General features: G+C 43.4%; 4 protein-coding genes across 6 annotated transcripts in view; 2 read left to right on the top strand and 2 right to left on the bottom strand.

The window, feature by feature from the left end:
* Positions 1-6,091: 6,091 nt before the first annotated feature.
* hnrnpl (heterogeneous nuclear ribonucleoprotein L) lies at positions 6,092-22,195 on the top strand. 2 transcript variants are annotated; one of them, XM_085798757.1, is made up of 14 exons: positions 6,092-6,186; positions 6,624-6,742; positions 8,982-9,219; positions 11,117-11,202; positions 11,318-11,414; positions 11,518-11,590; positions 16,644-16,679; positions 16,901-16,969; positions 17,086-17,336; positions 18,890-19,011; positions 20,492-20,693; positions 20,792-20,849; positions 21,848-21,943; positions 22,040-22,195. In XM_085798757.1, exons 1-14 carry the CDS (start codon positions 6,103-6,105, stop codon positions 22,096-22,098), a joined length of 1,590 nt encoding a protein of 529 aa, XP_085654883.1. In that variant the 5' UTR covers positions 6,092-6,102; the 3' UTR covers positions 22,099-22,195. The 2 variants fall into 2 exon arrangements, with proteins under 2 accessions (XP_085654883.1, XP_085654884.1); XM_085798758.1 differs by lacking the exon at positions 16,644-16,679.
* Positions 22,196-24,731: 2,536 nt separating this feature from the next.
* Positions 24,732-29,194, top strand: LOC146975001 (interferon regulatory factor 2-binding protein 1-like). Of its 2 annotated transcripts, none has more exons than XM_085798761.1 (2): positions 24,732-26,792; positions 28,230-29,194. In XM_085798761.1, the coding sequence occupies exon 1, from the start codon at positions 24,973-24,975 to the stop codon at positions 26,758-26,760; it is 1,788 nt and encodes a 595-aa protein (XP_085654887.1). In that variant the 5' UTR covers positions 24,732-24,972; the 3' UTR covers positions 26,761-26,792; positions 28,230-29,194. The 2 variants fall into 2 exon arrangements, with proteins under 2 accessions (XP_085654887.1, XP_085654885.1); XM_085798759.1 differs by having other exon boundaries at positions 24,732-26,785; positions 28,231-29,194.
* A 43-nt stretch (positions 29,195-29,237) lies between these two features.
* Positions 29,238-38,770, bottom strand: micu2 (mitochondrial calcium uptake 2). The gene is made up of 11 exons (XM_085798762.1): positions 38,637-38,770; positions 36,162-36,193; positions 35,990-36,065; positions 34,729-34,776; positions 34,499-34,581; positions 33,885-33,938; positions 33,120-33,217; positions 31,979-32,150; positions 31,787-31,895; positions 31,547-31,704; positions 29,238-29,742 (listed from the first exon to the last, which is right to left on the bottom strand). The coding sequence occupies exons 1-11, from the start codon at positions 38,746-38,748 to the stop codon at positions 29,641-29,643; spliced, it is 1,044 nt and encodes a 347-aa protein (XP_085654888.1). The 5' UTR covers positions 38,749-38,770; the 3' UTR covers positions 29,238-29,640.
* Positions 38,771-47,156: 8,386 nt separating this feature from the next.
* Positions 47,157-71,389, bottom strand: part of sptbn4a (spectrin, beta, non-erythrocytic 4a) — a 27,434-nt gene continuing 3,201 nt past the window's right edge. The window contains exons 2-19 of the mRNA XM_085798763.1: positions 64,860-65,139; positions 60,916-61,178; positions 60,644-60,733; positions 60,031-60,309; positions 59,806-59,936; positions 59,492-59,696; positions 57,872-58,117; positions 57,586-57,720; positions 56,324-56,565; positions 55,980-56,118; positions 55,799-55,883; positions 55,293-55,504; positions 53,706-54,985; positions 53,507-53,567; positions 53,158-53,426; positions 51,997-52,167; positions 51,798-51,840; positions 47,157-48,701 (exon numbers count right to left, since the gene is read on the bottom strand). Coding sequence (XP_085654889.1) covers positions 48,396-48,701; positions 51,798-51,840; positions 51,997-52,167; positions 53,158-53,426; positions 53,507-53,567; positions 53,706-54,985; positions 55,293-55,504; positions 55,799-55,883; positions 55,980-56,118; positions 56,324-56,565; positions 57,586-57,720; positions 57,872-58,117; positions 59,492-59,696; positions 59,806-59,936; positions 60,031-60,309; positions 60,644-60,733; positions 60,916-61,178; positions 64,860-65,139 — 4,437 coding nt within the window. The 3' untranslated portion in view covers positions 47,157-48,395. The remainder of the gene's footprint in view (positions 48,702-51,797; positions 51,841-51,996; positions 52,168-53,157; positions 53,427-53,506; positions 53,568-53,705; positions 54,986-55,292; positions 55,505-55,798; positions 55,884-55,979; positions 56,119-56,323; positions 56,566-57,585; positions 57,721-57,871; positions 58,118-59,491; positions 59,697-59,805; positions 59,937-60,030; positions 60,310-60,643; positions 60,734-60,915; positions 61,179-64,859; positions 65,140-71,389) is intronic.

Below are 71,389 nucleotides of genomic sequence, written 5' to 3' on the forward strand. Positions count from 1 at the left end.
AAAGTTTGTTTCGACCTTTTTCCATTCTTCAGTAAACGGCAGTAGAACATTGGCTGGTTTCGCCAAAAACACCTATTATTGACCAAAACACCTGTTTTTGACCAGAACACTGAGAAAACAAGCTTTTTGTGGAAAGAAACATGTCAAGCAGAACAGTGACTTTGAAGTTAATATACAACAGAAACAACATGTCTATAGACATCAATGGCAGCCAATGAGTTAAAGAGACACTGTCTCTCGGCTCTGTTCGTGGCACTAGTACACCACAGCCGCTTGTTACTCTCTCCCTGGCTCTCAGGCTCCGGTCCACTTGGTGCTCCTCCTCCTCTATCCTTGCCTGACTGAGGGCTGCCACCGTGCCCCTAGTCCACCGGTGAGAGATGAGGGGGACTGCCAACTAGGGGCCCACGCCCTCAGACCGACAAAAGCTTGTATCATGGGCTGACTTTCAAGAGATCGCAGCGAGGGAGCTGCTCTGCTACGTACAAAACCCTGACCCAGAATCAGGTCGTCTGCAAGTGATTTAGCACCAGGTTCTCCACAAACATGCGGTGCGAGATTGGAGAGGACCAGCGGACCACCATCCGGCCACGCGCCAACCCTGTCACCAACGGCTCTACTCGCTGTAATCAAAACCCGGTTGTCAGGGGGTTTCGCTAGATAGTAGGTAGGGACAGTGGGAATCTCGTTCATCCATTCATGCGTGTCACTAATTAGATGACGAGGCATTTGGCTACTGGGTCATACGGCTTTCCGTGTTTACCTGCACGTCAGGCGCCATCGTGAGTACTACGACATGATACAGCCCATACGGACCCATTTCTGCATCAGCAGCTGGTCCGCCACCTTCTATAATCATTACGAGCCCAAACTGCCCCCAGCTGACCGCCAGCCGGTGGGATGCAGCCAGGCAGGGTTCCCGTTATAGAGGGCCAGCCAGCGTCGTGTAGAGGTCCCCTCAGGGCACCAGCCACCCTTGCGGCCGTCCCTCATCCCTTTGAGGACCAGCTCGGCTCCTGGAGAGGGCCGTAGTCCTCAATCCTGGAACGGCCATACCTAAAACGTGACGTCAGCCGACTGCCTTCCACTGATTGGGCAGAGCGTTGTCACTGGAAGAGTCGTGAGCGCGATGTCCGACATGAGAATTCATCTGTACCGAGACCGTTGTTATTCCTTCACCCGAGTTAAATGATGCTGTGTGGAAAACCACGCTGTGGTCCGTAATCGAGGAACAGACAAGTGAGTTTGGAGCTGACGAGAAGATCGAAAATAGAGAGAGAAACAGTGTGGCCTTGCGATCCCCCCACCCCTGCTGAGGAGGAACTAGAGAACTCAGCTGTAATGGAAAAGCAGTGGCTCAGGTGGTAGAGCGGGTCGTCCAATGATCAGAGGGTTGGCGGTTCGAATCCCGCTCTGTCCCGGTTGCTGCCGTAGTGTCCTTGGGCAAGACACCTTACCCACCTTGCTCCTGATGGGTCGTGGTTCGCGCCTTGCATGGCAGCTTCCGCCATCAGTGTGTGAATGTGTGCATGAATGGGTGAATGTGATGTACTGTAAAGCGCTTTGGGTATCGTTCAGGTATAGTAAAGCGCTATATAAATACAGACCATTTACCATTTACCATTTACCTTTACTGAGCCGTGCCGTGACTGTGTAGTGCAGCGGTACTCAATAGGCGGCCCGCGGGCCGCATCCGGCCCGCCGAACCTTCCAATCAGACCCGCGACTGAGTTCTACTAGTTTACATATTACTGTATACTGTATTTTCGGGCTCCGTGCGCCTGTAAGTCAAAGCGCTGGGACATGGAAACACGTGCGGAGCGTTTGTGTGTGCCTGTGAGGTCCTGCACTGGGATACAGAAACGCAGACGAACCCAAATCACCATGCGCAAGTGTTTGGGGAGTGGGCTGGACTGCAGGGTTTTCCCTGCCTGTCTGCAGAGACCGTGGGTGATTTTCACCGCCGTCTTGGTTCAACTGTGTGTGCATCATGCATGGGGGGCCGTTCAGATGAAGCGTCTTTTGCGCGCGCTCAAACCCATTCAATGTAGCCGCGCGTCATGCGCGCTCACAACTCAACAGCCGTAGCCGCGCGCATTTGATGAGACGCGATTGTTTTTCCGTGCACGTCTGCGGCGCACAGCTGCACGACCTGCTTCTCCCCCGGTGTTGTGTCCCGGTTCCATCGGCCTGTGTCTCTCCTACTGTTTCCCACTGAGCTCTGCCTCGTTTGAAAAGCCCATGTGTGGAAAGACGTCGCCTCTGAGATGTAGAATGTGTGTTATAGAAGAAAAACACACATTTCAGGACCAATGACTTGTATCCTCAGAACAGAGTCAGACATGTCCTGTGATGGTCAGGTCATATTTAAGTTGAAAGTCACAGGGCATGTCTGAGGATACAAGTCAGCAGTGTAAAGCTCCAGCATGATGGATGTAAATGATATGATAATGTCAAGATTTTTCATTTTATATCATACAAAACACCATGAAGTGTATAAATAAAAATTATGTGCTTACAAGTAAAATAAAAATAAATTATTAGACGAAAAAGGTGAATTTAATTTCAATCAAGGCCTATTTGAATGTGCGGCCCCCAAGGTGTCTGTTAAGAAAATTTCTGGCCCTTCGACAAATGTATTTGAGTACCCCTGGTGTAGTGGAAAAGTGCCAATAGTTACTCACGCCGTTTACCTGCACTTCATTAAATTTCTTCACTTTGACATTCAAAGTAGAGTTCTCAACGGGCCTGAAAATTACAACCCGACCTGACCCGGCCCGTGGGTTTTAAGCCCGGACCCGACAGAGCTCGATACACCAGCATTAGTTGTCTGGCCAAACCCAGCCCAGCCCAACAAAAAAAAAGAAAACTAAACTAAAAAAGTGACATGCTTTCTTTGCAGCGAGAGCAGATGGTGCCGGTGACGCAGCAGCACCTTATCAGTGGGTGAAACTGATTCAATTTCGGCCACAAAAACATTGTGGTTTTTTGGAGATACACACAGCATCTCGTGCCAAACCAAACCGACCCAACGGCCTTACCCGGGTTTGGGTTGAAATTGAGAACTCTAATTCAGAGTAGGCTACTGGGCGAAAGCACATTGTGTCAACTCCCCCCCATGGGCCTTCGCAATGCTTCCACGCAGCGTCGGACACCACCCCTCTCTCCGCGGAAAGAGGAGGGCGACAGTATTATCAAATTGCAGATTTGCACCTTTACATAAATGCATTTTCTTGAATTCTATTGGTCTCAAAATATTAACGTCAAAGTCACCGTTCTGCTTGACATGTTTCTTTCCACAAAAAGCTTGTTTTCTCAGTGTTCTGGTCAAAAACAGGTGTTTTTGGCGAAACCAGCCAATGTTCTACTGCCGTTTACTAAAGAATGGAAAAAGGTAGAAACAAACTTTTTTTTCCTAATGAAAGAAGAGAGTCTACTCTTTCTCTTGGTAGTTTTGGTGTTTACATGTTTACATGAACACAATATTCTGTGGGTCTTGAAAGATCTGTAAAAAATGCTCTAAAACGGCTGGCAGTATGCAGCTCTCTGCTCTGAAAATGGCTGGCAGCCAATGAGTTAATAATAAATCAGTTAAAAAAAAGAACTATTATGATAATGATTATTATTATTGGCACTATTATCATCATTATTAACATCATCATCACTGTTAGGCTATTATTTTGGAAATAAACTACCTTTTTGCACCGTTCACCTCCCTATGTCTGCATAATTTGACCTCCACATTGATCTAAATGCATTTTCTTGAATTCTATTGGTCTCAAAGGTATCACCAACAGAATGGGCACCCAAAATGTAGTGGGAAATGACACCTTAAGTGTTTTTCTACTGTGTTTGGTTCCAGCGATAGGCATTTTTGAATATTATTGGCGGCCATCTTGGATTTGACCTCTCCCGGGCCTCAGAGGTCAAATCCGACTTCCCTCCCGATCTTAAAATAAACCTCATGGCATAAACTAACTATGGTAGAAGTTTCATGTTTCTTTCAAAAAGTGCACAATTTTCATGCTTAGCCGCTGTACTATTACAGGTTTGAATGTTACAGGGCTGTTACAGGTAGGGCTAAAAGTAGCCAAAAATCCCTGTAGGGTCACATGACTTTAGGAAATCAAAATTGTTATATTTTTTTAAATGGTTGTTTTTTCCTAAACAAAAGATGAACTGACTGAACTAACACTAGCTGCTCTGTGATCGAGAGCCGAAAGTTTCCCATCAGGGCAGCAGGGGCCATCAACTCAGATTTCGGGGTTAGACCATAGACTTTGTTAAACCTGCTTTAGGCAGTTAACTTTAGACAACGGGGGCTAACAGTCGTAATGCTCCGCCTCTGAAGTCAAACTCAAACACTAATGTCAGAACAGAGTTTATAAGATAAACGCATTCAGTGGTTCCCATAACTTGTGTAATAATGTTGTTGGCTATTATCCCCAACAACCAACATTGTAACTAGCTAGCCTACTGGCTCAGGCAAAACGCACAGAAGAGAAGAGAAAGCCTGTGTGAACGATTCCGGCTGTCAAATAGTATCCCGTTTTTCCCACACCCCGTGAACGCAGCAGCAGCGGTCTGGTCGGTAGGACACCGCGGTAAAGTGAGCCGCTGTTTGCGAGATAGTGGTAAAGTGAGCCGCTGTTTGATTTTCGTTGGGCGCGTGCTACAGTAAATACGGTAGGCACGGTTCTCGAGCAAAGTGAAGGTCCTGAAAGATACATAAAGCCTATGTGCTTTTACTGGAGAAATGTGGAGGAAAATCACTTACAAGATTAATCAACTTTTTAGTTATATTTCACTGCCGTAAAGGGGAGAAAAATCACCTTTCATCGACATTTTACTGTAGAAATGTGGAGAAAAATTAATTTAAAACGACCCCTATAATAAAAGCCATTTACTGTATGCTGACCTTTGACCTTACCTCACACCAATTCCTTCATAGGTGTCTTCCTCATTTCTTTTGCATACTGTTCCTGGGGTCTTATTCTACTTCTGATATCATTTTGGTGGCATTCTACTGTAGAAATGTGGAGAAAAATAACCTTAAAGTCACCCCTATAATAAAACCCATTTACAGTATGCTGACCTTTGACCTTACGTCAGATCAATTCCTTCATAGGTGTGTTCCTCATTTCTTTTGAATATTGTTCCTGACATCTCACTCTACTTCTGGTATCATTTTGGTGGCATTCTACTGTAGAAATGTGGAGAAAAATAACCTTAAAGTCACCCCTATAATAAAACCCATTTACAGTATGCTGACCTTTGACCTTACGTCAGATCAATTCCTTCATAGGTGTGTTCCTCATTTCTTTTGAATATTGTTCCTGACATCTCACTCTACTTCTGGTATCATTTTGGTGGCATTCTACTATAGAAATGTGGAGAAAAATAACCTTAAAGTCACCCCTATAATAATAAATCATTATGGGTGGGATTTTTAAAATGATTTTTCTCCAAATTTCTATAGTAGAATGCCACCAAAATTATACCAGAAGTAGAGTGAGATGTCAGGAACAATATTCAAAAGAAATGAGGAAGACACCTATGAAGGAATTGATCTGACGTAAGGTCAAAGGTCAGCATACAGTAAATGGCTTTTATTATAGGGGTCGTTTTAAATTAATTTTTCTCCACATTTCTACAGTAAAATGTCGATGAAAGGTGATTTTTCTCCCCTTTACGGCAGTGAAATATAACTAAAAAGTTGATTAATCTTGTAAGTGATTTTCCTCCACATTTCTCCAGTAAAAGCACATAGGCTTTATGTATCTTTCAGGACCTTCACTTTGCTCGAGAAGCGTGCCTACCGTATTTACTGTAGCGCGAGCCCAACGAAAATCAAACAGCGGCTCACTTTACCACTATCTCGCAAACAGCGGCTCACTTTACCGCGGTGACAGGACGCCCGTTTTTCCCACACCCCGTGAACGCAGCAGCAGCGGTCTGGTTGACAGGACACCCGTTTTTCCCACGCCCCGTGAACGCAGCAGCAGCGGTCTGGTTTGTCCCACGCCCCCTGAACGCAGCAGCAGCGGTCTGGTTTGTCCCACGCCCCCTGAACGCAGCAGCAGGGTCGGGGGACAGGACAACATGGCTGCGGCTGCGGGCCGATACTACGGAGAAGGTGGCAGAGCGACGAAGAGACAGAAGACCGAAGAGGGCGGGATGACCACGGTGAGGGGCTGCCTGCTGGGAGCAGCAGCTACTGGGTCACGGTGCTCCAGGTTCAGCTGCTCCAGGAGAGGACGGCGGGCTGACTAAGTGGTGCTTATCGCTGCTGTACATGAAGAAGCTAACTGGCTAATTTAGTTCATTGAAGCAAACCGGCGGCTCTCTCTCTTTAACGGCAGTTTGCTCCGGTTCACACAGAAATACGTTTACTGTCTTCAGTTGTTTAATGGAAGAGCTGCACAACGACACACAACTTGTGTGGGGGGGGGGAGAAAATATGTCGTTCACACGCTGTTTATATCAACATGAAATCCATCCACGTTCAGTCCCGTTCCTGACCCTAGCTAGTCTGTGGTCTGACTCCTCTCCAGCTTCCCCTCTCTCTCCACCAGCATCATCCTCTGAACCCACCAGCATCATCTCATGTGTCTGCTTTGCAGGAGAGCTACGAGGACCCGCACAAGCCGCTGCCCTCCCCAGTGGTGCACATCAGGGGGCTGGTGGACGGGATAATGGAGGCGGACCTGGTGGAAGCCCTGCAGGAGTTCGGGGCCATCAGGTAACATCAGACCACCCAGGATCAGATATATCATTCAGATGGTTAGGCCCGATGCCATCTTAGCAAACTGTTATTATTGTGGCAGTTTTGATTGAGTTGGCACCAGTTGGCCTATCAGTCCATTTTGTCTGCTAGGTGCTGTCTGACTTATCTGTGCTGTTTATGCTGAGTACAGTGCCTTGCAAAGTATTCATACCCCTTGAACTTTTCCACATTTCACGTTACAATCACAAGCTGTAGCCTGTATTATTGGGATTTTATGTGATAGACCAAGTGGAAGTGGAAGGAAAATGGTACATGGTGTTCAAGATATATATATATTTTTTTTACAAAATCAAAGATCAAAATTAAACTTTTTGGCCTATATGCAAAACGCTGTGTGTGGCAGAAACCTAACACTGCACATCAACCTGAACGCACCATCCCCACAGTGAAACATGGTGGTGGCAGCATCTTGCTGTGGGGATGCTGGATGATGAGGATGATGGAGCTAATACAGGGTGATCCTGGAGGAAAAGCGACCACCCTAAACACACAGCCAGAGCTACAGTGGACTGGTTTAGGTCAAAGCATTATCCATGTGTTAGAACGGCCCAGTCACAGTCCAGACCTAAATCCTGTTGAGAATCTGTGGCAAGACTTGAAACCTGCTGATCACAGACTCTCTCCATCCAATCGGACTCAACTGGAGCTGTTTTGCAAAGAAGAATGGGCAGAAAAAATGCAGTTTGTTGATGTGCAAAGCTGGTAGAGACTAAGCCTGAAAGACTTGCAGCTGTAACTGCAGCGAAAGGTGGTTCAACGAACGTACGCCACACTTTACAGATTTTTATTTGTAAAAAATCTTGAACACCATGGATCATTTTCCTTCCACTTAACAATTATGCGTTACTTTGTGTTGGTCTATCACACAAAATCCCAATAAAATACCTTTAAGTTTGTGGTTGCAATGTGACAAAATGTGAAAAGGCACAAGGGGTATGAATACTTTTGCAAAGCACTGTAGCGTAGGCCAGTGGTTCTCAAAGTGGGGTCCGGGGACCCCCAGCGGTCCTTGAGAGGGTTCAAGGAGGTCCCCAACTTTCCTTGAAATTTTACAAGTGTTTTCTAGAATTTTTAAACTTGTTTTTTTTTTTTTTGAGAATTTTTTTTAAACCTTACTGCTTTTTTCTCCTTTTTTTGAGAATTTCTACCATTTTTTTCTAGAAATGTTAAAACATTTTTTTCCTAGAAATGTCTCCACAATATTTCTGAAAATTCACACCATGTTGGTCTCAGAACAAATATTTGTGTATTTCTGGTGTTTGCTTCAAAATGTTGTCCAATAGGGGTCTGTAGTCTAATTGTGTCAGTTTAGGGGTCCTTGATGTAAAAAGGTTTGAGAAGCACTGGGATAGGCTACACAAGACTTGTACATCTCTGTTGGAAATAGCTGCCCATTATTTTAAATGAGCGCTTGGATGAGTGCAGCCAAACTCCAAACTTAACCAGTGAGCCAAAAAGTGTTATTTGGTATTCAATGTTTTAATATCATTAAAGCAGAAGTAAGCGATCCGGTGGTTTTGGCTAATGCTGCGTTCCAGGCAGGCTTTTGAAACCGTAAATTACAGCTTCAAGTCACAACTTACGACTTTGTAGCGTTCCAGGCAACCCACTCGTGTTTCTCCGACCTGTTTTACCTGTGAAAGTCACTATAACGGCCACTCGTAACTTCTGACCCGTGAACTCGTACCAGATCAAACTGGTACGACTTCACAGGTCGGAAAAACACCAGTTACGAGTTGCCTTGAACGCACCATAACGTCTTGTCAGCCGATGGAGTTAGCAGCCCCTGCCCTCGTCATGGATCTATTGGTCCTCGTCCCTACGTCACCACATTCAGGCGCATCCCTTGGCTGCACACACAGAGAGGACTGCCCCTTTATGCCGTTCTCTCTCCTCATTGGATAAAGGTTGTAGGATACAAGGAAAGTTTCCTCCTGGGCTCAGAGCAGAGCAGAGTGACTGACAGACCCGTGTTTCAGACCAAACACTCTATAGAAGTGATTGCTGTCGGAAGATACAACTATTTAAGACTTAGATTAACACAAACATTCACCTTACTTCTGCTTTAAGACAAATGATTATTGCTCGTTTATCACAGACAACCTCAGTGTAATTTGAATAGATGATCATAAAGTCCAGCCAGGTGATTCTGACTGTAGTACTGTAATTTTCCTCTTCCTCTATGTGTGTACAGTTACGTGGTCATGATGCCCAAGAAGCGGCAGGCGCTGGTGGAGTACGAGGACATGAACGGCTCCTGCAGCGCCGTCACGTACGCTGCAGAGAACCAGGTTTACATCGCAGGCCACCCCGCCTTCATCAACTACTCCACCAGCCAGAAGATCTCCCGGCCCGGGGACTCGGACGACACCCGCAGCGTCAACAACGTGCTGCTGCTTACCATCATAAACCCCATCTATCCTATCACCACGGTAACGTGTTTATAAGAAGAAGTTCCTGTGTACCATGAGAGAGTCATTCATAAGGTCGCTTATGAACTCATTTCCATAACTTTCTGTTCCTCTTTATTGTAAGGACAGGTGGTACGGTCGTTGGAGCATTCAGGATACAATACAATACAATACAATACAATACCAATGTATTTATGAAGCAGTGTTGACCAAAGGGCTGTACGACAACCCATTCAGAGCCTTAAAAGTAAACAGTAATCTCAGAATGAATCCTAAAAGATACAGGGAGTCAGTGTAGGGACCGTAACATCGGGGTCATGTGCTCTCGTCTGTGTGCTCCAGGTAAAAGTCGAGCAGCTGCATTCTGGACTGATTAGAGTCGTGACAAGGAAGTCTGAGAGACGCCAACAAGGAGCGCATTACAACAGTCCAGTCTTGTGGAGACAAACGCATGGATGACCCTCTCAAAATCATTAGAAGAAAGGAAGGGCTTAACCTTTGATAAAAGCTGGGTTTCACAACAGAATTGATCTGCTCGTCCATTTTAAGATTGTCGTCAATTTTAACCCCAAGATTTGACACAGGAGTTTTAAGATATGGAGCAAGACACCAAGTCAACAGGGGCTTTAGGGCAGTGGTTCCCAACCTTTTTCTTAAGGGACCCATATTTTTACCATTGAAAACTTTGGTGACCCCCCCCCCCAATGAAAAATAAAACAAGATAAGGAACATCATAACTTCTTTTAAGAATTTTATGAAATACTTTATTATATTTGAGTAATTTAATAACAGCATGGAACAAACAATCAGGAGAACCTGTGTATGATTACAACATATTTCTTCAGAACTTGTACTTTTAAAAACATAATTGTGTTTTTAAAAGTACAAGTTCTGAAGAATAGGTTTTTTCTCATTGTTCCATGCTGTTTTCCAAATTCATTGTGACTGATATTGCCCTGCTGTATATTACGTATTTAATGTTTTAAAACTGTTGATATTCAATCATCTATTGATATAGGCCTGTAATTTATTTGTTTACCTATTTAAATACACAAATAAATGTTTAATGTGGCCCTTGAATTTAGTTGATTTTGTCACATATATGAATTAAATGCTTAGCCTACTCATTTATTTAACATTTTAATTACATTAAAATTATTAAACCCCTTAAAATCAAGAGGGCTTCGCGACCCCCCCTGGATCTTTGGCGCCCCCCTTGGGGGGTCCCGCCCCCCAGGTTGGGAACCACTGCTTTAGGGTACTGGTGGGTCCAAACATTACAACCTCTGTCTTGCTTTTATTGAAATTTAGAAAGGATAGGTCAACATGGTTATTGTCTCTATGGTTCCATGAATTGTTGTGCCTCACCATTGACACCTGTCCTTTGTCCAGTGAAGCACTTAGTTGAAGAAACCTATATTGTCCCCCTGTATATGAACAAGAATAGTGTAATTTACAGCTGTTTTTTTTTTTTTTTTGTAAAAATATAAGTTACAAAATACTTCATTGTTGCGTTGGAAAGCAAAATGTCTTCAAATGTTGTTTAAAAAAAAAAAAGCTGAACTACAAATGAATCTAAAATGTGTAACCTGTGTCCTCTGACTGAGCTCTGCCTCTCAAAGGAATGTTACCAACATTAATTGAAAACTGAGTTTTAAGAAAAAAATCACGGTGCTTAAATGCAAATGATTTTTTTTCCACCCACATCGAATACGAGTTCAATTCATTCATATCATTTTTTGGCCTAAAATACTTTCTCACAGCTACGTAGCTATTTCTACATTTTTTTATTGCAAGCTATTGCTAGCATTTTTAAATATCACAGCAGTCATCAAGGTAATTCTAGCACTTACAGGTGTGAAACGTGACGTGTGTGCTTTTGTTGTATAAATAAACATGTGTCCTTGTCTTTCCACAGGACGTCCTCTATACCATTTGTAACAACTGCGGCCCTGTACAGAGGATCGTCATCTTCAGAAAGAACGGTGTTCAGGCAATGGTTGAATATCCTTTTGAGAAACTGCCTTGTTTAACTGGAACATAACAAGCTTATGTTTAATTACACTTATCCTCCACAATCTTGTTATAATCAGACCTCCCTTTAACTCATTGCTGCCACATTTGATTCGGTCCAAAGTGCCCAGAGGGCTAAAGCCTCTCTGAATGGAGCAGACATCTATTCTGGCTGTTGCACCCTCAAGATCGAATATGCCAAGGTGAGTGTGTGATAATATCGAATCAAGACTTAGTAAATATGTTAGAATAATGTTAGTGGCAGGAATTTGTATTTGTAAATTGTTCTTGCAATCCTGCCCGCAGCCAGCACGCCTTAATGTCTTCAAGAACGACCAGGACACGTGGGACTATACTAACCCCAACCTGAGTGGCCAAGGTAACACGAAGCCCCCCATCCCTTCCTCTCCCCATTCTTCTTCCTCTTCTCTTCTCATGCCCCTGTATGGGATGGCTAGGGCTCTCTGCCTCTGGGAGTATTGCCTTTGATAACAGATGCATGGTTTCCTCACCATGCTGCATACTTCTAGGTTTCACAGGCAGTATTCCTGCGATGCCAACACAGTCACAAAAAAAAAGAAAAAAAAAGGCACAAAGTAAGGGCATGAGGAACAACCTCAAGGGCAGCCAACCTCGATTACAGGCTCGTGCATGTGAACAGGCCAACGCACACATCACAAGGCGTAATGCAGGCGCACCGTTCCTCACACAGGTTCACCTCCCCCCGTAGAGCATGGCACAGCTGCACAGACTCACAGCCTCTCTCTCACTCTGACCCAGACACTACAGGCTATCACACCTGTTGGCATTCTTTCAGACATAGTGGAGATTTTAGCAAAGCTCAAATTAGACACGGTAACGGTCAGCTGACTGGTAGGAACACGTCTGCTTAAAGGTCCCATCAAATGACTCCTAAGAGTTGAAATATGCCCCCCAGCTGTTATGGCTTGCATGAGGGCAGGGCTTTGGTGGAGCATGAACAGTGTACAGAACATTCAGTGTGATTCAGTGATTCATTTAAAGGTCCAGTGTGTAAAATTGAGGGAAAACCGTGATATCTATCGTTAAGATTCTAGATTGTAGCGCTCACTCGCTCGCGCTCACCCCTCCCGTCGGCAAAGTGACTGTGGCCTCGTTGGTTTATTTATGAACACGAAACCTGCTCTCTGATTGGCTGGATTTTCCGTTCAGGCTGCCGTACAAACATGGCGGCACAAGATGGCGACACTCTCTAAAGCAAGACCCTTGCTATATGTAGATATAAAAAAATAATTATAAGGCTACAAAAGCTAAACAAATTTTATTTCATAGCAATTATACATTTATAAATATATTCAAGGGTAATACATTCAGATTTTGCCAATAGACGTTGTTAATTTTTACACACTGGACCTTTAAACTATGAAGCCTGTAATCACATTTTCATTGGATTGATGGTTCTTTTTACACCTTAAGTTTATCATGAGATACTAAAAACATGACACTTAAAACAAAGGAAAGTATGAGGTTTTAGTCTTTTCTTCAACAATAATGCAGCTAAAGATTCAGGGCTCAGGAGCATTTAGCATTTCATGGGATCTTTAATGATAATGTGTAATACAAATGCACTTTGTAGCTTTCAAAACAGTTGTTGTTGAGTCATTCATTTTGACTTTGTAGAAAAAGTGTGTTTTTTAGGTTAAGTATTGGATGTGTTTCCTGTAATCGCGAAGCAGTGTTAAAAAAAAAGAATTTCATGATGTTGCTTCATCAGCCACTTCCACTAACTCAGCTGCCAGGTTGTCAGTAGGATTTGCTGGTGTTTCAGACCTCATTACAGACTGGACATTAGCGTAGCTGTGTGGAGGAACTTTTGTATTCTCTATAAAACATGTCATGATTCTCTTGTAGACCACCAGTCCATAAAACCTGTACCAGGTTAGGTACACTGCAGGCGTTCTGACATGCTGTCGAATCAAGAGCTGTTGTGATCTGCTAGTTTGTGCTGCCTTATGAAACCAGAGGTACTCCTTGTGTCCTCACTGTGCAAAACCCACACAGACTTTTGCCTCAACCTCAAAGCAGACACATGCTGCAAAGATACAGTGGCTTTTCTACATCTACAGCACCCACAGCCACAACTAGTGTACAGTAAATCGGCTGTGGCATCCATCGGACACAGTGGGGCAACAAAACACCGGGAACACAACCTCAACTCAGTACTTCCTTATTCCAAGTCCATCATCATCCCTATCTCCACCACCTTGACACGGGAGTCCCATTGTATTTCCGGTGGTGGAAATGTAGCCACCATTTCATTTTGAGGGACAGAAATACTTCCAGACACCCCCCCCCCACCGCATATCCACCACAGACTGACCATAGATTGATACAGCATCTCCTCAGAGCCCCCCGAGGAGCCGCCCCCACTTTTGACACAACACACTGATGATGAGGGGGCAGGGGGCAGGGGACGGGTACGGTTGTTGCGGCCACGCCTCCTAGAGCCTCGGGATGTGCCCTGCCGTAACACAACCACAGGGAGCGAGAGAGGAGTTTCAGACACACTCCAGGGGACAGATGAGATGACACCACATACTGGGGCGCTAAAACAAAAAACAAAACAAACAAAAGAAACAAAAAAAAAAGACGCTAACACTGCTCCTCTCTGCCCCATCCTGTGCTGAACACAACACGACAACACAACGAGCCGAACATCCACATCGTCACGCAGACATCCCAGACGACTTATTTGTCGAGCACTAGACCGCCTTTTCACTTTGCAAGCGGCCGACAGCTATTAAACCCCACAAAGTAAGCGAGCATCACGAGAACGGCCATTTTTACATGAGAAGAAGTATCCACGGGGGGGCCTATGAAGACACAAGCATCAACACCTACCAAGCATATAAGCACAGAGGCAAACAGATTCAAACCCTCTCCCAAAGCTTTCTACATTTATGGACTCTGGTGTTCTGATTTTCCCCCCTGTGCCTTCCTTCCCATTTCCCTCCTTCTCTCTGTGCTGTTTTGGTGTTGTTTCTGCATTATTTCATTTCCTTTATTTTTTTTTTTCCTTTTTCCTTTTTTTTTTTTTTTTTTTTTTGCACTGGCCCATAGTGACGCCTTTAACGCCTCCCGTGTGATGCAGGTTTGGCTCAGTGTGTGTGGACTGACAGCCCACTCTCAAATGGTGCAAATGTCCCGCTTTGTGGTCAGAGCACGGTAAGCTGGAAATGAGCCCCCCCGCCCCCTCCCACACTTCCCTCCTAATAAGCAACTTTGGAAAACAAACTGGCAGCAAGTCAGAACCAAGCATGGAGCCCCTCTGGATGCACTGTTCTCTCGGGTGGTGGGGATGCAAAGGAAGGAAAAGAAGAAAGACTGAAGAGGGAGAATGAGTTGAGGCTGGAGTCAGAGGTTGGCGGGTAGCATCCTTGCTGAAGACTGCCCCCTACCTGCCCACTGTGTCCCATGCTCCATGTGTGGTGCTGTAAGTACTTGATAAATGAATGAATAATCTGACTTTATGGTTAAAGGTTATTGTGAACCTCCATGTTAATACTACAGTGTCTTAGTAGGCCCATAGTAACACCAGCAAATGACAGTTTTTTTGGGCAATATTGTCCATTAAAAATGATAAAAGTGAGTGGCAGAAAATTCTTAACTGTGATTTCTGGGTAAAATGCATCTTGATTGGTGTTTAACAATCTGTGTATGCATCGTCCGCAGTAGTAGTAGTAGTAGTAGTAGTGGTAGTAGTAATTGATAGGATAGGAGCGTGGCTTTGGTGCTGTTTGTTTTAATTTGGTTTTTGTACTGTTCTTACGTTGCTGTCATATCTAGTGGAGACGGTTATAGTGACATACTGTGAGCACAGGGAATATTGTTCTCTCAAAAGAGTACAATGGAACCAGGATAAATGTAGGGGTTTCTCTTCACTCATTTTATAATTATAAAAGAATACTGAGAAGAATGGGCCGAGGAAGCGGTGCCTGTACTTACAGTCCTCCCCCTCTTATTGGCTTGTCTCATTACACAAGGAATTACAAACCTGGAAATCAAAGCAAATTGTAAGCAGCCACTAATTTAATAGGTTATGATAAACTTTATACTTGTCTCCGTGCAGATACACCAGACTGTTCATGACAGTTTAAGGGATATTTCAACATTTTGGCAAATTTGCCATAATCCCTATAGTCACAGCCGTAGGTTCGTTACCTTTAATTGTCGGTGCAAGCTGTTTTTAGATCAGCGGGGCAGAGATATAAGCTGCTCAGCTAACGCTACGGAGGCATATGGTATTTCCGGGTTTCCCCATCAAACTCATCAAATACACAATCCAACAATAATAACGTATAATTATGTAACATTACGACACATGAAGCAAATACTCAGAAGTACTTGTGCTTTTCAAGTCAGTCTGCGGAGGAGCCGTGTCTGGGATGTAGTTCTGGCTACACATTTACCTTGAAAAATACTCTGTCTGGTAACGTTGTGTTATTGTCTCATAGCGTGGTGAATGTGCAGCTCACAACTTGTCCACCAGAGCGTTGTGGAGTTGTTGGATTGTGTATTTGATGAGTTTTAAGAGGGAAACCTGGAAATCCCATTAGCCTCCGTAGCGTTAGCTGACCAGCTTGTATCTCTGCTCCGCCGTTCTAAAAACAGCTTGCACCGACAATTAAAGGTAATGAATCTACTGCTGTGGCTGTAGGGATTATGGCAATGGGTGAATTTGCCAAAATGTTGAAACATCCCCCTTAATCTTCCAGTGGTGTGTACATGTGTAGCCCATTCACATCATAGATATTCTCTGTGTTCTAGTTATATAAAGGAAGTGAAACCTAAACCACTTTTCAAATGAGAGACCATTTTGTTTCTGGAAATAATTTACCTGCAGGAGTGTAATGTTGCCACTGTTAATTATTTCAGGGCTTCCAAAGATAGTTCAACATGAGATGATGCAGTGAATGCATCATTAAAAAAACTTCCTTAGATTTCATAGTGTTCTAATAGTATTTATAACCAGAATCAAGTATTAACTGAGAAATGGCTCGATTTTAAATTAGCACATTAAATGCTGTATGCACAGTTACAGCACAGATTGTTGATCTGCAACATTTCAAATCTATCACTACAAAACAGATGGAGGCTGATGCAGACAGTTAACCCTTTGTTTGGGAAATCTTATGGCCAACGTCAGTACTTACTTTTTGTCTTGATGAATTGAACCTGTTTACAATTAGATTGAATTTGTTTCTCTTTCACAATGTAAACTGTGTCTGATCCTGGTTTATATAAACTATTTCTCATACTGTAGTTCTGATAGAACAAGCGCAGATTCCTGTCATGTCTGAGATAGAAAGGAATATGTTAATACACTTGCCAAATTTATACTTTTTATTCATTGTCAGTTTTGATTTGACGTGTGTATATGTGTACTTGTACAGATGCTGATGGTGAAGGCAATTGGAACAATTCACAAGGTGTGTGTGCGTGAGTGTGTTTGTAGTAGGACTGCAGATATTGGAGCTCGTCCAGCCTTCTTTTCAAAATCGCTGTTAAAAATCTCCATTATGTCACGTATTACATTTAACACTTCGGATGTCTTCCCTCTGTTGCATGTCAGTCACAGGCTTGTCCCTTAGCACTTAGCAGCTGCTGTAATGTAACTGTTTGATAGGCCACTTTTATTTTGCTGTTTTAGATCCAAATGGAAATCCCAACAAACGCCAGCGGCAGCCGGCTCTTCTGGGAGATCACCCGCCTGATTATGGTAAATAACTCGGCAAAGAAAGTAGTCCCTACTTCAGGAATAATGGACCACATTCCACAATTCTACCACTATAGTAGCTTATGTTTTTGTTTTTTTGGTTTGTTTTTTAAATAAAGGTGGCCCTCAAGGAAGTTATCATAGTTACAATGATGACAGCTACGGCCCCCCTCCGCCCCACCGCTTGGGGCCAGGGATGGGTGGACGTGGCCGTGGTAGCCAGCGCTACGGCCCTGGGTACGGACCCCCCCCCCCTGAGTACGGCCCTCACGCTGACTCCCCGGTTCTTATGGTGTACGGCCTGGAGCCCTCCAAGATAAACGCCGACAGGGTCTTCAACATCTTCTGCCTTTACGGCAACGTAGAGAGGGTAAGTGACACGCAGCCAATCAAACACTCTGGGGCCTCATTTATCATTGTGGATACACGCTTTTTTACACGCTCTTTCCCCCATTTTGTGCGTACGCACTTTTCTCCGCCTAATTTGGGATCTATCAAACCAAAACTTGTCGGGAGTAAGAGCAAAAATTTACGACCAGTCCGACCATGGCGTACCGGCATTTACACGCTTTTTGAAGAACAAGAGGAATTGGCGACGCCGCTGCAGAGTCAGAGAACTGCAGTATGCGAGGGAGAGAGGAGCGCGGACACTGTTTGAAGTAGCAAGTGGTGGTGATGATGACCCCCACCACCACCACCACCACCACCACCACCACCGCACACGTGTTGACGTCGGCACTTTACATGAAAAGCACAGCGACTCAGATTTTTCCCCTGTGCATTTACACTAGTTTGCTCCTAAATACTGGCTTTATAAAACGAATTTCGTTTTCTTTTGATATCATATTGATATTTCCCCCTGCATGTAGGCTACAACTCTTCTACAACCAGTCTGTCCAGTCTGGAAAATAATTTCTGCGACGTGCGTGTGTTACGTAGCCAGACTGGACACACACAAGCAAGCAGCAAGCACAATAATGTCGGAGCAAATCAAAGCAAATGAGAAAACATGATCGATATTTTTTGTGTGAATAATATTTATTGTATTTAACAAAAATGGGTGCTAGCTGCCCAACATCATTTTAGGAAAAGTCACAGACTGGTGGACTTCAATGTTTTTTTTTTGTTTTTTTTTTAAATATATAGCTATGCACAAATGAAAATCAAAGTCTTCCAGTGAACGGAAGTTGGGGGTTAGTGGAAAGGGGTGCAAAGTAGTACTGACTGGCAGTGGAAACCCTGCTTTAAATTATTATGACATAATCTAAAATAAGGGGCAGCATAAATATGATTCTTCTTCTTTCTGTTCTGTTTCATTTAGATTTGGGAGTTTTTTGTTTTTATTGAAGCCTTTCAATGCAAGATGATGTTTCTGACTGATATTGCCGTGTTACCGTGTATCTCGCTTTCAGAGAAATTCCGCTTCTTTCTCCGCTCTCCGTCCGTCTGTTGTCTTCACCGTCTTCCCCTGACGTCATTCCACAGGTTTCCAGAGTGCACATGGCTACTTAATATGCACGTAACTGATTTGCATTGACCACATATGGTTGTGTGGGGCCATTTAGGGGGCTGGGTATGAGGCGTGTTCTCATCCACGCTTTTCTCAGGTCCGGTGTGATTTATCAATGGAAATACCGTGCAGCCGTGTGTACGCGGAGTTTGATAGATCTGAAAAGAGTGTATATTTTTTGGTCGTACGCACATTTTGCCTTTCCGTCGTACTGAAAATTTAAGAGGACTTTTACACGCTCTTTGATAAATGAGGCCCCTGGACTGTTGTCGCCGCTGGCTTCATCTGGCTTCATCTGGCTTCATCTGGCTTCACTTTGACACGGTGAAACGGTGACAGCTGATCCAACCAGCTCCTGTTTGAAGTGATGTGTTGTCTGTCTGTGCAGTCAGCTGGATGCTTTTCCTCTTCAGGTGAAATTCATGAAGAGTAAACCTGGAGCAGCGATGGTGGAGATGGGAGACTGTTACTCTGTGGACAGGGCCATCACACACCTCAACAACAACTTCCTGTTTGGACAGAAACTCAACGTTTGGTAAGAGCAGCACAGGCTATTTAAAAAAAAACACCTTTTTTATTAAATTTACATTTTAATTTTAAAACTTAAAACAAAGACATAGTACATACACACACCACAAAGACATTTCACTAGGTATTACAGACTTATTCAGGCAATCACTTTGTCAACAGTCACAACAGAGAGCTTGATTTTCTACCTACAAAACTCATATTAATTATTCATATTAATGTACCGGCATATCAACATTTACAGTCATTCTTCCAGTACTTTCCTCACATTTATGTAATCTGTCCAAGGTCCATCTAGGCCATCTCTATACAGATCCTATAGGGCTGAGGCTGCACACTCTGTCATTGTTAATTCTATAAAGTCCTTTCGCCAGTTATTAAATCAAAAGCAGTTAGGTTTCTGTACTTTGCAGTTCATGAGTATAATCCTTTTCACAGAGAGGAATGCTAATGTTAAAGACGAACTAGGCAGGATTTCTCCCGTGGCTATGCTACATTTTTACCTTAATTAAAAAGCTCTGGAATAATTGTAATAGTTAACTACATGACTTACGACTTGTTACGAGTGAGAACGGAGGCTGAAAACCAACCCTGCAACATCAGTGTAGTAGCTGGTCGCCGCCCCGAGAGCACACCGCGACACACCGCGACACAAACGCGCTCTGTAACACGTAATCTTTTAAGACTACACAAACATACACGGCGTAGCATCGTATATGTTATGTTATGTAACGTTATCCACCGCTCCATTTATTAATTTTTTGCCGGCTTCGTTGTAAACAAATGCACATGGCTGAGAGGAGCGTAACCAAGACAGCGGAAAAGCGAGCAGACTTGCATAGTTCCCCTATAACAGTTGCTGTACTACACCAAATATATGTACTACACCTTTATAATGTATGCATTAAAGATCCACAACCGTGCCAGCACAAATCTGACATCCGTTCATTTTATTTAGTTTGTATGGGGTTATGTATGTTCAGTGTAAATTCTTCATCTGTATAATTGTATATCTATAACACATTTTGATTAATAGTTTGTATGTCGTATTATGGGGTTCCATTGGTGTTTTCCAAGATCATGTCCCGTTGTTTGTCTTTGTCCATGATACTACAGAAGGGAAGAGAAATAAATGTGTAAGGTTTGGATACTGTACCTCTCTCTATTTGTTAAAATAAACAACATTTCTCATCTAAATCTTTATGTGTTGCCACAGTGGTGCCCAAAGATAAACATAACTGCAGTATATATTTCAATTGTAAATACTGTACATGATTGATTCAAATTCAAACTCAAATTATCTTTAACATCATTAAATGTCACACAATGTGCTCCGCTATTGGTTCCATGCCTATTCCACTCGTTGAAGAGTCCTCCCTCCCGCAGTGAACATTTAAAAAAAAGAAAGAGCGTGATGATGAAACAGAGATGACGTGTACAGAGCTGGGTGTACGGACGTATGACCTCTGGCCGTCTTCCCTCCGCAGCGTGTCCAAGCAGCAGGCCATCGTGCCGGGCCAGTGTTACCAGTTAGAGGACAACACCAGCAGCTTCAAGGACTTCCACGGGTCGCGCAACAACCGCTTTACCTCCCCAGAGCAGGCGGCCAAGAACCGCATCCAGCACCCCAGCAACGTCCTTCACTTCTTCAACGCACAGCCTGATATATCTGCAGAGATCTTCAACCAGGTGAAGAACCCCCCCCCCCCCAGGGTCCTGTCTGTGAGGGAGGGGGTCTTCTTGTCAGATTTACACCTAACGCACTGCTCTGCTCTCTCCTCCACCAGGTCTGTGATGAACTTGGAATCAAGAGTCCCACAAGTGTAAAACTCTTCAGTGGAAAGAGTGAGTACTGAGTTACACCCTGACGTGTTGTCATTAATAAGACCCATGAAGAAACTGAAGTAATAGACAAATGTGTGTAAGAAAATACAAAATACCCAACCAGAATATAAAATATACTGTATATACTTTTTTAGCTGAATTATTCAGGATTTTAATGTCATTTGTGTGTGTTTTTTCTCATCAGAAAGTCTGTACCACAATCCAGTTGAACATAACTCAGTTATTTTGAAATCAGACTAGTGATATATTGTAAATAAGAGCATGCCATATTAATATGTTTGGCTCTTATGATGAACAGACTGTTGTGAACATGTTTCAGAAGGTAAAAGCTGAAGTTAACATCAGACTCTTTCTATTTCTATAATCATAGAAAACTCGGATCAATGTAAGGATCATCATTCTACAGCTTGATTCTAAAATCAAGCTATAACAGATGTGATACATTTATTTACTGTGATAAACTTTGATTGCTCTAAATTCAGTTTTATTACGATTACCTGTAGCACTTTGAGATTTTTTGTTAAAATGTAAAGTGTGTTACAAATAAAATCTATTATTATTATAAAACTCTCCATATAGCTCTGTTTTAAAACAGAGTCAACACATGCAAGGTCAGGAACGGCCAAACAGCTCCACTGATTGATATGAATGCACTGATCATTACTAATTATCATGATATTGTGAAGTTTTTGTTCTCATAGCAATAATGACCAAGTGTTTTGTCCAGTGATCTGATTGGTCAGTAGTTTGGCTGATTCTCTGAAGTTAACCAGGTTAGGAATTCGGTGTATGTTACCATGGTGATTAACTCTACAAGTGAGCCTCCTTCGTAGGACTGAAACCAAACCAAGAGTTAAACCAAACCTAGAGTTACGTTGTTGACCTTAGAGCTGCTTCGTGGTGCCGGCCTCAGGGTGTCAGGACCAGAACCTGGTTTAGTTCAGTGCAGTAACAGAACATGATGTGAATCTAATCAGTGGTGTTGTGTGGGATCGAAGGTGAGCGGAGTTCATCTGGACTTCTGGAGTGGGAATCGATCAATGACGCCATGGAGGCTCTAGCTATGATGAACCATTTCCAGATGAAAAATCCCAGTAAGTACTCAACTGATGACCTGGACTTCCTGAAGTGGTTCTTACTGTGTACTGGTCATAATCTTTATCCTTAAGGTGTGTTCTCGTCTCCCACAGGTGGGCCTTACCCCTACACACTGAAGCTGTGTTTCTCAACCACACACCATGCCAACTAAATATTTTCCCCTCAACTTATTTGTAACGTTTTGTGTCTTTACATAGTATACTGCAGTTCTTTTGCCATGTTCCATTAAACATTCAAGCAGTATTGACTAGGATTAACGTGGTTGAGAGCGTTTGACTTAAACTATAGTTTTGTATGATTTATTTACTTCTCTCATGTTTGTTTTTTTTTCAATCAATTGTTTATTTTATATGTTCACAACATTAGATTTGAATAATTCCCCACTACCGTGAAAAAAACATTAAATGTGAATCTCTGTTTTTTGGTTTTTAAATAAAGCGAGCAGTAACCATCATGTGACGTCTGATTTAACCAGTGTGGACATCCTCGGTGACGGTGTGTGTGTTGTATGCCTTCATTTCTTCTTGACAGGGAGACCTCAGGTCTGTCACTAGGGATCATAATCAGGGAGGAGGGCAGGGATGGGTCATATCAGATTGCTATTTAATCATTTTTCATAAAAATGTAGTGAGTACTTCTTTTGTTGGAATGGATTAAAAGTTTCATTTTCCACATGATAAAGCATTAGAAAACCTGGATCACACAGACGGCACATCACACACTGGATCATAAATATCATATTCAGACCTGCACTGCTCACTTACTCTCAGTTTTATGGTTTGTATTCAAGAGTGCTGTAGTTATTTAAAATGAGTGATTGCCCCAATAAACCATTTTTCTTAGCTGCTCATTTTAATTCTTTGGTGTTGCACACTAACCCAACCACCCGCTTATCTGTAAGTAACCAACCAACTCACTCAGTATTCCTCTGCACAGGCAAGGGTATTTTTTGTTTTTAAAAAAGTAATTTGATACCCTGGATCATAAAATATTTAATCTCAAAATTATATACATATGGAGTGAGAGGAGTCGTACTTGATTGGTTGAAAAATTATTTGTGAAGTGTCATATTCATTGCAAAATGCAGACAAAACTATTTTTTTTCAGGAAGTGATTTAAAAACTGAAAATATAAATTGTGATATGGTCACACTTTAAAGGTGGTTTGACGGAAAAAAAAAAATTTGAATCTGAATAAGACTAATGTTTTTTACTAATCAAAAGAAGAAAAAAAATATGACAACATCTCATTCTCAGGAAAGTGTCCAAATTATCATTGATGTAAACATTACATGGAAAGCTCAAATAGCACAGGTAAAGCTGAAAATGTCTAAGAACACATTTATTTTGAATAAAGCAAAGTTTGTTTTTGATTGTAAAGTCATGAGGATTTTGTACTGTTCTCTTATCCTAGCATATTTAATGTGGAAATCTGGAAACACGTAGGCCTACTCAAGCAATATAAAACCATTATTATCTATACAAAAAAGATAAGAACAATTCATGAAGTGAGAACACACATGGTTATGGAAAATGAAATAGCCTAATTGAATTACAGACTCTGGAGAGCACAGGAGGAAATATAACTTTAAAGAAAAAATTGCATGAACAACTCTAAAGCAAAAAAGTGTATTTCAGTGGCTGCTGTAAAACTAAATGCTATAGTCTAAGTCTACATGATATAATAGTCTGTAAGGAAATTCTGGATCTTAACAGAGGGCAGCTACAAAGAACAGTTTATTTAAGTTTACACAGTTTATTTATGGGAAGTCATTGGCCATAAGTTGCTTGTGTTTTCTTTTCTTTTTTTGTCAGTAGTGCTAATGTAAAAAAAAAAAAAAAGAAAAAGAAAATGATTAAGGGACTGGGGAAATAGGCTTAATTTCTTCATCCTGCTCCTTTCCATGGGATGTGTAAAATATCATTTTGTCAGTAATGTATGAGTCGAAAATGTCCATGCATGGAACAAATAAAAACGAAATGAAATTACTTTTTTGATTACTAGTTACTTTAAAAAAGTAGCGCCGTTGTTCCCGTCACTGGTAATTAAACAGCACCGGAAAATCCTTCAATCCTTCTCCGTCTGCGTCTCCCCGAGACTAAAAACTAAAAAGAACTACACTTCCCATGTTCCCCGCGTCTCCCCGAGACTAAAAACTACACTTCCCATGTTCCCCGCGTCTCCCCGAGACTAAAAACTACACTTCCCATGTTCCCCCGCGTCTCCCCGTTAGACTAAGTCAAACTACACTTCCCATGTTCCCCGCGTCTCCCCGAGACAAAGAACTACACTTCCCATGTTCCCCGCGTCTCCCTGAGACTAAAAACTACACTTCCCATGTTCCCCGCGTCTCCCCGAGACTAAAAACTACACTTCCCATGTTCCCCGCGTCTCCCCGAGACTAAAAACTACACTTCCCATGTTCCCCGCGTCTCCCCGAGACAAAGAACTACACTTCCCATGTTCCCCGCGCCTCCCTGAGACAAAGAACTACACTTCCCATGTTCCCCGCGTCTCCCTGAGACAAAGAACTACACTTCCCATGTTCCCCGCGTCTCCCTGAGACTAAGAACTACACTTCCCATGTTCCCCGCGCCTCCCTGAGACTAAGAACTACACTTCCCATGTTCCCCGCGCCTCCCTGAGACAAAGAACTACACTTCCCATGTTCCCCGCGTCTCCCTGAGACTAAAAACTACACTTCCCATGTTCCCCGCGTCTCCCTGAGACTAAAAACTACACTTCCCGTGTTCCCCGCGCCGCGGCCGCGTAGGTGTTTCCGGTGTCTTAAAACATTTTACTTCCTTCCACACAGACCGACGCGAACAAATCGAGAAAGAAGACATCGCTAACTTCTAAATGCTGTCGCCAATAGCAACGTTTCGACATTAGTTTCCGTTTAATTCCCGTCGGTCAATCCGCGGCATGTGTCGAGTTGTGTCCGGGAACTGAAGAATCGTTGAGCAGCGTCGGACCGCAGCGTGTAGGCCTCCGAGGAAAGTTTGGTCGAGGGCCTGTAAACAACATGTCCTCCGCCTCGCAGTCTTCTTCCAGGCGGCAGTGGTGCTACCTCTGTGACCTGCCCAAGATGCCCTGGGCCATGCTGTGGGAGTTCAGCGAGGCCGTGTGCCGGGGATGCGTCAACTACGACGGCGCGGACCGGATCGAGCTGCTCATCGAGACGGCCCGGCAGCTGAAGAGCACGCACGGGGTCCTGGACGGCCGGTCCCCCGGTCCGCAGCAGGGCAAACCCAGCTCGTCCGGGTCCATGGAAGCGGGGCGGCAGCACGGGGAGCGGATAGACCGGGGGAGGGGTGAGTATGGGGTGTCTTCTCGCCTCCCCAACGGCCTGCACAGAGCTGAGGATGTGGCCTTGTCAGAGGGCAGCAGACAGAGCCCCAACACCCGCCGGGCTATAGCTGGGGCAGTTCCAGGTCTCCACAGCACCATATCCCACGCCTTGATAGCCCAGGGGTTGGTAGCGGCCCCTCATGGGCTCTTAACCCCGCTATCGGGCTCCAGGGCCGGGGCCACACCTATTGCGGTTTCAGCTGGCCCCATAATGGGGGATGCTGGCAGAAGACAGGCCGTGTCCCTGGGCGTGGGACCCAGCACCTCCGCCCTGGTGGGCATCGACCCTGCTGTGTGGAGGAACAATGAGGTGATGTCCGAACTGAACGAGATTTCTCGCAGCAGGGTCGAAGGCTGGCCCAACCGTCCCAAGGCGGTGCGGGACGTCCTGGTGGCTCTCAGCAGCTGCGTCCCCTTTAACGTGCGCTTCAGAAAAGACCACAACCTGATGGGTCGGGTCCTGGCCTTCGATGCCAGCTCGACTCCGGAGTTCGAGCTCAAAGTGTTTGTGGAGTACCCCGCCGGGTCGGGGATGATCTTCTCGGGGGTCCCGGACCTGGTCAGGCAGATGTTCCGCGACTCCGCCAAAGACGCGGGCAAAGCGGTGAACTCCGGGCTGCGATACGTGGAGTACGAGAAGCGGCAGGGCACGGGGGACTGGCGCGGCCTGTCCGAGCTCTTGAACGACGGCGTGCGCATGTTCAAAGAGCCCCCGATCCCGGAGGTCCTGCCCCAGCCGGACGCCGTGCCGCCCATGGCGGCGGGAGGACGGCCGATGTCCGCAAAGAGCACCGCCCGGCGCCGCAAGGCCTCCCCCGGCTCGGAGAACGGAGAGAGCGACGGCAGGCCCGACCACCCGGCCAGAGAGCCGTGGCCCCGAGGCGCCTACTCGGGCATGGAGCCCCTCCCCGGCATGGCCAACCCCCAGGACGGCCCGCCCCGTCTACACAGCCAGCCCTCGCCCATCTCGGCGCTGATGGGAGTGGCGGACAGTCTGAGCTCCGGCCAGATGTCCAGAGACAGCCCCGGCATGTCGGCGGCCCACTCCTCCTCCTCGGCGGGACGCCCCACCAGCAGCAGCCCCTCCACCGCCTCCACCTCGGTCTCCCAGGTGTCCATGGGGCAGAGCCTGAGCGCGGTGGGGCCCGGCGGCAACGCCAGCGCGGGCGGGGAGTCCTCGAGCGGCGCCCAGGGCACCCTGCTGTGCTGTACCCTCTGCAGGGAGCGCCTGGAGGACACTCACTTTGTCCAGTGTCCCTCCGTCCCGCACCACAAGTTCTGCTTCCCCTGCACCCGGGGCTTCATCCGCAGCCAGGGGCAAGGAGGGGAGGTGTACTGCCCCAGCGGAGAGCGCTGCCCCCTGGCCGGCTCCACCGTGCCCTGGGCCTTCATGCAGGGAGAGATCTCCACCATCCTGGCCGGGGACGGGGACGTGACGGTCAAGAAGGAGAGCGACCCTTGACCTCTCCGTCCTGTTCTGGTGAATGGTAAGACGCTGACTGACCAGAGTCTGTGAATACAGTCGTCTGTCTGTCCTGAAGGCTGCAGGCGCCTCACCACCATGTCCTCAGCTTGCACAGGAAGAAAAAGTAGAAAACACACAAGAATCCAACATTATAATTATATTTTTTATTTTTCTGACATTGATGGGGTTTTCTTTTTTGGCTTGAAAGGACACAACAGAACAAAGTGTAGTTGATTGTTGCTGTGATGTTTTGGTCCTTTTAGTATCTTCACTGTAAAACACAATCATCAACATTAACAACATATTAATGTTAGCATCCATACTACACAGAACATTATTAAAAAGTCTTGAAAGTTGTAGGCAGCAGTGAAGGTGTGTTGTCACTGAGGTAGTGTGTGATCATTCAGATTTACTACAGCAAATAATCAGTGTTAATAATACCAGGGCTCCAGACTAACGTTGTTTTTTCTAGGACAGTGGCTCCAAACTTAAAATTTAAGAAGCCAGAAAAAAAATATAGGGGTGCACACTGTAAATCAACCCGCAAAGCAAATCAGGAAATTCAGATTTTCTTTTCATTCTGGATCCTCTCACACTGGCCTGACACCTGTAATGACAGATTCCAGTTTCTTTGAGTTGTCCCTTCCATGTTTCACCAGTAAAACAAAACAAAACAAAAAAAACAGAAAATTTACTGGTTGCACATGCGCAAAAGGTGAAAATTTTACTTGCACAGTCTCAAATTTTAGGGGCAAAATAGCCACATTGAGGGGCAGATGGAGCACTGATACAAAATCTACAGCGCTCCAGGCTCCTGTATGTTACAGTGTAGAAGAGGCCCAGTGTCACTGCGGCTCTGCTGCAATTCACCTATTTACCTAGTAAATAAATATCCCAAGTTGTGGTTTTTGTGCTGTAAAGAAAATGATCTGCTGACTTCATTCATCAGCCTTCCCATCCCGCCCTGTGTTTACAGTGCATTTTAACACAGACACACTTTTAATTAACTGTGGAAATCAGCCATAAATAGACCAAGCAGGATCAGGATCAGAGCTAAACTGATGCTGCTGTGTGATTTTCAGCTTTTCTTAGAAAATGGTAGAACATAATATTTGACTTTCAGACGTTTGGCCCAACAGTGTCACCAAAGATGTAAACACGTACCGACAATTAATAATGGTTAATGAATGATATGTTGAGTTATTTGCTGGTTTCCTCAAACAGCTGAGAATAGTCAACAGAATAACTGAGCACTTTTCACATTTCAAGAAAACAAGCAGCTGAGGAATCAATAATCAAACTGTCAGATTGAAGAGCAGATACTCCACAATCTGAAAAGAGATGTGAATTAAAATCTAAAGGGAATGATTGACAGGCAGCTGACTCGGGATTCAGCCTAAATGATAAATATGTGGATGTGAACACCCTATCCTGATTCTAACACGTTGTTTTCTCCTCTTTCCACAGTGGATCAAACACTTTGAAAGCACTTCCCTATAATCTCAAGCAGAAGTCCTCTTTGGCTGCAGCTCATCATTTGTGCCTCTGAGAACAGAGCAACTCTGGACTCTACGAGGACGACTACACACACACACACACACACACACACGCACACACACACACACACCATTAACTAGAGACACGTCAAGGCTCGGCCATGAGAAGAGGGACATGTCCTTGTGTCCGGGCTTGGCTCACCTGTTCAGGCTGAACTGCAGCATCACGACCGAATGTCGAGTCCCCACCACAGGTTCCCCCCTCTCTCTTTCTCTCCCTCCCTCCTTCCCTCTATCTCTGTCTCTCTCTCTCGTGAGGCCTCGACTCAAAGCCCAGGATTGAAAGCACATGCTTGTTTTAAGAACGACAATCTATTTTGTCTTTCATTTGTGAGTTTTTTGTTATATATGTTGTATACTGTCCTATACAGATGGGTAACGGCGACGATTGATAGATGGTTTAAACAGAATCATGCAATTTTCTGAAAAAACAGATGAATGTTCAAAATGTGGCAAAACCATTGGGTCCTTAAAGCCAAGGATTGAGAAAAAATGTAATCCAACAATAGGTCTCTTAGGTATTCTCCTTATATTGTATGTCAAAAATGTGAATTTACTTTCAATATGGCTATGTAATTTCTATTTTTGATACAATACAAATTTATATGTATTTGTTTATAGTGATAAGAAGACCAAAGATGGCTTCATGCGCAATGTAATTTTATTGTATTGTAGCTGTGTATGCTGTATTCACTGATAACCTTGGCATCACTCACTAAGTTGTTCATCTATCACAGAGGTAAGCTTGTTTTGTCTATTTACTTTTTGACTTGTATGTATGGTAAGATAATTAGCACCACAATCTTCAATGGTTAACCCACATACTCATGTGATCTGAACAGGTCAATTCTACAATAAATTGCAAAATAGTTTAACAGCTGGAGTCGTTTGAGTCCATTCAACATCGAAGCCTGCTGCTCTTTTTAAAAATATTTATTTGATATATATATTTTGAAAAAAGGCACAATTCCCACACCAGTCGTTAAAAATATAAAAGTCCTTGAAAATATGAATGTGATGAAATGAACAGCATCTTAAACCACAGTAACCAGCTGCTAGCACAGCTGGTGAGCATTGGAGTGAGTAAAGTGCAAGAATAATTCAAAAGTCAGCCATTGTGAACATTGCATGCATAATGTGGAAATTATTGTTACACCACCACAACCAGACCCACAGTAAACGTGTCAGACAACAGACTTTGTAAACACATAATCATACACAAGATAGTGGTGTAAATCCTTAGTTTTTTTTTTTTCCTTGTGGTTTCTTTTCTGCTCTTGTTCACACCACTTGTTTGAAGATGAGCAGTGGCGTTCCTGGTTCAGATGGGAGTCCCGTTCTCTCTGAGGGCCTCCTGAGCTCCCTTCAGAGTCTCCTGCTTCACACACTTCCAGAAGCCAGAGAAGCCGTTCTGAGGCTGCACCTGGGGAGACACACAGCAGTAGTGTTGTGACGTTCACGAACAAACCGATTCTATTGAACGGCTCGTTAACATGAACGATGGGAACCGAGTCACAGCTGGGGACCGTTCTTTTTTTTTTTTTTAACATCTCTGTGTGTTCATAACAGTCAATTGAAGCTGCTCCATTGTCTACGTAAGTGGCGTGCAAACTCAGATATTAGTGGGATATCTAATTTTGTATTATTTTGTTCCAAATCTCACCCCATTATTTCCAAGATAAAATGAGTTACCACCAGGCTGGCTTCTTAAAACTTAATAAATATTTTTTTTAAATCAGTCAAATGAGCCAGTTTTTTGAACGGCTCTTTGAAAGGAACGGCTCACCAAGATCCGGCTCCCCTCAAAGAGCCATAAATCCCATCTCTACACAGCAGCATCAGGCACAGCTGGACTCAGTGGGACAGTCAGAGGAGACGCCAAGGACACACAAGACAAGAGGGTGGTAGTGATGCTACTGACATGGGCTGGACAATTTCCAGAATGTTTCCATGGAAAGTGAAGCTGGGGGATTTTGAAAATATTCTAAATTGAGAACTTTCCATGGGATTTATAGGGATTTATGGGAATTAACTGGAAATTGGAGTAATCGAAACTATCATATCCAAACAAATATAAACATTTTGTTTTGTCATAAGCAGACATCCGTCAAAACCTAAAGTCTTCTATTGAACAATCAATGCTTTCCTTGGGCAACAAATACAGAGTAAGTTGAGTAAAATATTACTCACCCCCCCCCCCTCAGTGCATGTAGGGGGCGTGGCCTCGGCAGCCCTGCTGTAAGCAGTGATTGAGGAATAGCAGAGATATTCAAGTGTTCTTGCAATAAATCTGGTTGTTTTCAGCCACGATTATGCTACAATATATTTTCCCCAACTTTATTCCCTGAAATTCCCTGCTATGGACCAACGTGCAATTTAGTAAAAATCCGGTTTATTCCCATATATTCCTGTTAATTCCCATGGAAAGATTCCAACTCTGAAAATTCCTGGAATATTGCAACCCAGGTGTCCATCACTCTGTTTTCACCTGGCATTAACATGCCTCTTGTATCCTGACTGTATCTGGATACAATTTGACTGGATAGCTTTTACACCTGGTATTAAAGGGATAGTTCATTTTTTTAAATGGGGTGTCCATTTAGTCTAATATCTGCAGTAGAAAGGTCTCTGCTCCCCTCCACTGAGAAACAGCGGAGCATTGCGCTGCACCGAGACACAAACAGTACACTGTTGTGAATGGGGGACGATTAATCAGCGTATTTTGGCCCAGTTCCATCTCAAAATAATCCACCAGTTCAAGAGTATGATCTAAAGTAAAATGCATCAGTTCGTTGGAAAAAAAGTTAGTCTATCTGGAACTAACCAACTCAGTCAGTATCAGGCAAATTGATCCAGTGCGCCAGGAAGCCTACCTGCGCTCAGCGAGTTGGTTAGTTACAGTTACCCTACCCGTTTACTGCCTGTGTCTCAGTGCAGCAAAAACAATATTCCTGCCTTTTTTTCCTTTAGTTTTTAGTATGTTTTTATTTGAACTTGTATTATAAGTATTTTAAACTATTTATTGCACCCCGCACTTTCCTTCTTTCTCTTTTCTTGGATATGTTTGCCTTTGTTACTGTTTCAGTGTATGTATTGTGTATGTATATATTGCATGTACAAGGCAGCTGTTACGCCACTTGCCCAAGACAAATTTCCCCTTGCGGGACAAATAAAGTTCATTTGATTTTGATTTTGATCTCGGAGGCGCAAAAAGATGGAGACCTCACCTTCAGGCCTCGGAGCACTCTGTCTTGCATCACACCGAGGAACTCCTTATGGCTCAGACAGTTGTCCCCGTCCATGTCGAAGAGTTTGAACACGGTGTCCAGCACGTTCTCAGACAGGTCGTGGCCGGTGGCGATCCTCACCGCTCGCTTGAACTGGGCTGCAGTCAGAGAAGGGGAAAGGGGTCATGTACTGTACGGTGAGGTAGGAGCAGACCATCCTGAGCAGAAGGGAGCCGTTACCCATTCCAACAGGACGGTGCGCTTCGGTGACCATGCTCATCGAGAAGGCAAAGTCCTCCAGGTTGTTGGTGAACAGGCAGAAGGCTTTGAACTCATCGAACGTGATGCTCTGCCACACAAAGAACAGTCAGTCCACGTTAGATATGACCAAACATGATGTTTTCAAAGAGGCAGCAGCAGAGGAGGACTCACCTGGCCGGCAGGGATCTTCTTCCTCATGTTCTCCCAGTACATTTCGTTGTCTTCCTCGTTGGTGTAGTGCAGCAGCCACTCTGCGAAGTCTTCTCTCCGCATGGTGTCCATGCCTTTGGAAAACTGCAGGAACTCCATCTCCTGGACCTCGGCCTGCAGGTCCTCCATGAACCTGACGGACACACGGGCTTTATTAGAGTCCTGCTGAGAGTTGTGGGAAATGACTGGTCCAGCCACTTACAGGACAACACAACACACACAAGAAAACACAACAAATATATACACCATTTATTCATTCAAGTCTGAAGTTGTTGGAGGCAATAAGTATCCTACCATGGTCTATTGAATCACCTATATTTAATCAGTGGGTAGATACAGTACCATTCAACACATCAACCACTTCCTCTGGCTGAGGTGTTGAACAGTGACAAATGACCTACTGACCCTCTGCAACAACAATGTTGTGGAGAGGGTGGTTGGTATTGTAAGATATCCTAGTAAGTATTCACTGTGATGAGCTGTTTCTCATTGCTACTGTAATAGTGGCTGGTGATTATAAGGGTGTACACATATAACAGTGGTGTCAAACTCAATCATACAAGGGGCCAAAATGTAAAACACTAAGCATGTCGCAAGCCGACCAGTACTGACATTTATTGAACAGACTGAAACTGACATTGTTTTAATCAGATAGTATATGAATTTGAACAGCCAGCATACTGTAAATGTTCTCAATAAAATAAAATAAATTATTAATGAAAATAAAAATAACTTTGTTTTTCATTAACAGTGCCTGAAAGCAAAATGAGAATAGATCAGATATGAACAAGCTGGTGAAAACTGTGTTGTGATTTCAGAAAAGCGTGTAAAAAACCCAACACTTTGCCTAATTTCTCTCCTATGCCATTTTGTCCATACTAGATAGGGCTTGGCGCTTATCAATCTATTGCTTGGTCATAATCGTACGGTAGCTGTTGCAGTGTATTGTGGGATTTGTACTATGAGCACTATATCGGAGAGCCATTAATAAAAGAAATTTTCTGGTGGGTCACATAAGATTGTATGGCAGGGCAGATCTGGCCCCTGGACCTTGAGTTTGACGTGTGACATATAGCAGATATCCCTCTGTGTGTCTTCTGACCTGTGGAACTCCTGATACTGCAGCTTGTTCTGTCCTTTCCTTCCAAAGAAGTAGGCCTGTAGTGACGTGATCACACCTTCCCCTTCCACTGCTGGTTTCTGTCAACATCACGTAGCACATCGTTACCAGTGAAGGTGCACATACAAATGTTATAATACTGTATTAGTGATAGCCTGTCCTTAAAGGGATATTTAAACATTTTGGCAAATTAGCCCATTGCCATAATCCCTATATAGCAGTAGGTTCATTACCTTTAATTGGTGGTGCAAGCTATTTTTAGAACGGCAGAGCAGAGACGTGAGCTGCTCAACTAACGCTACAGAGGCTCATGGTATTTCCGGCTTTCCCTCATCAAACTCATCAAATACACAATCCAACAACTCCACAACGCTCTGGTGGACAAGTTGTGAGCTGCACATTCACCACGCTGTGAGATAATAACACAACGTTACAAGAGTTATTTTCGAGGCAAATGCGTAGCTGGAACTACGTCCCAGACACGGCAGAGTGACTTCAAAAGTGCAAGTAGTTCAGAGTATTTGCTTTGTGTGTCGTAATGTTACATAAATATACGTTATCTCATAGCGTGGTGAATGTGCAGGTCACAACTTGTCCATGAGAGCATTTTGGAGTTGTTGGATTGTGTATTTGATGAGGGAAACCCAGAAATACCATATGCCTCCGTAGTGTTAGCTAAGTAGCTTGTATCTCTTTGAATTTGCCAAAATGTTGAAATATCCCTTTAAGTCAAGTGTGAATACCCACCTCAGTGTTCTCCTTAAGAACTCTCTTTTTACTTTTCCCGATGATTTTCTTCAGCTTCAGCAGCAAAAGAGAAAAACTCAAGTTAACTTTTAACAAGACAACTAAATGTTATTTTATACGCTGGCTTTACTCTGAATAAACACTGAACACTGTCACAACCTCCATCTAGCTCACACACAGCTGATAAATAAACTCATGCGCTAACTATTATTTTCCTGAATGCTCTAGGCCCGCGCACCAAGTCACAACATGAGAATACAAATACACGGTGCATGACATGCCAGCATGCAGGCTACAAGTCCAGGCCTGATCCAGACAGAACGTGTCCTCTCTAAGTTCACCACCGTCTGACTGGAGGGAGACAGACTGAGCTCAGGCTGCAAACACACGACAGCTAGAAGACAGAGTGGAGCAGGTGGATGTGCAGCTGGGGCCTCACCTTCACACGGCTCCACGGCTTCATACTTACAACTCCTGCAGCGTAGGAGCTTGAGGCAGCATTAAAAGTGGTAATAATTTGACATTTAAGTGCAACACACAGCAATGGATACAGCTCTCACTGTTTAACATGACCTGTGATCTGCTCTGTCGTCGTGACACGTCAGGGGTCTCACCTTGAGGAACTCCTTCTTGTCCACCTGCTCGTTGCCATCCACGTCAAGCATTTTGAAAGCGATATGAAATCCTGTGTGAGGCTCTGCAACAGCAAAAGCATCGAAAGCATCGATCATTATCTGAACTCTTCCTCAGCACAGTGTTCTCGCTGAAACAGAATGCAGCATGCAAATCCATTCAGCGCATTATTACCGCATGCAAGGTGTGGACAGGTCTGACAGGGACTTACTGGTCAGGATGGTCAGCAGGAACAGGTACTCTGTGTAGGATATCAAACCTAGAAGACACACACAGACACAGTCTCATCTTGTGTTCATCATGTAAGGATCACACTGATCTCCTGATGTTGGCACATCCACATGTCTTCACACAGATGTGGTGGAAAGTCTTGACAGAATATCCTGCACACGGTTGTTACTCAACAATGTCATCATCATGTCTTGTCCTGTCTAGACATTCATCACCAGTGTTGTAAACAGTGTTGATCTTACACCAGGGGTTTTTGTCACCCTGTACCTTAAAGGTCCAGTGTGTAAAATGGGGGTAAAACCGTGATATCTATCGTTCAGATTCTAGACTGCAGCGCTCACTCACTCACATTCACCCCTCCCGTCGGCAAGGTGACGGTGGCCTCAGAGGACAAAAAACTTGTTTACGCCGACTGGGTTGATTGGGAGTATTTCAGGAGCATGGAGCGATGAGGTGAAGACCTAAACCATTTTATGATATGTCAGCTGTTTCCTACTCCTTCTTCTTCGTTGGTTTACTTATGAACACAAACCTAGTGAAACCTGCTCTCTGATTGGCTGGATTTTCTGTTCGGGCTGCCGTACGAACATGGAGGCGCAAGATGGCGACACTCTCTAAAGCGGAACCCTTGTATATATAAAAGAATACTTATAAGGCTACCAAAACCAAACAAATTTTATTTTATAGCAATTATACACTTATATATCTCAATATATTCATGGGTAGTATATTCAGATTTTGCCAATAAACCTTGCCAATTAATACATACTGGACCTTTAATTTTTCTTACCGTTAAATATAGAAAACATACAGTGAGTGCACTCACTCTTATTTTTATTATATCAAAAATGACTCCAAACTGCATCATTAAGAACTATTATTACATTAATAAACAAATGTATTAAAATAATCCAATCATCTCCATCACGTGTGACAGGGAGAGGCACAGTTGCACTGGGCATTTCAAAATAAAAGCAAATTAAGATAATGTAATGCAGCTATAAAATAAACCTCATCATTGTCTTTGATCTCACGGCCTGGACAGAAGGGTGTGACGGGCCTGGTCCGGCCTGAGATCAGATCTGTCCAACACCGTGATCTTATATAGATGATGCTCCACCCCCACTCTGATGTCAGGTGACCTCAGTCACTCACAGCTGGATCTAGTGTCTGTGTGACCAGATGTGGAATCAGATCTGAACTTCCTGTCTATTAAATCTGATCATAGATCAGTAACTCACCTTTGTCTCCTAAGGTTCTGAACAGGTCGTTACCAGCCCGGGCTCTAGAGGCAGCTTTCATCATGTCATCCACCTCCTGCAGAAACACACAACAGCACCACAAACTCAAACTCATGCTTGTGTTCTCACTGTGCCACGTGAAACTGTCTCATCAAGGAACAGGTCAACATACCTCTGTCGTTAGAACCTTCTTCTGCAGCTTCCCTGCACCAGAGGAAAAAAGAAACACAACAAAACGCTTCAATAATTTAAAGAGCATGAGGCCTGTTGGTGTGAGTCTTGGTTTCCTGGGTGTGAATAATATGTGCAGGGTCCAACACAGCAGCATCAGTGCAGCAGATACTTCCTGTCATCGAGTGATGCCGTGATAAACAACAGCTCATAATCAAGGCAGAGATCTCTGTGACGATGACGATGCATCTGTGAGGTCTATTACACCATGTTGTCAGTGGAACAGCAGCGTTTATTCTGATCTAACATGATGTGATGGCGTACTGTACACCTGATCTGCCTGAATAGAAAACTAACAGTCTGTCTTATGCTCTCATCACAGATCTATACAATATTAATTGCAGTAAGTAACATACATTGATGTATGCATTAGGTTACAGTGATGAACTGATTAAAAAAAATTTTTAAATCCCACAGTGGTGCTGAGGCTCTTTCAACAAACTTCAGCCGCTGAGGAACTTAAAGCTCTTTTGTGACGCGTCCAAAACCTCCACGATGGGTCCACCATCAGTTTAAAGTGTTTATTGTGACAAAAATCTAAAGGAGCCAACAAGCAGTTATATCAAAATGGGAAAATAATACGTGCCCTTTCAATAAATAATATTATTACACGGCTCTATTGAATGCTGCTCTCTGATTGGTCCAGCGCTGCGTTCTGCGGTCTGTTATTTCTGTATAACGGACCGTCGTCAAGTATAACAGACCGTTGCTAGGGACAGCGCTCTGATCAGCGCAGCACAGAAAAGAGAAACTGCAGGATATTTACCTTGTGTTTCATTTTTACCGTCATTAAACAGCTTCGGACTAATAGTGATGTTAGATAAATGACTTGTAACTTGTTACAAGGAGAGTGGAGGCTCCTTCCACATCGCTGCTGGAAACCAAACCTGCTGATCAGAGCCTCTGACCCGGTGTCACAGCTCTCCTCTCGTCTCGGTCGGACCGCGACTCCGCGACACAAACGCACCCCGTAATATTAAACAGTAAAGTTAATCTCTTGTTTATGACAGATACGACTACACACAATACACACATCGTAACACGTGTATGGTAATCCATCGATCCACTGATTGATTATCAAAGGCTTCAAATGCACCAACGGGAGGAGGCTCGGCAAAACAGCGGAAGTGACCGGTCTTGCAGATTCGCTAAATTATGCAATTTTAAATCGATGAAAGTCGTATTTTGATCATAATTATGTTTCAAATTAATTATTTCACTCGTAAACCGTATAATAAGCGGGATAATGTACAGTTGGTCGGTTGTTATGGAGAAATAAACCCCTTCATGTTGAATACAACCTGTCTGGGTTTATTTCTCCATAACAACCTCCGAACTATACATTATCCCTTACATAATGATATTGGTGAGATGGTAAAGTGAAAATGACGGTGAATTGACGAAAAATATATGAGCTTAGTTCTCTCTCTCTCTTTGTGTTCAAAACTCCCGCCACACACAATAAACAAAGAAAATAACCACACCCACTCAATGTGACAATGCAACGACGCCATCAACGCAATGACCTCAAACCTAAAGCAAAATGGCAGGCAAACATATATTTTAGCTGGGTGCTCCTGGTCAAAAGTTGTGTTCATGGAAGATGAAACGAGCTCCAAAACACATAAAGTTAAACATGAAACACTCTTTTGCAATATTTTAAGCAATATCAGTGTATTTTTTTTAGTCTTCTACAGTTTTAGAGTGAAAAGAGGAAACAAAAGAATGGGAAACCTCAGATAACTTTGACCAAGGTATCAGACAAGATATTTACATTTACATGCTGTGATTAGTTTCCAAAGGGGGGGTTACTATAGCTACTAACTATGCAGGGTGGCCAAACATTTTCCTTTTCTGTTATTTTGAAAATATAAAAGATGAAAATAAATAGTTTAAAATGTAAAGGTACTGTGTCATCTGTAACTTGCTGCCTTTTGGAGATCATTCCATCTTCCACTTGCTGAACTGTTCACATGAACAGAACTGTTGACCAGGAGCACCCAAACCTTTGCATGCCACTTGTAGAAGCTAAAATATATGTTTGCCTGCCATTAACAGAAGTTTTGACGACCACTTCACCCACTAACACGTAGTCTTTCCTCCTTGAGTGGATGTGAGGGTCTAAGGAGGATGTTGTTATGATGCCATGTAAAGCCCTTTGAGACAAACTGCTTGTTAAACTGGGCTGTACAAATCAAAGTGCCTCTCCCTGCCCTTCTCTGGCCTGTGTGCCTGTGTTATCAGACTGTCAACAGACTGTGGGTGTGTGCCATGGATGTATTATATTAACGGTGTGTGCCGGGGTCAGAGGTCAGACTGTGGGTGTGTGCCATGGATGTATTATATTAACGGTGTGTGCCGGGGTCAGAGGTCAGACTGTGGGTGTGTGCCGGGGTCAGAGGTCACAGCATCTTACGGTCCACGTTCTCCAGCATCACAGAGTACAGGAAGTCTCTGGGGGTCATGTAGGCCTCCTGCTCGTAGACCATGGAGGCGAACTTGACGAAACGGATCTTCCTGGCGGACATCTGAGGAGCCGCAGCCTCCTGGACCGGGACAGAGACACACACATCACTGTAGCAGTACACACATCACTGTAGCCTACAGTACACACATCACTGTAGCTACAGTACACACTGTACACACATCACTGTAGCCTACAGTACACACATCACTGTAGCTACAGTACACACTGTACACACATCACTGTAGCCTACAGTACACACTGTACACACATCACTGTAGCCTACAGTACACACATCACTGTAGCTACAGTACACACTGTACACACATCACTGTAGCTACAGTACACACTGTACACACATCACTGTAGCCTACAGTACACACATCACTGTAGCTACAGTACACACAGTACACACATCACTGTAGCTACAGTACACACAGTACACACATCACTGTAGCTACAGTACACACAGTACACACATCACTGTAGCTACAGTACACACAGTACACACATCACTGTAGCTACAGTACACACATCACTGTAGCTACAGTACACACATCACTGCAATGGCGATTCTGGGGGGTGGCCTGGGGTGGCACTGGCCACCCCTGAAAACTCATTGGCCACCCCTGTGGCCACCCCAAGAGGAACGCTGTCACACACTCTATGATAGAAGCGTCATTACAACCAGAGGTGCCTCTCTTAACTGACACACATCAGGCTACTGTAGCTGTGAAATAGGACTAGACTATATAGCTGTGCAGTACCTATTCTTAGTAGACCGGAAAGCAGCAGATAGAAGCGTCATTACAACCAGAGGAGACAGGAGATTTGTATTTTTTAGAGAATTGAGACTTGACTTGGATTTGGTAAAAATAAAAAAAAATAAAAAAAGACTTGTGAACATCTCTGGCCCCCACTACTTAACTTTAGTTTTCATTCTTGCATTAGAGCATGGCATTTAATGTTTTAATGTCATGCTGTAATTTTCTGTCATGTTTGTGCATAACTATACATAATGAATATTGCACTGAAGCTTGATTTTAAGAAAATCGTGAATCAAATCAGAATTGTAATATCTGCCCGAACAATTGCAATTAGATCTTTTCACAAAATCGTTCAGCCCTAGATGCACTTAAGAATATCCATGTTCTGTGTTTCTAAGAAACTTGTTCTGTAAATTGTTTACTTGTGATCAAAAATCTGAAGCTCAGTGCTGATGCTTTTCTGTAAATACTATAGTTTTCTAATAATAATAATAATAGCAACTTCTTCCAGTTTTAGGCTTACAATTACAGGTTAAAGTCCCACCCACTCCATAGGCTGCATACAGATAATGTTTATATGGTTGAAGAGACAATGGTGTAGCTACTTGCTCATCCCTAGCCATCTGGCCACCATCTGTGTCACCTGTATTGTTACCTACGTTTGCTTTACTAATTTAGGCAGCATCTTGTGATTAAACAAAAACACACGTGTGCTGGCAAAAAACAAACCAAAAAATCAAATTCCAGTATCTCCAACAAATTTAGATGTAAGATAAATAATAACATAAACCAAGCATGTTAAAAGCAATTTCAGTTTTTTCTTACAAGCATAGTTTATCTTTTGCTTACAGATAGGCCTACACTTTTTAATGAGGCCTATCTTTAAATATTAAGCTTTAATTTGAGTTTTTGGGTTTCTTCTGTTGCCTAGATTGCTGTGTTTATTTAATCACTAGATAGGGCTTCAATTAGTAAAGAACACACAGGTAACAATACAGGTAATACAGATAATGAGCTAATGACTGATGAATGTTATTCTATAGGATGAGTTAAGAGCAGGTGAATTTTGCTACCCTGATACAAATTGTGAAGAGGTGAGGACTTTTATCCACTACAAGGCTCTTAGAAAAGCTGTACCCTATCCTGAACAATTACTGATTAAAAACCGACATGTTAAAACAACCAGAGAGTACCAAGAACTGTGAAAAAAATACTGTTTTTTAAAAGTTTTTTTTTTTTACCAGTAAACCTTTCTTCTTGACATTTATGAGACAGGAAATCATGGGCGAGAGAGAGGTAATGTGACATGCAGTAAAGAACCTCCAGCCAAGATTTGAACCGCGGTCGGCTGCGTATATCACAATAGTTTTGTTATGCCATGGCCACCCCACACTAGCTTTGTGTCCCATCTTGGCCACCCCAGTAAAAATATCCTGGATACGCCACTGCATCACTGTAGCCTGCGACCGCTAGGGCGCGTTATTGTTGATATGACATGACTGTTGACTTGTTGGTCATAACTCAGCTGGTGTAGTGAGTGTAACGCGCCTCACCTGTACGTGTGGTGACAGACAGAGGAGACGTGCACGCGCCTCACCTGTACGTGTGCGTCAGGCCTGTGACTCACCTTCTGCTCTGCGTGGACAGCGAAGGGCAGACAGCTGCTGAGCCTCCTGCTGTCCCTGCTGTAGCTGTAGAGACAGAGAGCTGCGGCCCCGACCACAGAGCCCAGCAGCCCGGCCCCCCCGGGCCCCAGCAGCCCGGCCCCCCCGGGCCCCACCGCCCGGCGCACGGCCGGACCCCTCAGGCCGCGGGGCCTCAACAAGCTCCTCGCCGCCGCTGCTACCTTTCCCCAGCTGGCCATGTTCAGGAAGTCAGGAAGTTAGCCTGTAGCCTCGTAGCCTCGTAGCTGGAGAGAGCTGTGACGCTTCCGCAGCTGCGTGAGAGCGGAGCGGAGCCCCGCCCGGCTGGGAGGAGCCCCGCCCGGCTGGCAGGCCCCGCCCGGCTGGGAGGCGCTCGAACAGTCACATCATAATACATCCATGAGTCACATCCATGAGACGCCCGAGTCCTCCCTGTCCCGGTTATCCACCTCTCTGTACCTCATTCCCGTGCCCCTACTTCTTCTTTTTTTGCACCAATAGTTATGTGCAAACATTCAGGCATAACATTTAAAGAAAGGAGACGTCTTAAGACCATCACCTAAAGCGACGGCCGTCTCTGATGACGCAGGTAAAGCCGCATCCAGCTCAGCTGCTGCAGCACAGGCGGATCAGCTGCAATACAACACATCCATGATCAGCTGCTATATACCACATCCATGATCAGCTGCAATACAACACATCCATGATCAGCTGCAATATAACACATCCATGATCAGCTGCAGTATAACACATCCATGATCAGCTGCAATACAACACATCCATGATCAGCTGCAGTATAACACATCCATGATCAGCTGCAATACAACACATCCATGATCAGCTGCAGTATAACAGATCCATGATCAGCTGCAGTATAACAGATCCATGATCAGCTGCAGTATAACACATCCATGATCAGCTGCACTATAACACATCCATGATCAGCTGCAGTATAACACATCCATGATCAGCTGCAATAACACATCCATGATCAGCTGCAGTATAACACATCCATGATCAGCTGCAATATAATACATCCATGATCAGCTGCTATATAACACATCCATGATCAGCTGCTATATAACACATCCATGATCAGCTGCTGTCAGACATTCAACACTTTTAGGATACTGTCCAGTTGTAATCAGTATTTCATAAACGAAGGTTTAACAAGCATCTATTCATTAATGAATTAAATTCATAACTTAAGCAAAATGTTGTTGATGTTCAGTTTGGTAATTCATTAGGCTTTGGATAACCCAGGCTGTGATTAGGCCTACTCATGATTATGTTTTGTTTTTGTTTTTTGTTTTTGTTCATGGAAGTGCACCTAAGGTAAATATAGCTCTCAGATCAAAATGTCAAAATGATAATATCCAAATTTAATAATAAGAATAAGAATCAGACTCAGAATAGCCTATTTGCCATATAGGGCCAAGATTCTAATGACTGCAGACAGTTGTGTTGTTGTGTTGTTGTTGTTTTATTAATCTGACTGAGATCTGTCTTTAATTTGAAGTCGAATCTGACAAACAAATCCCAAAGCTCAGGTGATGTTGTGATGTGGTTTTGGCTGCAGCCAGAATTCAGCCCATTTTGATAAACGTTCTGGTAAATCCCCAGAGCTTGAATAGGAGGCTTTGGGACTTCCTTCAAGATGGAGAAAGAATCAAGATGATTATTGGGTCACTCAGATATCACTGCTGCTCTCTCCATGATACATGTCCAGTGGGACCTCCTACACTGCCTCAATGAGTCCCCAACTCATTTTATTACAACCAATGCTGTCATGTAGGCTGCAAATAACAGAATGAACAGCATCTGTAGTGATGTGTCATGTTTTTAGCTTTTACATTTCATCTTCAGAACAAGACCTCAGGTCTGTCAACTAAACATGTGCAGTGCTTATCCACTCTCCTCCTTCCTGCTGTTGCACATGCCCAAGAAGCAGATACAGAGGAATAAACCAGGAAGACAAAATGACACTGTGGGGGAAGAGTGGTGATCATATTCAGGATTCCCTCCTGACAGTTCAAAAATATTACTATCATGTTTTATTGATGAGATGATTTTGCTCCAGAATCAGCTGGATCATTTCACTGTTGTAATGCAGAGCCTTCCAAACGGCTCAGAGGAGGTGAGCTGTTCAAACACACATAGTGTAAAAAGAAGGGAGCACAAAAGGGTTAAGAAGGCAGTATACACGTGGAGCTCGCTGCTTTGACCTCAGGCAGCATCCACCATCTTTTCTCTGCGTCATCATCCTGTCTCATATATCACAGCACATGGTGTCCAGATGAACTCTGCTCCCGCTGCAGGTCCACCTGCAGAGCAGCCACACGGAGGACGGCACCGTGACATTCACATTCATCTGCTCCGCTATCAGTCTGAGGCAACACCGTCATTCACCGTCATTCACACCTAAACACTGCCATCCCTTCACTGCAGAGAAGCTGCTCTCTGCTCACATTAGACCATTCCTTCAATGAATGACAGACTTGCAATTAGGTTTTTTTTCAGAGTGCTTTGATTTTTTTTTCTGATAAAGAAACAGGTGAATCATCAGAGTTTGTCCTGACATCCTGCAGCATCACACACTTGCATTGCTTTGACTGGACATACTTATTTCTTTTAAAAGGTTGGTGTTTGTATTGTTTATTCTTTTTTTTTCTTCTTTTTTAAATTTGTCTTACAGTTTTTCTCACTCATTCTGGCAAATTTTTCAAAATAGTCTTAACATTATCTCACATAGGTGCAATTGTAACAACAATTTCATGACTCTACTGCCCTTTGTGAAAGGTCATAGGTCATCCAAAACATTTCATAGCCAAATGTAAAGGTGCTTTTTCAACATGATATTCACAAATAACATTAGGATTATGACTGAAAAACAATCATTGTAAAAAAGCAAAAAAAATACCTGACCATAAGAGAGAGAAAACATGTGGCAGGTTAGAAAAAAAAACGAAAACAAAACTTTATATCTCTTCAGACTAGGCTATGTTTCAGGACACCGAGAATCAAGTGATCAGTTTTGATCAATGAGCCATACACAAGGGATTATCGTGCAAATTTATAGAAACTTGTACGTTTTCTTTCACACACATGAACCGAACCTGATGAAAGAGAGATCCTGATCTGTTTTGAAGGACAAACTAATTGTTCAGAGATTTGAACTCAGTGTTTTCAAAAATACTTTTCTCATTTGAGAATTCAACCCAAATGAATGAGAAAAACTGTAAACAAGACAGAAACTCATCAGATCTCTGCTGCAGAGGATTACATGAATACTTTGTGCTTCTCTGTTCTTTTCAATGGCTGGACAAAACCATAGAGAACATTACTATCAATCAGAGAGTTGAATTCATGTGAAGCTGCTGTCACATTATTGTCCATCATTAGCTTGTGCTTTAGATGGGGAAAAAAGACAATGGCAAAATTAAGGGATGAAGAGATTTTATGAGACAATACCATATTTCATATTTCCACAGACAGATATTGGCAGATGTTATTCAATTCAATAAACAAATCATGATTAAAATGTACATTCTTAAAACATACATCAAGTTGTGCAGAATTTGTGCAATACTGTATACATGTATGTATGTTTTTTTTTCTCCTTTTTTTTTGAAATTATAGAATAGACCCTGCGTCACCACTACTGTTTTACACTGTGCATGGGACTGTACCTTAGTGCATAACAAAAGTTTCATGTACCTTTATTTTTACTCACATAAATTATTCACATGTCCACTCACATTTTTTTTTTTTTTTATTGGAATCTGCACATACGTAGCCTGGATGAGATCCAGTGTTTTCATTGGTTGCAATAAGAAATGCCATAAATACAGCGCAAAAATGTTGTGTCGTACCAGTTACTGTATGTACAGAAGCAAGTGGGATGGATCTGAAGCATTTGGATAAACCCCTTTGACATGGACACAGTTTTGGAAAACACCAGCCCTTCAGTTCAGTTCCACCAGCGGTTCAGTCCTGCCGTTATAAAGGCTAGTTCAGCTCTATGTGTCCGCCATGGCACAAACACTCTGCTGTTTCTACAAGAGACATTCTCAACGTGTGTCAGTCCATCAGTCTGCCATGTCAGTGTCTGAGTATATTGTGTATATCGTCTGCACTGTCTGACCCCCCAGGACTCTGTTCCATGAGGTTGGAAGCACCGAGGCTTTAGAGCAGAGTGAATGCAGTCGATGCTAATCAGTGCTGCTGCTGCTGCTGCTGCTGCTGCTGCTGCTGCTGCTGCTGCTGCTGCTGCTGCTGCTGCTGCTGCTGCTGCTGCTGCTGCTGCTGCTGCCTCATCATGATAATGTGTCCATTCAGCTGAAGTCTTCAACCTTTACACAGTCACGATACTGAGACAGTTGCAGCGACGAGCAACTGAGTGGAGAACCACACTACAGGTATGTGTAGCTGAAATCAATGTGATGGATAAAGTGTGTGTGTTTGTGTGTGTGTGTGTGTGTGTGTGTGTGTGTGTGTGTGTGTGTGTGTGTGTGTGTGTGTGTGTGTGAGTGAGAGAGAGAGAGAGAGAGAGAGAGAGAGAGAGACCAGCATGTATGTGTCTATATCAATTCCACGTCACGTTTGCATCAGCAGGGTTGGAGGTTTATTTAATGTCATAGCAGCAGGTTGTAATGTAAAGTAACAGACATACACACTTTAAGACCATCAATGAAGGAAAACAGAATTTGCACAATATATATTTTTTTTTCTTCAGTCATGGTTTATGCTGCCTATTTAACGTTGACTGTTACTGTAATAACATAGTGGGGAAAAAAAGCCTCTGTGTTTCAGAAAAGTGATGAGAAGCAAACACTTAAAACACACATTGTGATGCAGGCTAAATATCTGTCATGAGCAATGAGTTAGAACAATTACAGCCACATAAAAATACTATAGCTCCTATTTCAGTGATAAAAATATGTATTGCAAAGACAGGCCTTCTGTCAGATCAGATGAAACCTTAGCTCATTTCTCTTCTTCTACCACTCGTTCAGCAAACTGCAAGAAACGGCATGTGCGTGAGGACGAACCATGGAAATGAATCAAATGGAAGTAACATTTTACATCATAACACAGCTCAGGTTCTCTGTGCAGGCTGCAGACAGTCACACTGTTACCCAGCTCCGTCTGAGTTATGCTTTTGGTGACTTAATAGAAAGGAAGACTAAGTTTATTAAAAAGAAATAAAAAAAAAAAACATATTTGTGGAGTCTGACATAATGAAAAAAACAAACAAAAACCCACCCTAACAGCCAGATGTGAAGGAAGCTTCAGCTGCCTTCCCTCCTCTTCCTGTCATATGAGAAGGTACACATGTTACAGACAACTAGGGGAAGCTTAACTGTACTTATACATGTTAAAAAAATAACCGACAGATGTTACAAACAAAACGTGAATCGATGCCCGTTCGTCTCTGTGATCCATGTCTCAATTATCCAGAGGAACGTGTGCGCGGACGCGTTAAGCGAGCAGATTTTTTTTTCTCATTGGTAATAGATAAATTTAGATTTAGCACACCTCTCACAGACACACCAACTACTCAATCAGCTATTATTACAAGTTGTTATTGGGGCTGCGGGGCAACTCCTGAATCTGATATGAATAAATATAGGCATATAAAAATACAACAAGCATACCTGCAGTATGTCCTGCTGCTCTTCCCTGGTAAAAGGTGTTTAATACAACTGGATACGGGTGTACCTATATACACTATGATAGTTAATAGTGACACCTAATTTGCATATTTTTCATTTAAATGTCATAAACATTAATATATTTGAATGATGTTTTTTTCTTATTTGTGGATTAATAGAAATGTTTTAATTTTTACCCATTTCAGTTCAGAGTATTGTTTTATTAGAGCACAGGATTTATTGGTATACATACATACAAAGATAGATATATACAATTCTTGACCGGACTCATGTCAGTTTTACATTTACCTTTGCATTTGGTTGAGAGAGATCCCAATTGGTTTTAAACGTCAAATGAAAGACACAGGGTACAGAGAGTTTCGGAGCTCTCGCTGAACTGCTTCAGGGTTTTTACAATTTGGGGCACCACAGGCTCGGTGGTGATTGAACATTTCACGGCTGAGATCAGTTACATTCAGAGGAAAAGAAACTGCAGTGGTACAGTACAAACAGTGGAGGGGCCTTTTGGCATCTTGATTTATGATACAGATCAAAGAGTAGTCAATACTCTGGTACAAGTATGACCCCCCCACACACAACCCCCCCACCCTCCCTCCCTTTATTGTCATGCTTACTGTGATAGAAGACAACCCTACTGTCAAACTTTTTGAGAAGTGGCCCTGGAACCACCCGTCCCTCCCTCCCCATCCCCCTCCCCACGTAACGCTGAATTATTGCAATTCCAGTTCTGCCCAACTTATTTCAAGAACACAAAAAATAAAGGCAAGTTTTAATAGGTGCACTAACAGACTATCTCATGCAATGTTCTGGTTTTTGTCATGTATACAAAGGCATTGTGTCACACAGGCTTAGTGTTTACTGAGCATTGCCACTTTGAACAACACACCTCGGGTCGATGGATCAGAAGATGGAATATGATGGAGGGCTCTTCTCTTGTCATGGATCATTGTGGACAAATGATAATAATAATAATAATAAACAGAAAAGAATGTGTTGTCATGATAAGTATACAGATGTGTCAAGTGTCTAAGGTGCACGACTGCCTGGAGTAAGCTGACGTGGAAGTTTTTTTTTTCTCTCTCAAACAAAGAGAAGAAATAAAAAAGTATATTGCTTCAAAAAACATTTTTCCTTTTTTTTTTTTTAATATTGTGAAACATTTCATTCACCACTTCTTGGGTTTGTCTAGATCGACAGAGCATTACATTATCAGTCAAAGATACATACAGAAGGATGCTGTGAATCCAAGAGATTAAACGATCATCAATGGGACATGACAGTGACTAATTCCTGGGACCACTTGCTAAAGTCGGTCTGTCTATCTGTCTGTCTGTCTGTCTGTCTGTGGGTCTGTCTGTCGGTCTTGTCTGTCTGTCTGGGCCAACCTCCCATCTACCAGCAGGTGGCACGATGCAAGCACTGATGTATTGCCTGGGTGAAGGGGAGGGGCTGAGAGATTAGTCTGTCACAGTTACAATAGTCAGTCCAAGGACTGTGGCCTCAGTGTGTTCCAGCTCTGTGACCTAGCTGCACATGCTCTTCATCCGTCCCTCCCACCCGCCGCTCCCTACGCCTTTCGTCAGTGAGTAGCATTAAAACGCAAAGGGGAGGGGAGGGGGGGGCTCCTCATTTGCTGCCGCTCTTTCCAGACGTGCTGGAACCCCCCGCCCCGCCCTCCATCTTGTCTGCAATTTCGGACGTGTCTAACTTCTCGGAGGCATCCCCTTTCTCTGACCTCTCCTTCTCAGACCTCTCCTCTCCTTCCACCAGCTCAGACCTCTCTGACCGGGCGTCCGCGTCCCCCTCTGACTTCTCCTTCCTCTCCGAGCAGTCGGGGTCCATGGAGGAGGTGCCGGGCTTGTCCCACTTGACCATGGACTCGTGCTCGGTTATACTGTTGGTGATGTTTGAAGTCCAGGCCTTCAGGTCCTCCTACAGAGAGACACGCAGCTGATATGAGGACTCGTCTTTCTCTACTGCATCTTCTTCATTGACTGTGTTTACATGCACTTCAGTACCCCGATTTCAATCAGGTTTTTTAAGTACCCCGAATTTGTGTTTGCGCATGTAAACACCATTTCCCGATTCCAGAAATCGGGATAAGCTCATATCCCGATTTTGAGAAACCCGATTTTGCTGCCCGGAAAACCCCGAAAGAAACCAGGATACTGGAGCATGTAAACACAGTACCCCGATATCTGAAAGCTGCTCAGCCAGCTGACGTAACCGTTACCATAGATACGTTACGTACAAAATGGCAGCGACAACAAGAGCGCATACTGGAGCGACGAGGAGACTATTGAGTTTTTTTGTTTGTTTTTTTCATGCGAGAAAGTAACTGTTTAGATCCCCAATGTGCGGTCGGTTTATCCACATGACGGCTGTTTACAAGTTTGCTACGACGTTTTCCGGAGGAGTGAAGCTCCCCGTGTGTGAGCTGTGACCGGGACATCACAGAGGCAGCAGCCGGTCTGCAGAGCTGCTCGGCCGGCCAGACTACTCCGTCACCTCGGGAGAGAAGACGGTCGTTAATTAACTTACCCGTAGGTTTTTAGATGTTTACCACCGGCTGGTTATATTATTTTTAGGAGATAAATGCTGGTCTCATTGATGAAATCTAATAATTGTGGCAGTTGCCTAAGTTTGTTTGAATGAAAAGTGAAGCTTCATGTGTGTATTGGAGGAGCAGCGCTGCCTGGAGGCTCTGTCGCCTAACGTGTGTACAGAAATCACCACTTTTACATCAATAAAAGCATGTTTTACAATGAACCGATCAGTCTGCATTGAATTTACCTTTCTTTTATTAAGTTATATAACATGGCAGCATTTTTAATTAGTAAATTTTCGGACCTACATATTTACTAGTAGTTGCGCTTCCTGTTGTAAATAATAAACATGAATGAAACACACATACGCACGTAAGACGCAGTAATCAGAAACCGGGATACTGTATTTATCATGTAGCCTATACAGGGATCCTGATAAACCGGGTTTCTCTAACTTCATGTAAACACCATACCCCGAATTTGATCAATAATCGGGGTACTTAAAAAATCTGATTGAAATCGAGGTACTGAAGTGCATGTAAACGCAGTCATTGTGTGCTTTGGGACTTTGATAGACCTGAGCCGTATATACACTTTTCATTCATATTTTCTTTCCTATAGACTACCCAAACCAACTTGTCAGACCAGTCCTGGATTTAAAACAGGCCTGCCTCTAGGCTCGGACATTGAGGGTCAACGCCCCAGCAGATGGTCTGCTGCCTCAACATCTTATTAAACTAATAACTGAATAACAAACATGTGAAATTCAGAGTTTGTGGATATTTGATTGGTCGGTCTGACCAGATAAAAAAAACTGTCTTCAGTTACTTCCTGTTCCCTGTCCCAGTTGCACAAGAGGTTCACAGGCTTTTTCAAATTCAAAACTCACAGTGTTAATTATACTGTAGCATTGCATTTAAATGGAGAATGCATTAGGCTACAAAAATATACTGGATTAAGGGTGATATCTTATTTTTTAATACACCGCACCGTATAAGACTAGATCATTACATTAAATTGTCCTCCTATGAGAGGTATGGGAATGGGTTTAAAATGAAACACATTATGACATTATGTATTGTTAGATTTTTAATTCTAGGTTTAGTGATATTGTTCCTCACAGTCCCCAGAAACGGGTTTTGAAGTCTGGCAGGTAGTGGCCAGTCAACGTCTCTCATAGTGTTTCCTAACCTTTTGGCTCATTTTTCCAAACACTTTTAACATTCACTCAAGTGCAGTTGTCACAACAGTTTGATGATTCATCAAAACTCTATTGCATATTTGCAAAAAAAGGTCATAAATCATACAAACATTGCATTTACCTAGTTTTTGTGTCAGTTAGTTGGCTGATGCCACTAAAATGAGAAGCTGTTTAGTTATCGTCAAACCGACCAAAATGCAAACAAGCTTCTTCACCATGTTACAAATTACATTATGATTATGATTGACACAAGATTATGTCCTTGTAAAAAGATAAATCAGAAACAAAAAAGATCCACAACAACAAAAGAAAACCCGAAAAAACAAAAACCTTTGTTCCTCTTCACAGTCGTCTACGTAACACTATACAGTATGTTCATGGACATCCTGTCAGCCTGAACAGATACTTTTGTCAACATCCCATCTGATGCTTTCCTTGTGATGCTTGAGGAGAGAAGATCTCCTTGCATGGTGCAGGCAGCAGATACAGCGAACACATTGTAAAGCTGAAGGTAATGGAGAGGAAAGTAAACTCTGCATCGGAACTAAGAAGATGACAGGATGGCCTTGATTATACAACAGTAAATTGATTTGTTCTAACTGCAGTGGTCAAGGTCTGAATCCAACCCACGGCCCTTTAAAGGGATAGTTCGACATTTTGGCAAATTGGCCCATTGCCATAATCCCTATAGTTTTAGGAGTAGGTTCGTTATCTTTAATTGTCGGTGCAAGCTATTTTTAGAATGGTGGAGCAGAGCCGTGAGCTGCTCAGAGCTACGCTACGGAGGCTAATGGGATTTCTTGGTTTCCATCATCAAACTCATCAAATACACAATCCAACAACTCCAAAACGCTCTGGTGGACAAGTTGTGAGCTGCACATTCACCACGCTATGAGATAATAACACAACGTTACGAGACAGAGTTGTTTTAGAGGTAAATTAATGCGAAACAACTGATGCGCGTTCCTGTCGGGGGCAATTTTTCGGCAAGCAGTCTCTGTATTTGCCTCTAAAACAACTGTGTGGTTGGCTGAAACATCTAATACATGACATGGGTTTGAATGTTCTACCTGTGCCTGCCTGCTCCTATAGTCCAGACATGCACTTTTGGATAAAATATAAATCACTCATAGGTGTATATGAGTTTGTGAGGTTTTTTGTCTCTATATGTTAGTGATAGACTAGCAACATGTCCAAGCCAGTTTGCTGTTAGAAGTGTGGATGGTGCAAAGGGCTTTTGTGGTGTTAAGAGGGGGATCTGTTAAATATAAGTGGTCTTACCTCATCTTTTGCATGGAATACAAAGTTGTTCCCATCATTAATTCTGTTGCAAAGAGAATCAAGAAGGACAATTAATCCACAATGATGAGTCTAACATGGTCTTTGTCAAATTTTCTCTTCTTTCTGTTTAGATTCTAACTTTATTTGTAAAAAAAAAAAAGTGCTTGGAAAATTACTATTTACGACAAATAGTTCTTACTTGAGAATGAAAACATTTTTCTTCTTCTTGTATCCCAGTGACGGATCAAACGTGCAGTTACTCAGGTCAACAGCATCCTCTCCGTTGTATGTGACGGTTAGATTCCTGGCGTCCTTGTAGAAAGTCAGCATTCCCTCTTTCAGCACACAGTATACATTCACCCAGGACTTACTGTGAAATCAAAGGCGCACAATAAGTGGAAGTTGAAGGCTTTTTCTTTTAAAACAAATCAAGTATCTTTAAAAATTCTTATCTCTCTTGTCTTACATAAGTAGCCTACTTATAGGCTATGACACATTCATTATGAAGGTGCAACAGCAAACATAACCATGGCAGAGTTACACAAATAAAGCTGAAATGCAAATGCAAATGCAAGACTGGTTCTCTTTGTAAAACAGTGAGCTGAACCATCTCTATAATATCTAATATAATCAAATGCATAAATCCTGGGTGATGTTGTGGCTGAATTGTCCAAGCACAGTTTGGTTTGTTTACATGGTACCTCTGCTTAGACGCTAATGTTGCTAATGTGGCTAATGTTGCTAATGTTGGTCAGTGGTGTTTACCATTATGAAATATCCTACTCAGAACCCCAGCTTTGTGGTTGCTGTCGTTACTAATTCATTGTCATAAACTCCACCATTGATTTTGCCTGTGTGTTTCAACAGTCCAGTCATTCTGTTTAAGGGCTCGTAACCCTAAACACCTGCGTTTAGCCTCTGAACAGCACAACACAATGTCCAAAAGATCTTAACATGCACTTGGTATCTGTATACATAATACTGTGGTAGAAGACTGAGACTAGAAGACTACTTTGAGTGGTAACATCCCCTAATCCAAGGTAAAGGAAAGATGCTATGTCAGCAGCATCCAGATTGGACTTCCAGGGGTAAATGCTGCTATGCACACTTTATTAAATTTAACATAACCCCACAAACTACTGCATGTGGTTCATTATATGCTCTTTGCCCAATGTGGTAAGCTGACTGTGTAGTACTAGTTGCTAACACGTTTACCCCATTTCTTATATCTTGGCTCTCGTGGTCTTGTAAAAGCTTTTAAAAAAGATGCCACCCTCCAAACTCTTTGTCAGAGGTGCATGCTCATCAACAGTCAGCTGTAAGCTGCATCTACTGTGTGATTGGCCACTGATGGCTGTACCTGTTGGGGCTCCTCTGCTGAGCCTCTAGGTCAGTGCTGGAGGCCTTCTTGCGATAGAGGAAACCTTCGTTTTGGGCAGTGTGTGAGGGTGGCTGGGGTGTCGTTGGGGCTCCAGTTGCCGGGGCCGAGCGAGAGCGTCGTGTCTCCTCTGGCTCTTTAGGGCGGGGCCTCCTCCTTGGTTTCGGACGGTCCCGGGCACGAGGACGTCCATCAAAACGAGTCACCGGTGCTGAGAGGCTGCTGGAAGGCCGGTAGGGCTCTCCCCGTGCCTGAGACAGCACAGTGAAACAAGAATGTGACAAAGACACAGAAAACATGGAACATACCAAACTGCAAGTATGCAACTCACAGTTGCTGCCTCTCTCTCCTGGACCTGTTCTACAATCTCTGCCATGGTGGATCTCTTCTCCCTGCAATGACAACAACCATGAGTCACCCAAACAGCAAACAAAATAATTATGCATCCTTAGGAAAATCATTAGGATGAGACCAGACAGTGCTGACTGGGCATTAAGTGTGAAGATCATTTGAATTTCACAGTCACATACCCTGAGCGTTTGTCCGAGCCCTCCTTGATGGAGCCCTCCAGGTCACTTGAGTCTTGTCTCTGCAGCCTCTGCTTGCCGCTGCCCTCCTGCTCACTGGATGATTGCCTTTCCAAACGCCTCCGGTAGCGCTCCTGTCGCACGATCATCGGCAGCTCGTTCAGCCTGGCCTGGATCTCCTGCTCGCTGGAGGTCTGCCTGCCCAGCTTGTACTCCCTCTCTCGCCTCAGATGATCCATTTGAGGGTCAGAGCGGCTGCCACGGGGATCCCTCTGGAGGCGGCCGTGCAGGAGCTCCAGTCCGGACTCAGGCCCCACCATATCTGCCATTGGGATGTCCCCGTACTGTTCCCGCTGCACTCTGCTGGCTTCCAGAAGGGGGTTCACAGCCTTGTGGATGTGGTTGATCCTGGGCTGCATGAAGTCAGCTTTAAGGTGCTGCCACGCATATGCCATTTTAGGGTCCATGATGCCACCACTCTGTGCTAGGTAGCCGGAACTGCCCAGACTTCCACTGCTGTAGTGATTTTGTGCCAGAAAGCCTGAGCTACCTAATCCCCCAGGGCTCTGATAATTCTGCGCTAAGTATCCAGTACTCCCCATATTAGGCTGCTGTGCCAAATATCCTGAACTCCCTAAATTAGGCTGTTGTCCCAGATATCCAGGACTTCCAACATTTTGTGGTTGGGCCAAATATCCAGAACTGCCCATATTCTGTTGATGGAGAAAGCCAGGGCTTCCCATACCTCCACCGCTTGGCTGTTGGGCCAGGTTACCAGAACTTCCTAACCTGCCAGTGGTGTAATGGTTCTGCATGCCACTCGCACACCCAGCGGGCAGTCCGAAGTACCCAGAGCTTTCTGCACTGCCAACAGTTCGATGGTTTATCCCAAGGTAAGTAGAAGTGTCTACTCCAGCGCTCTGGGAGGTCAGCGCTGAGAAACCAGAGTCACTCCCCCCTCCAGCTGCCTGGTGGTTCATTCCAAGGTACGGCGAGGTCACCAACTTAGGACTGCACTGCTGCTCCAATCCGTGGTAGCCCGATCCGTTTAAAACTGGGTTGTAGCTTGATAGTGTTGAGGCCAATCTCTGGGTTGCAGGGGTGGCACCTAGATCCAGACTGGTCTGTAGGGGCTTGGGTTCTACATGCGCCTGTACTGTTTGCCTCAAGAAAGATGAGGTAGCACTGGTTGAGGGAACGTTCGGAGTCAGACAGGATAATGGGAACATCCTTCGGCTGGAGAGTGGGGTCGTCTTTTTCTCCTCCTCTTTTTTCTTCTCAGCCTAAAAGAAAGAGTTTAAATAAATAATAGCACGACACAAACAGAAATCAAAGGCGGGTGGATCCAATAGAACCGTCTTTTAACGAGTTTTCAGGACTTTTTGTTTTACCGGCTTCTAAACAACGCCGCATGTGAAGCAGAAGTGGTGAAGATACACCACATGCAGCATGCGTCATGAGACAGATTTAAACCCACTCACCCATAACTACTGAGCAAACACAACACGCCAAGGTCACTTTTTTTTCTGTAGCAGCATTAAACTGTGACTCCAGCAAACTGATTAAACATTTATCTACAGTCGGGCTTACTGCGGAGAGCTGGCGGAGGGAGCTGAAGCGCTCTTTCCAGGTTACAGCAGCCTTGCGGAAGGCCTCGTGGCGGAGGATGAGCTGCTCAGCCTCATCTGTTTGGGCCTGGGCCGCTCCTCCCTCTGGCTCCCTGGAGCTGATCAGCGGCTCCTTGGCTTTCAGCCAGGCTTCAGCCTTCACCGTCTCCTGGGCAAACTGGAACTTTTCCTGCTCTGGAGGTGACAGCAGACCGACAGCATTTTAACGCACACACCAACAGAAGCAGTTGAGTACATGCTTGTGCGTTTATCATGTCGATGTTTTATGTGTTGGATGGCAGCCTGGATGTTTATCTTATTGCCGAATTCATGTTGAGAGAGAGTGCGTTACAACAAGAACAATAAGATTCATGCATGATTCATGATACATTAACTGCACATAACAGGATGAAGGGGAGGAAGTGTTTGAGTCCATTTAACTTTTACATTGCGTTGTGTTAACATGCAGACATCTAGTGAGTTACTCACTGCGCTGTAGCCTCTCCTGGTGTTTGTCCCATTTTTCAACAAGGTCCTTCTGCTTAGTCAGAAGACTGTCCAGCTTCTCCTTTATCTGTGGTGACAGACACATCACAGTCACGACCACTGCATCTTAGTGAGGTACATGTTTTTATTTGATAGGCCGTGTTGTACAGCTCTTCAGCCTGACCTCCTCGGACGCAGGGTTGCCTGCAGCTATCAGGATCTTGCCGAGATCTGCACACTGCTGTATGGTCTTGCTGCGGCCGTCGATTTTGGCTTTCAGCTCTTGATGTTGTTTCATCATCCCCTCCAATGCCATCAAATCCCTGAGGAAGGATGGATCAGGTTGTCCAGATTAGTTAAGTAATGAACAGTTTTAAGGGGCCCCTACACCTGAAAAGTCTAAAATGTTTCACAAATATCAGTTTACACACTGCACTGCAACAATGACTTCAACCTGGGGAGTAATTCTGACATGGTATGTTGGAAGCCCACCAATGCCCAAAGAAAAAAGAGCAAAAAGATTCTTACCTGGGCTCATCCCATCCGATCTGACCCATGATCCCTTCCATCCACATCAGGTTCTCACGCACCACAGAGAAGAACTGCACCTTGTCGGTTACCGAGGTGACCTGGATGCGACTGGCCTCGCAGGAGCTCAGCAGCTCCTTCCACGCCTCCATCACTTCCTGCTCTTTGATCATGATGCCCTCAGCCTTCTCACCAGCATAGATGGTCCTCAGCTGGGCGGCGTTCTCCTGCAGCTGCCTCACCTACACCCACACAGGATGAGAGGAGGCGGTGGCTTTATCACAACTTAGTGGAGGAAGGGATAGACTAAGCTGTTTCTGACTGTTGGTGAGACAGAACAAGCTCTTTAAAATACACACAAACAAGGGACTGGGTCAGTCAGGCCCAGTTTTTATTTATTTATTCGTTCATTTAACAGGGACAGCGCTCAATACATATATTGTGCCAGATTTAGCTATACGCTAATTTTCATCTGCATTCCCTGGGCATAGACAACGGTAAACAACATAAGAGTAAGTCGGGCATTAGTAAAAACTTCTAGAAACAGTTACATCCATACATGGAATTGTCAAAATTTGAGATTTCACACAGAACATTTGAAAAAATAGCTAGTTAAATACATACTACAATTTTATATCCTTGTCTATCATATATTCACAGTCATACATGCATGCAGGCCAGGCACATCCACACCCACACACAAACACATCCAATGCCACTTCACAAATACATTAGAGATTGTAATTCAATGGGTGCAGGACTGCTTTTCTTTCAGTCACTTTTTAATACCAGCTTTAAAGCTGCTCAGTGTTACTGTATACACTCTCTGATACTGTTTGGCAAGGTGTTCCACTGTTCTGCTGCTTTAACTGAGAAAGCTGTCCTGGCAAATTCTGTTGATTGAGATTGTACATAGCAGTCTCTTCTTGTGGTATCTTGTAGATCTTGTGCCACTTTTACAATAATGAACAATTTCTTTGAGTGGTGGTGATGTGAGGCAGTGGAGAACCGTATAGAGTAAACAGACATTAGACATAAATATAACATTTTCAAAGGTCAGTAAATTAAACGTTCGGATGAAGTTACAATGGTGATAGCAGTGGGGTTTTTTGTCCAGTACCTTTAAGGTCTGTTTATAGACTTAATGAAGTGGCTGAACAGTTGTACCTTGCAGTTGTACAATCTTCTGTCAAAAGTACATCTTGTGAAATTCAAATGCAGTTAGTGAGTTCACTGTGTGACTGATGGGTCACATCACATACCTGTGCAACTAGCAGTTGAAGGGCATGCTCAAAGGAGTGCATGAGTCTCTGCAGGGTGGCTGGATTGGTGATGTTGGCTTGGCACGCCCTCACCTCTGGCAGCTGCTTCATTTTCCCTGCGATCTGAGCCAAGACCTACAAGACAGGACAACATCCTCATGATGAGAGCTTTAAAAATAGAAGCTGCATATCACGGGCCAGACAGTCCACCTCAGAAACGGTGATGATGAAGAACACCGCCACACCACACCTGAGTCAGACACCGATAGGCATCACGACCCGTTACCTCTTTGCAGTCGGTGAAGAACTTGTGCAGCTGGTGTGACGCGGCCAGCATCTGCCTGCGGGTCTCCATGAGCTCCAGGAGGTCGGCCCAGGACTCGTTCAGCCCGTCCTTCCACTCGGCGATGGTGGCGGCGTCCGAGTGGCCGCAGTCGATCATCTCGTTCACCATCTTGTTCACCTGCTCCATGCGCTGCTGGCCGATGTTGTTGGTTTCTGAGGCAAACTTGGTGAACCTGTCCTCCAGCACCTGAAACACATAAACTACACAACACTACAGGGACTGGACACCACGACGTGAACTCGTCTGGTTCAACGGCCTGAAGTAAATATCACCTTTAATTTTATTTTAGACGATGGGAGATTTTACACTATTGTATTTCATCTGTGATTCTCTGTGCTGTGTCCTATCAAAGCCCATTCAACCTACAGAATATCGGCAGATGCTACAATTTACCAACGTCCCCTGAATGCTTCGTGCAGAAAATCAGAGGATACAGATACAGTACCGTATTTCCTTCTGTCTCAGCATTCAATTTAGAATTAGTTTTCATCATAAGTGCAAGACACATTTGTCATAACCCAACATATACACCAGAAGGTAGGCCTGTTATCTTACTACAGTATGACCCTCTGCCTCCTCATCACCCCTGCCTCTGTCTGAATCTGTATCCTCATTTTTACCCCTCACATTCATTTCCCTATTTCTACCATTGCCAAAAATGTGACATATATGAAAGGCCATCTTGGGCCCCAAGTATTTGCTTGGTCTAGGTCTGTGTAGGTCAGGTAAAATGCTGCCATGTCCGGTCATCAGAGGCAGCTCCAGCTAACCTCAATGCGCGGAAATTACTCAAAACCCCCTGAATGAGTGTATACTGTGTGTCGTATATGTACAGTGGCGTGCAAAAGATGGGGCACCCCTTTTCAAAATTTCTGTAAATGTGAACAGTTCGGCAAGTGGAAGATGAAACGATCTCCAAAAGCTATAAAGTTAAACATGAAGCACACTTTGCAATATTTTAAGCAATATCAGTGTATTATTTTGTTTTCTACAGTTTCAGAGTGAAAAAGGGGAAAGAAAGCAGCAGCTTGCAAAACAATGGGAAACCCAGGAGACTGGAGCTCTCAGATTTGACCAATGTATCAGACATGATATTTACTATTTACATGCTGTGATAGTTTCCAAAGGGGGGCTACTAGGTACTAACTATGTAGAGGTACCTTTCTACAGGCCCTTTTTCTTTTCTGTCATTTGTAAAATGTAAAAATGAACAACTATAGCTTAAAATATAAGGGAATGTGTCATCTGGGACTTTTTGGAGATCATTTCATCTTCCACTTGCTGAGCTGTACACATTAACAAAATATTTGACCAGGGCGCCCACATTTTTGCATGCCACTGTATGTGTGAGCATTTCAATAGAAATACAATGAAGTAAATAGTAAAAATGGTATGGAAATAAAATTGAAAAATTGTGGAAAACTCTGCTTGACTGTAATTTTACAGTGTAGTAAATCATTGTAATCACTGTTTAATAATTTGAGTCTAATCCTGAGGGTTTCAGTCTCTGTCTTGTGGTGAGAGTGGTGCATCAGCTTAGTGGAGCGTGCAGGGACTGACCGTGACATCCTCCAGGTCTTGGCCCAGCTCGGTGGAACTGGCCACGGCCTCGCGCTCCGTGATCCACTTCTCCAGCTCCTCCACCTCCTTGTTGAGCTGGTAGAGCCAGTACTGCTGCTCCAGCTTCGTCTTCCTGTGCTCCACCATGTCTTTCAGAGACACATACAGCCGGTCTATGTGGGACTGCTGCTTGGTGATGTGCTCACTGGGAACACATGATAAAAAAAAGCAAGCAAGATAATTATCAAAATCATATTTTACACAGCAGATAGGGAATTGGAGAGGTGCATGTGTGGGTGAGGCTCATGCTGTACCTGTCAGGGTGTCCCAGCTCCAGTAGACGCTGACATTGCTGGGACAACATGCCGACCGTCTCTGCATATGTCTCCACCGTCTGCTCCAGAGCCAGATGTGCCTTCAGAAGCTGCAGAGTGCTCGACTCATCCTGAAACACATCAGTACACTAAGTCAGGGTGTGATGATGTGAGCGGCGTTTGCTGAGGTTTCATCCTGTCACCAGACACCGGCTCTGTCCGTACCGTGCCTTTCTCCTCGCTGGCCAGGTGGAGCTTCTGACCCGACAGCCACGACTCAACTTTGGCCGCCTCGCTGTAGTACTGCTGAGACTGCAGGGTGGCGTCCAGCATCACGGACCTCCTCTCTGCCTCCAGCTGCAAAACCTCCCACAGCTGACGCACGTGCCCCGCCCCCTCACGTACAAACTCCACCTCCGGAGTCCTCAGAGATGCGATGATCCCCGCCCGGTCCAGAACCTCCTCCACGCGAGCCCGCCGCCCCGTCAGCTCCCTCTGGAGGGTCTGGAGGACCAATCGGAAGTGAGTTCTCAGACCTTGAGGTGAGGTGGCCATGCAGGGCCGTTGCTAAGAATTCTGGGCCCCCTGAACGAATACTAAAGTGGGCCCCTAACCCCTGACTTTTCCACTTTTTTTTCTTAGACTACGTTTGTATTATCATTTTTTATTTAGCCTATTTTGTTTTGATGCTAATGCAGCATTACTATGAGTATCAGTCAGGGTCTAAGCAGAATAATTCAGTCATACAAAGATTAGACTAGAAATTAGAATTATCATCACCTTTCTCCCCTGTACAACGGCCCTGTGGCCATGACCAAACATTATCTCTGACACTTACCTGGTTCTTTTTAGCATGCTGCTGCACACTCTGGAGGTTGTTCCCATAATCCTTACAGGAGGCCACAGGAAGCCTCTCCTGAATCCACAGCTATCAAATAACCAAAGTCAGGTCAATAGGAAAACATGTAGGCCATGTGAAGACCCAAATCACTCATTCTTACAATACATGGAACACGAGACCATGTTCTAGTGACTCTCAGTCATGTACTATAAGAAACTGTGTGTATATAGAAGAGAGAATACATGAAAGGGAAGAACAGGGTCACTCACTATCTCATCCTCCAGGTCCTGGGCGACTTGGTGCATCTCTTTGGAAGCCAGCAGGATGCGGCGTCTCTCCTTCAGGGGCTCAATGAGGCGGACGATGCGCGTCTCTACCATGCCTGACTGCTCGCCGCCTTCCCTGTCACCTGCCATCAATCTTTGCTGGGGTAGACAGACCCCCTGCAAGCTCCCCAGCTCTCCCACATCCTTGTAAAAGTCCCCAATCTGAGACTCCATAGCCTGCACCGAGGGAAGGGGAAGGTCATGTTACAGGCATGGACAAAGGCATATATCAGCTTTTTCCTATCAGAACATTTCAGGGTTACGTAACGGGCTGCCTCACTTCAAGCAAAAAAAAAAAGCAAAAAAAAGCATATGATGCTTTTTTTTTTTTAATACCACTGAACCTTGTGTTTAAGAACATGCCACAACAGCAACCTCCATGGACACATGTCAGAGCTGGTAAAATTATATAAACCACAATGAGCTGAATGGTACAGTTAGTCAAAAACATTAGCTTCATCACTGCTGATCAGAGATAAACATTTATTCATCATGTGCTGCAGAGAGAGAACTGTCATTGGCTGAAATAAATGTCAGAGGGCGGAGTCAAATAAGCAGAACACTGTTTATGGCAAAACTGAGGCCTTGTGGTAAGATGTACCAACTGAGTACACTCAAGCTTTAAAGTACTTTTAAAATTCCTTATTGGTGATGGAATATATTTCCTTTTTGGAGTTATTTTGATAAAAGATCTCATTATTAGCACCACTGCTGAAGCCCAGGGAAAAATGGGGGTACAAATGAGTGGAACTTTGGATACGAGTGAATTCTTTTTTTCAGTATTTTGGATTTTGTATTTTTTACTCTTATTTTTTCATCAATGATGGACTATGAGAGTGACGATCAAGATGTAACGACAGAAGGAAACAACGGGACCACCCTTCTAAATACATATTTAGATTATAATTATGAAACATTTGATTACTCCGGGAAAAGAACACATGACATGGACTGTGACTTTGACCCAGAAACAAATTTTTTTCATACCATGCAAAACGAATGTAGGTATTATACTGAACAGCAATTCAATGTAAATGTTAAAATGATAGGTGTGTTCTCAATTATACATATAAACAGCAGAAGCCTAATTAAAAATTTTTCAAAGGTATATGATTTTTTGGGGAGTTTGAATACTAAATTTAGTGCTGTAGCTGTTTCAGAAACTTGGTTAAGTGACGAAATAGTAAAAGATTATGAATTGCAGGGGTATCGCATGTTTTATGTTAATAGGAGAAAAAAAAGGGGTGGGGGCGTGGTCCTATATGTTGATGAGACATTACATTGTAAGCAAGTGAAAAATATGTCTAAAGGGATAGATGACAAGTTGGAATTCATAACAGTTGAAATTGAGATGGAGAAAGCTAAAAATATAATCATAAGTTGTGTGTACAAAGCTCCTGTATGTGGAATAGAAATTCTTAAGGAACAAATGATTGATTTGTATGAAAAAATAATTAATAAGAAGACTGTATTTGTATGTGGGGATTTCAACATTGATTTACTAAACCCACAGGGTCATACGGGAACAACTGACTTCATTAACACCATGTATAGTGTTGGGCTATTCCCAAGGATCACTAAACCAAGTAGAATTACTAGGTCCAGTGCAACTCTAATTGACAATATTTATTCTAATACCATAGATGCAACTGTAGGGGGATTGTTCATCCAAGATATAAGTGATCATTTACCAATTTTTACAACATTTCAGCACAATCTAAGGGGAAATACTGGGTGGAAAAAACTAACAACATTTAGATTGAGAAATTCAGAAACAATGGAGTCATTAAAAATGGACTTGATGAACCTGGGAATCTGTTTATGTTGCTGATGTAGATGACGCTTATAATTCATTTTTAAGTATATACAAAGAGTGTTATGATAGAAATTGCCCACTGAGAACATGTAGTGATAAAAGTAAAAAAGAAAATAAGCCATGGATATCCAAAACCCTACAGAATGCAATCAAAAAGAATGTATTCTGTATACTTTCACTTACTCAAAAATAAATAGAGTTAAATAAAATAAAATGCAGCATATAAAAATATCTGAGCTGGTGCATCTTGATTGACGGCCGTGATCATGTGACTGCATGTGATCACGTGGTCGCCAGAAATTTGTGATGTCAAAATAGGGTCACAAGCCAAAAAAGGTTGGGAACCACTGATATAATGGGAGCAGACAGCTGTTTACACAAGTCACGACAGTTGAGTTGACTGTCTCAGTATGTTTACAGCTCGTCTGAAGCCACAACGTCTTCGTAGCGGTCAGAGTAAGTCTGGATATTGTTTATACTGAGCGCGCCAACTTGACTGTCGCGCGAGACTTTGTATTACAGCTCAGGCTTTTCTTGAAGTAAACAAACCTCTCGGTGTATGTTTGAAGCCATCTGACGTTGTCTGTGGAAAACAGTTGTGGTTTTGTGGGATGTAAACAGCATTATACCCTGCTGTGGCGATGCAGGGACAGACAGAACTACTGCAGAACAGGAGTCATTAAAAAGAAAATATTCAGATTCATTCTTTTAGACCAAAAAAAATTTGGAAACTAGAGCTCAAGTTGAATTTGCCCAGAATCGAAATCCCACTGAGTTTGTAGTTAATTAGCTATAAAAACATTAAAACAAAGAGCCATTCTTTTTATTATGACCCAGTTTTTCCTTCAGATTCAAGACTATCTGCTTTCAGAAATCTTTTTCCATTGATGAAAAGCAAAATATATCTGGTCCTTACTTGGGCAACTTGATCATATTCTTGTGGCTCAGTATAGTCCTGGTTCTACAGACAGCATGACTGTATATGCTGTACACACATACTGTATCTAGACCAGTTCTGGTGCCCATACAAGAACACACTACATCTTCTCAGTCAACACTGGAGAATAGCTGCTGGAATCTATCCAGATGTGTGAGTATATGGGACAGACTGGGGCAGGCAGGACCCAGGCAGATGTTTCATTCTGCTGTCAGTCACATGCCCATACAGTATGTACAATGAATGCATTATAAAATAACAGTTAGGAGAGAACTACGAATAATTAGAAAAAGAAAGATCATGGATATAAAACATGGATATATACGCACTTCTTGTCTCTGTTTTCATCTGATATCCATAGATACATCTGTCACATCACCATAGCTGCTCATTTTTTATTTTTTGTAACTGAGAAATACCATCGTTGGTATTACATCTGCCACTGTTGCCACTTTCATGTTTTACCTATTATTACTTTACTTATTACTATCAATACTGTGAATAATCATGCCGCTATGAGCACTTTGCACTTTGTCCACCACACATACAGTTACTGTACTGATGTGTCCACCACACAGTGTATGACAATCAACATCTTGCTGCTAGAAGCACTTTGCACTTTGCCTACTATTTCTTTTTTGGTGTTGTGTGTTCCTCCACTCTGAATGAGGAGATGTATGTCTGTGTTTTCAATGTTGTCCCCCTGTTGTCCACGTGGCTACTTGTGCGGCGGTGTGTGTGCTGCCTCTGTGCCGTCCAAGAGTTCACCTGTGTCGTTCTATGTCTTGGGTTCCTCCTGTATTTTACTGTGATCTGTATTTTATTGTGATTTGTATTTTATTGTGATTGTATTGTGAGTTTTATGTTGGGACTACAGATGGAAATGAGCCCTAGTGGCTAAATCTGGTACAACCATCTCTTCATTGTTCTACAATTGATTAATGGTATTGTACACTGTCCTGTAATAATAAACTAAACTAAAAGAAAAAACCCAGAGATTTCTCGGTATATATGATAACATTATGATAAATAACAGTTACAGGTAAACAGCTGACATTGTGAAGGAAGTGTAGAGGTCAGACGGTGACCAATCAGTGGTGGTAACTCAAACTAATAAAATGCTCTTCTCAGAGTGACCCTGGAGACTTGCCTGGAACTTCTGGAGCTGCTCATTGAAGGTGGGCAGGTGGTGTGCTTGCTCCAGCTGGGGGGGCTGCTGCTCCAGGTGGGAGAGCTGGTTGTCCAGGTCCGAGTAGCTCTTCACCGCCGGCTCGGCCTTGTTGTTCTCAAACAGCTGGCGGGCCTTGGCCTTGGTGGTGGTCTCCAGGTCGGACCAGCACTCCCGGATCTCCTCCAGCTTCTGCTGAATGACCGGACGGAGCTCCGGCTTCTCCTGGATCAGCTCCAGACCCTCCTGGTGTGACAGCCACAGAAACCCACCGTTAGAAACCAGCGACAATCAAAAACCCCTTGCATCAGTTGACTGTGCGTCAGTTAAAGCTCTCCTCTTTAATCACTGTGTGTTCGATGGTCATTTCCTGGCTCAGTCTTCTCCTCTCCGCTCCTTTAAAGTCAGCTCTTGCTTCGGGGATGTTCTTATGCTCTGAGATAATTGTTGCCTCAGAAACCTGCACAACCGCAGCACAGAAACTGCCCGCCGCCATTTTTTTGAGCACAAATTAGGTTAGATTTTTATTTTTTGAAATCACATTTATTCATTATGAGTCCATTTTCAGACAGCTGGTGACCTTGTGTGGCTTGTGTTTAGCAAACAGACTTGGCACATGAGAGAAGACTGCACGTGCACAGCTCCATATCATATCAACACACGACCCCCCGTTCTACACCGTGGACCTGTGCATCTCGTGTTTATGCATTATTTCAGATGTGTTCAGGAAAACAAGTGTCTAAATTCAGTGTTGTCCCCCATAATAGCCCGGGACGACACAGCTCACTGCCAAGGCTCAGAGTCCCCTGCCTGCAGAGAGGCAGGTGGATGGAGCAAAGTTTTGGCCTCGGGCTGACCCAAAAATCCTGCATGGTAAGTCCAATAAAGCCCCACTCTGTCCTCTCTGCCGGTGCTCCTCTGCTGCCCCTTCCCTCCCCTAAATCTCAGGCTTTGTTCATGACGTGATCTGGATGAGGAGATGTGGTGAGATCAAAGCTGGTGGCATTTTCCCTTTGTGTCAATGAAGCTCTTCCCTGAAATAGATTATTACCAGTCTCTCCTCCCAAACCTCGACTTAGCCGTGTAAAAAGGTGTTTTCCTTCTCTCACGGGATTGTGGATTTTTTTTTTTTTTTTTGCACCAGGTCCACAAAAGCTCATTTACAGCAGCGGGACTTAAAAGCCTCTGATGATGTTGTTGATTTTCTTTTTTTTTTCCTAATGTTTTAAGAAGCACGTTCTTCTGCCATTTATGATAGTGTCTGATGTATTTATTATTTCCTCAGCTTGTATTGTAATAACAACTGTGCTCATGATGGATATTATCTTCCCAACGCTGCTTCTCTCCTTTATCTTTCACAGAGAGCCGGACCTATATCCTACAGCTTTCATAATGCAGTGCTGCATTCCTCCTCTTGGCACAGGCTCACTGCTTAACTGCTGCTAGTGCTCACTCTCTCACACCCCCGCCCCCCTCCCTCCCTCCCCACTCCCCTCTCTCTCTCTCTCTCCCTCTCCCATCCTTCCTGAGCCTCCCTCTCCCTCTCATAATGCAGAGCCAGCAGAAAGCAGGTCTCTCACTCTGCTCTCTCTTGGCTTTACTGACACACAGAGTGAAGCAGAGGGAGAAGAAATCAGAGAGGGGGTGGAGAGAGGAGAGTAAAAAGAAGAGAGGGAGGAGGAGGAATAAGAATCAAAGGTTTGTGGAACAGGAACAAGGCTGCGGGTGTGTGCGGGTGCCGTGCTACACCCTGGGCACAGTCGGATCCAAAGGGCATCTGCGAAGTAAAATTTTCAGACAGTCATGGCTGACTTAGTGTGATATTTTAATGGCCACCGCCACACGTGATTCATGTTATTATGGCAGCATGGTTTTTGCCAGATTCTGCAGGGTCTCGCGTAATGCTGATGCAGCATAGTACACTAGTGGGTGGTGTTACAGTTTCTCTCAGTGGCTTTGATGCAGTTCTCACATCAGAAACATCACAACTCTTAACGCAGCTCTCAGAACTGCTAATGCATTTGATTAAAGCCCCTAAAACAATCAGAACCTGGTCCACGTGTGTAGAAACCTGCAAAGTCAACCAATCATTTCAGCATTGTCACCAATGAATAAAACCCTGTCACCAGAGCTGCATACTCATACACCAGGATGTTTGGATGTTTTTATACAGACCTGACTGACCTTAGAAAATGGAGAACTGCACAAAATAGAAAGTGAAATAATATTCAGACACAAAAGTGTGATGGAGTTACAACATAGCATTTTGGGTTAAATAACCACATTCTATCAGCCTCTTAGAGCATCTCTGTATGGAAATATACATGTGAGGCTATAGAAGACAGAAGAGCTGCAGATTTAGATCCAAAAAGTGTTTGACATTTGAAACAAATATTTGATTGATTGGTTGATTTTGGCTGATTTTGATGTGTTTATTGTGTGATATTTTCAGTGCAGTTTCATTTTGCAGCAGATATGCGGTACAGTACATTCATTTTTTGGTTTGTGTGTATAGTGTTGGGACAAAATGAGACCTGGATGAGAAAACATGTGAGAACAGTTGTAAAGAAGTCTATGTTACTGTAATTCAAAGAATGAACCATGACTGGAAAACTAATGAAAGCAAAATGATAAACAAATATGCATCAGAGGATAGACACACAAAATAGTACAAATCAAAATTTGAAGAAGACATAAATTACAGAGATATTCACACATATGTGCATGTGTATGCTAGACTGACCTTGCTGTTTTATACATACATACACACACACATATATATATATAATGATTGTATAACACTGGTGGACTGTAGGACTGGATCAGAGAGTGAGAGGTCTGTTATTCTGTCTAATAAAGGTACACATTGATTTCATGAGTTGTGAGTCAGATGAGAAACATATCAACACAATGAGAAAATGTCTTTAGTGAAACGTGTGAATGAGAAATGCTGATGTGTGTGAAGGAAAGATGAACTGATCTGAGAACTGCATTAGTGAGTAGTGAGACTGATGTTTCTGTTCAAACTGCATCAAAGCGAATGAGGGAAAAAAGCTGTAACGCTGTCAAACCCACTATCAAAGGTTTATCCAAAGAACACCTGAGGCCTGAGCACAACTTCACATTCACACTCGGCTGATCACAGACTCATAATGGTGCCAGCGTCACTCCATGATATTTGGTATCTTTGTCAGCATGACCATGTACCACGGGTGGAGGCGTGCAAATGGACAGCAGGGACATGTCCCTACCAGTATTTGAGAGAAGGTGTTTTGTGCTAAGTCTTGAGTGAAGTCATTGGGTGATCCTGCTGTGCATGCTAGCATTTCATTGGCTGGAATTCTGTTGGAAGACTTATGTCACGTACAGATATCTCACTGCAGACACAGAGGAGGTGAGGCTGATCAGTGTGGATCCAGACCTCAAACACTGGTGAAAATCTAGTATCTAGTGCTAACTTTGTATCACTCGTGCTTTCACCATCAAAGTGTAGTAATAGGTAGTAGAACTAAACACAGCAGCCACAGTGAAAACCTACTGCTACTGCTACAGCTACTCCATGTCACCAGCTCTACGTTATTAGATTATTACTCTTGGAATATTCTCCAACATGTTTTGAGACTGGAGAATATTCCCTCTCTTGCTGATTTTAAATGTATGGTGCAATTGTTTTTCAGTGTAACTGTATTTATGCTCGTCATCCCTATGAGGGAAACCTCAGTGACCAATGAGTTAAAATAAAGATTTAAATAAATAAATTAGTAGGCCTATTGCTGGTCCAGATGGAGCTGGTTATAAATGTGAAATCAAATGATCTGTGTAGTTATCTTTTAAATGTGGTGTTGAGATCAAACATCACCATTTACATTCACTACCAACTTCCTCTGTTACTAGGTCAGGGATTTCGGTAACCCTTTAATTTACAGGCCACTAATTACCTGATAATGTCAAGAAATAGCCTAGAAAAACATGACATTACTAATGTCATGTTTTTCATAAAGGCAAAAGATTACACATGCTTTTCATGCTTTGGATTTCTTTGGAAAAGGCCAGAATTTTTCTCCACCAATTCCTTGCAATTGATCATTATTTCTTGGCTATATTTCTCGACATTATTCTGAAATTGACCGTTATTTCTAAGCTATTTCTAGACATTATGACACAATTACTTATTTCTTGGCTATTTCTTGACATTATCATGTAATTGGCCTGTAAATTAAAGGTAGGCTATACTAGGTTTTCTTCTCCTCATGCAAAGATTCAGCTATAAAGCACTCAAGAGCTTTACGTAGATTTAAAGTTCAAAAGTTTCACTTTGTATCAATGTGTGAATAAAGAGACTCCACTGTTAAAAGATGTATATGCAAAATTATCACTGTACAAGACAATGTGTCATATTTGTTTTCCTAAACTTTGGCCTCAGATTTATTTATTTTTACTGTGACTGTAATAAATCATTAATGCAGGGGTGGTAGTACTGGTGATAGTATGAAAGTAGCATTAGTATCAGGCAAATAAGATTGTCCATTTGGCAGTTATTCTGATGCAGTAACATCCTTTTCTGAAATATATTTTTATGGCCTAAGCTAAATCTTATCTACATCATGGGCCTGCAAGGGGCTATAAAGAAGTGTTCAGAACATATTTTGATTTACAATGAAAAAGAAAAGGAAGACAGAAAAAACAGACACAAAAACAGCAGAAAATCAACAACAAAACAAAAAGAAAATCCTCAGTATAATGACTAAAGCAAATAAGGAAAACAATACACACTGTAATTTCATCAAATACATAACATGATATTAAAAACAGTGACAGAGCTGTGTTTTCACAGGGAGAGAAACAGTGTGTGGACTGTATGTGAAAACAGGAGGAAAATTCATCATGTGATGTAAAAAAAATAAAAAAATAAAAAAAAACTGTGGCAGCAAACACTGTTAAAGGTATTGACAATGACACCAGTGTGAGAGTTAATCATTTATGGCCAAAACAATCTGATTGACTATAATAACTTTTTAAAGCATCACAACAATGTAGTGTGTTCTAAAACAATTCATATCAATGCTGGACATCAATACATCAAATGACTGCAGTATTTACTTCAAGTGCATTGTAAATGTACAACAAGCTGTACTGTTGCTGTCTGATACAGTAGCATACTACGTGATGTGATGGTCAGGACACAATACTGTACTAAATCTATGGTAAGGAAATAATGGGCCTTGAATCTGAGTGTCATTGTTGTCACTGATAACATGATTGTTGGTTTTGTTCAGAGGCTTCAGTCAGCTGACAGTGTGACACTGACACCTCTTTACTTTTGGTCTATTGAGCTTTTATTGTTCAGCCGTGGAATTTCCTGACAAAATGCAGAATATCATCAGCCAATCACACACTGGCAAGTGTCATAAATGTGCTCTCAGTCCGACCAATCGCATAAGAAGGAAAAGGATGAAGACAATTCAATTAGAACCGTCAGTAACTACATGGAAACAGAAAAAATAGACATTTATATTGATTCCAGATGAGTGGAAAATGCACAAGGTCTGGTGCTTATGATGGAGGCAGGTGTTCTTATTTTAACATACTGTATGTGGGATGGGTTGGATCTATGGACTCCATCTAGACAGGCCTTGCTTCATCTGTGTGTTTACAAAGCTTTGACCCCTGAGCCCACAGTGAGTCCTGGCACAAGGTCAGGCGGGACTGAGTCCTCCCGCTGTAACAGAGAAGCACCCACAGATCCTCCACATGCAGCAGCCGGCCTGGAGCTGCGTGCCTGGCTTCATGTGCTGAGTAAGTATTGAGAGAGAACAGAAGTAAGCGGCCGAGGCCGGAACCCTTCCAAAAGGACGCAGAGTTCTCTGCTTGTGGCAGGACGCAGCGTCATCTTTTCTCTCTGTCTCTCTCTGGGTTCTGACAGAGAGAAGTGTGGGGGTAGATTAAGTAATTTTACCGGGGCTGTGGAGACAGGAGGGCCACTGTGACTGTGTGACACAGGAACTTTAGGAAACCATCCCAGACAGTACAAGAAAGACAAGCTGCATGCAGCAGCCTTCCTCTTTCAGAGACAATGTTTTCAGCTCATTTCTCTGCTATTTGAAAGGTTAGACAAATACGCTGACTATTTGCAAGTGAAGCAGGATCCTGTTACAGTCTGTTTTCATTTCAAGCTGGGAGGTCTTTCTGTACACAGGGCCTGCACAGGCCATCTACCCATCTAACTAACCGACCTACTGACCGACCAACCAACCAACAATTTAACCAACCAAACATTTACCAACCATCTAACCATCCAACCATCCAACCACCCAACCACCCAACCATTTAACCATATAACCAACCAACCAACCAACCAACCATCCAACCAACCAACCAACCAACCAACCATCCATCCATCCAACCAACCAACCAACCAACCAACCAACCAACCAACCAACCAACCAACCAACCAACCAACCAACCAACCAACCATCCATCCAACCATCCATCCAAC

Source organism: Trachurus japonicus, chromosome 14 (genome assembly GCF_045865225.1).
Source record: "Trachurus japonicus isolate A0001 chromosome 14, Traja_1.0".
Classification (NCBI taxonomy): domain Eukaryota; kingdom Metazoa; phylum Chordata; class Actinopteri; order Carangiformes; family Carangidae; genus Trachurus; species Trachurus japonicus.

Excerpts from the sequence above, each read along its gene's own strand:
- LOC146975001 (XM_085798761.1), top strand. The coding sequence starts at position 24,973 with ATGTCCTCCGCCTCGCAGTCTTCTTCCAGGCGGCAGTGGTGCTACCTC.
- micu2 (XM_085798762.1), bottom strand. The coding sequence starts at position 38,748 with ATGTCCGCCAGGAAGATCCGTTTCGTCAAGTTCGCCTCCATGGTCTAC. Across the intron at positions 36,066-36,161 it reads AGAAGGTTCTAACGACAGAG|GAGGTGGATGACATGATGAA; the intron begins GTATGTTGACCT and ends GTGTTTCTGCAG. Across the intron at positions 33,218-33,884 it reads TTCTTAAGGAGAACACTGAG|AAACCAGCAGTGGAAGGGGA; the intron begins GTGGGTATTCAC and ends TGATGTTGACAG.
- hnrnpl (XM_085798757.1), top strand. The coding sequence starts at position 6,103 with ATGGCTGCGGCTGCGGGCCGATACTACGGAGAAGGTGGCAGAGCGACG. Across the intron at positions 6,743-8,981 it reads CAGGAGTTCGGGGCCATCAG|TTACGTGGTCATGATGCCCA; the intron begins GTAACATCAGAC and ends ATGTGTGTACAG. Across the intron at positions 21,944-22,039 it reads TTTCCAGATGAAAAATCCCA|GTGGGCCTTACCCCTACACA; the intron begins GTAAGTACTCAA and ends CGTCTCCCACAG.